At 38.2% G+C, this 72089-nt stretch overlaps 1 protein-coding gene, 3 long non-coding RNA genes and 2 other non-coding genes across 9 annotated transcripts; 3 read left to right on the forward strand and 3 right to left on the reverse strand.

The window, feature by feature from the left end:
• Positions 1–1486: 1486 nt before the first annotated feature.
• LOC141636018 (small nucleolar RNA R71) lies at positions 1487–1593 on the reverse strand. The gene has a single exon (XR_012540663.1). It is a non-coding gene; the product is annotated as a small nucleolar RNA R71 (small nucleolar RNA).
• A 28401-nt stretch (positions 1594–29994) lies between these two features.
• On the forward strand, positions 29995–33936 carry LOC141627340 (uncharacterized). Of its 4 annotated transcripts, XR_012536908.1 has the most exons (7): positions 29998–30298; positions 30394–30523; positions 31334–31615; positions 31925–32077; positions 32303–32654; positions 33066–33108; positions 33595–33933. It is a non-coding gene; the product is annotated as an uncharacterized LOC141627340 (long non-coding RNA). The 4 variants fall into 4 exon arrangements; XR_012536906.1 differs by having other exon boundaries at positions 29995–30298; positions 31925–32654; positions 33595–33936; XR_012536907.1 differs by having other exon boundaries at positions 29995–30298; positions 31334–31583; positions 31925–32654; positions 33595–33935.
• Positions 33937–44794: 10858 nt separating this feature from the next.
• LOC141627075 (uncharacterized) lies at positions 44795–47498 on the forward strand. The gene is made up of 3 exons (XR_012536635.1): positions 44795–45091; positions 45490–45558; positions 47198–47498. It is a non-coding gene; the product is annotated as an uncharacterized LOC141627075 (long non-coding RNA).
• A 531-nt stretch (positions 47499–48029) lies between these two features.
• LOC141626861 (uncharacterized) lies at positions 48030–51393 on the reverse strand. Its single transcript, XR_012536441.1, has 2 exons — positions 50981–51393; positions 48030–48444 (listed from the first exon to the last, which is right to left on the reverse strand). It is a non-coding gene; the product is annotated as an uncharacterized LOC141626861 (long non-coding RNA).
• A 9132-nt stretch (positions 51394–60525) lies between these two features.
• Positions 60526–60855, forward strand: LOC141630156 (uncharacterized). The gene has a single exon (XM_074443023.1). The coding sequence runs from the start codon at positions 60526–60528 to the stop codon at positions 60853–60855; it is 330 nt and encodes a 109-aa protein (XP_074299124.1).
• Positions 60856–66556: 5701 nt separating this feature from the next.
• On the reverse strand, positions 66557–66663 carry LOC141636135 (small nucleolar RNA R71). Its single transcript, XR_012540768.1, has one exon. It is a non-coding gene; the product is annotated as a small nucleolar RNA R71 (small nucleolar RNA).
• Positions 66664–72089: the final 5426 nt, after the last annotated feature.

The following is a 72089-nucleotide window of genomic DNA, read 5'->3' on the forward strand; positions in this document are numbered from 1 at the left end:
ATTTTTAGCATGAATTTAGTAGTCTTTATCGTCAATATTATTGTTATTTTCGCCATAGCCATGAGTAGCTAAATCAATTGTGCTAGGATGTAGGGGAATTATAGCGTAGGCGGCGTAGTATTAATTTGGACTGAAATCGCGTGTCAGTCGATCGACTGCCATACCTGGTCGATCGACTGACCACGTGAGGTTACCTTTCGTTTTAATTGATTTTAATGTTGTATTTAACGAATCGAATGCATTCGACCAGTTAGATGCTTAATTTATGACTGACCCATTAGATCGAAAGATAGGGAAAGTTGTTAGATCACCAATTAAAATGACTAAACTGTGCTGAGATCGAAAGATAGGTAAAGTTTAGATTATTAGTCACTTTTCAGGACGAGAGTCAGTATTAGTGATATTAGGGACTTATAGCGAGATCGAAAGATGCTATCTGTTAAGAGTGGACCGAGAGGACCTCTTTATTTCCCGCCTCATGTGTTTGATTTAGACCTGTTTAATATGCTGCCGCCGAAACTATAACGAACCGACCATCCTAGTACCTCTTTTATACTTGATTTTATATTTTTCATTAGTTTACTTTCCTTTTATTGTTATTAGCTATAGACCAAACCCAATCAAACCCCCACCTTTTGTTACCTTAGACCGAATTTAAACAACTAGAAATTACGTCTGCCTCTCTGTGGTTCGACCAGATTGCCGCTAGCTATAGTTGTAGTTGGAGTTTATAAATATTATTTTTGACACCTCACGACGGGTATCAAATTTTGGCGCCGTTGCCGGGGAGGTAATTGTTCTAATTTTTAGTTGTTTCTATTTAGTCTTTCTTTAGTTTAAGGGACTTCCGTTCCTTAAACTTTTCTTATATTCTTTTTATAGTTTCCTCTTATGCGCAGGTCACAGGGTGGTGAACTAGTACCATTAAATCCTGAGATCGAGAAATCCTTGCGCGAGTTAAGACGATCACAAAGAGTATTACCGACGAGGAGGAAGAGCCGAGTACTCGTCAAGCTACTACGAGAACGCTCGTTCAAAGGAGATCCACCTACATCTCCCGCTTCAATTTCTTGGTGAGACAGTTACTTCTCCAGAAATCCCAGTCATGGCTAAAGAAGCAACCATTGCTAGTCACTCGTAGCCTACAACTGCGAATCTCTACAAAGGATTCGAACTACCTGGGAGGCGAGAAAATTCGAGCCAAAGCCTTCCTATATTAACCTGGTTGAGAGAAACCGGTTCGGGGGGAGCCGCAAATGAAGATGCAGCCAAGCACATGGAGATTTTTATTGATTATTGTTGCTCTATACCCCCGCCGGCCGGTGTGACCCAAGATCAGATCAAGGAGACCATGTTCATTTTCTCCTTCGTGATCTTTGCAAGGGAGTGGTATAGAGATCCGGACCGAGCCGCTCATAGGATCACCGACTGGAATTCCTAAGCCCTGACATTCTACAAAAATTACTTCTCTGCCTCAAAGACGAACGCCATTAGAGCTCAGATCACGAGCTTTAAACAAGGGCCTGATGAGAACTTCCATGAAGCATGGGTCCGTTTCAAAAAATCGGTGCGAACCATACCGCACCATGGGTTCGAAAAATGGAGTCTTTGCAACCAGTTCTACAATGGGTCGTATGACGATCGAGGGCTATTTTGGATGCCTGCACCCAATGACCGATTTCTTTGAGAACATGGGAGAGACTAAGGGGTGGAAGATCATCGATGATTTGGCCACTCATAAGGCTGAATATGGGAATTCGAGAGGAAACCGAGAGGAGAGCTGCTGAATCTTCCTCTGTTCTTTGCACTAGAAGCTCTCACCGCAAGGTTTGACAAATATGAATTGGGAGGAGCTTCTAAAGGTGGGATGTACCATGTTAATTTGTTTGAGGACGGTCCTTTCGTGCGTAGAAGATGTGGAGCCGAGGGGCATGTCTCGTAAAATTGTTCTGTCCCCTTTGAGTCTTGTGCTGCCTTTCAACACTATAGGCAGACAAACACATACTATGAGCCGAATTTCCACCCCAATTTGAGGTAGAGTAGCCAGAATGTCCTGAATCCGAATCAACCTCCACAACAGCAGCAGCAACAAGCTTATATGCCCCCTCATCATAAGCAACAACAATACCAAAAACCTCCTTATAAAGCCGCAGCAGCAACAATCCCATGGTTTCGATTTTTTTGAGTTTAAGAACTTGTCTTTGTTGAAGGAGTCCCAAGCTAGAGAGGCCGGGATGAAGCTACTAGAGAGCCAAATTGCTCAATTGGCTAGTAAGAGTACCACTCGAGCTCCCAGACACTTACCCACTCAAACTGACCAGAAAGAGACCCTGAATGCCATTACTTTGAGGAGTGGGTCTACCCTGGAGGGGCCTGCTATGGTCGAGGATGCCCCTGAAAAGAATGAGGCGGAACCGAGTCAAAAGAAAGCTTTAACGAAAAATAACAAGAACAAGGCGTCTACAGGTATACCAAATGTCGATCGATGATATACCCGTCGATCGACGATATGCGGGTTACATGAGCTTCGGAATCGTACATCTCGGTCGATCGATCGAGCAAGGTGGTCGATCGTGAGACCCCGCTGATATTGAGAAATTTCGTCCTTCAATGCCCGATAATTTAAGAGACCATTTGTTCCGGGGTTCGACAACTCCGAAAGTATTGGGGCAAGACCCGAGTGCTGATGGGTCCGTCCCGATTCCGAAGTTCGACCCAATGTCGGTCAATGGCTCACATTTGAGACGGTCTGAGGAGGGTTCAAGCTTCAATAGGGAGAAGGTGGTGGACTTTCAGCCTAAGTCCACGGATGCCGGCATGCGAGACTTAGAAGAGAGGGCTAAGGTACTTCTCTTAGCCCCATATCCAGAGAGACTAGTGCCGACAAAGGAACAGGTATCTTTCAATAAATTTGAAAAGATTATTCGTAGTTTGAATGTACAATCCTTTCCTTGAGTTGGTCAATCAAGTGCCTGCCTACACTAAATTCATGAAACAACTCTTGTCTAAGAAAAAGTCACTTGAAAATGTGCATATTGTCGCCTTAACCAAAGAGTCATGCTCTTATTTGTCTCATACTGCACCCCATAAGCTAGAGGACCCGGGTAGCTTTTCTGTTCCTTGCAATATAGGTACCTTTTCTATTGAGAAGGCATTATGTGACTTAGGAGCTAGTAAAAGCGTCATGCCTTTGAGTCTAGCTAGGAAGCTCAAATTGACTAGGTTCGCAGTGACAGATATGACAGTACAGATGGCTGACCGATCTGCGGTCCAGCCAATAGGAGTCTTAGAGGTCAGCCCCGTCCAAATAGGGAAGTTTTTCTTCCCCGTTGACTTCGTTGTACTTGACATGCCTGAGGATGCCCACATTCCTATTATTTTGGGTAGGCCATTTCTGCATACTACTGGTGCAGTCATAGATGTCGGTCTAGGAACCTTGACTTTTAAAGTGGGCAAGCATTCTATTGTTTTTGCCCAGCCATCTAAGAAAAAGGACCCCATGTGGCCTGTAACTTGTAATACGGTTTCTGACAAGAAATCGTACTTTGTGCTTCCTAATTTACCTATCTCTATTCCTATTGTAACCCCTCCGCCCCAGATTGGGAGCAAATTGGAGGAAGATTTGTCTATTTCTGATATTGCAGGAGCTGGTTTAGGGAAGGAAGAGCTGCAAGTCACTCCAGCTGCGAAGAAGCCAATCATTTCACGAGGAGGTCTTGGTTGCCTTAGCTATGCCATTGATGAGGAAGTTGATGACGAGCTGGTCAAGGCAAGGGAGTCCGACTTGGACTTTGATGAGCAAGAAGAGGTCATTGACTGGGGAGATGATGAAAGTGTTGATCCGTTGAGCCATACGGACGTGGAAGCTAAGAAGGGTGCAGCTGATAAGATAAGCACCGTTGAGGCTACCTCGAGTAGCCAGAAGCCGACAAAGTGGGCCATTCCGTGGCCGTTCTTGATCAACTACTAGTTGATCGCATGTTTTCCAAACTTTTTATTTGCTTTTGTTAAACACTTTTTATTGCTTTTGTGTTGCTTAGGATTTTATGCGTTTTAGACTTTATTTTGGGTTTTGCGCAATTTTGGGTGCGTATGATTGTGCATTTGCAGGTTTTTAGACCTCTTTAGCTCAAGTAATTGAGCAAATACGAAGAAATAAGAAGTAACAGCAATATTTTCAGTCGATCGACTGGCCTGAGTGGTCGATCGACTGATCCACCTCGGTCGATCGACTGAGTGATGTGGTCGATCGACCGACCTGCAGTGCTGTACCTGTTTACGACCTCTCTCCTGCTATGTTTGGTCGATTTGCGGAATTAAGGGAGTTTTCTACTCCACTTTATCTTCCGTCATTTATTTATTTCTTCTATTTTTCTCAATTCTGCACATAATACCGCTTCATTATTGTCTTTCTCGATTTTATGCGTGGTACTTTGTTTGTCTTTTCGGGTACTTATTAGTAGCATCGCTGCTCATTGAAACCTCCTAGCTCACGCTGGTTTGGGAGGTTTCCTTTTTTTCGCGCTTTAAAGTCTTGTAAGTTCCCGATTTCTACTTCATGTCATTTTTATTTGTTTATTTTCCCGCAAATTCCCATTTCTCTTTTCTTCATTACATGATTTTGCACAATGGGGACATTATGCGATTTGGTTTGGGGAAGGGTTTTGCGTCGCATATCATTTGCTTGCATTCACGTTTACATTCTGTTTTGCATTGTTTATTTCATTCTTATATTCAAAAAATTCAAAAAAATTGAAAATTTTCAAAAAAAAAATTCAATAAAATGCATGTTTATTTTAGCATATAGGTCGACTCGGAACGGTAGTATTTCAAGGATGATATTACATTTGCATTTGTTTTGCCTAAGCCTTGCTTGATTAACATGTTATTAGTAGCATCGTATAAGTGCATATCCACGAGTTTTCGTTAATTATTTTGCTGAACTTGAGACTTGACTTTGAAAATTGGCAAACTACATCATATTTCTGAGATTTAGAGCCTATAACTGGTGACATCTATGACCGGTTTATTTAGGAATGTGAGTAGTATTCCTTATAAGACATGTCATATCAATTTGCATAAATATGAACTTAATCTGCTTAATTCCTGTATTGCATTCGGTCTGTGGTTAGTTGACACATGTGGTAGAGGTTTCCCCTTATTCGTTTTGCCCATGAACCCCACACTGCCAAAAATAGCCTTTTTGTCCCATTTACTACATCCTACATATAGCATGTCCTTTGTCAAGCTAGTAGTCCGTGTCCTTGGGATTGTTACTTAGTTTTTGGTAGTAAATGCTCTTATTGAGATTTAGTTGGGAGAATGAAAAGAAAGGAAGGGAAGAAACAAAGTTGAAAAGAAAAGAAAAGAAGTGAAAAAGAATGATTCGAAAATATGAAAAAAAAAAGGGTTCTGTACTGTTTAAGCGGTCGATCGACTGGCATCATAGGTCGATCGACTGAGGTTCGAGAAAAAGAAATCAAATTCGCATAATTCAAATCCTTATCTTTTGGCGATTTTTGCTCCCATGTTTTATTCTTATCTTATGGGGAGTTAGTTGATTACCTTTATACCTGGAGATTGTGAGATTTGTGCTTGCTATAGCACCGTTTCATTTGTTTTTGAGCAAGAAGTTGGATGTTGCCATATGGTTCCGTTTCGGTACTAGCCTGATCACCTGTACCTCCACTTTTCCATAAATGTTTTGCCTTTTCTTACCCATACCTCACATATCCACATATATACCTCGGCATGTGTCATGGTCTCTTGTTGGTTGGAATGCATATGTACGGTTGTAGAGATTATTTTCATATTAGACTACAGGCATGTTCTTATAGGTCATAGTTAGGTGAGTGTCACTACAAATGAATTCTTTCTATCTTTACATTATTCACCTGTGCTTATTTGAGTGATATGAGCGACCCGTGAGAGTCCAATTTGATAAGTCTCTACTGATTGACGGTTTGCCGATTTTTAACGACTACATAACTCGTTTGCATGATTCATTTGCTAATTGATTGTTGGTTGTGCATTAAATTGGTTTAGGCTTTACATGTTGCATTTCGCTCTGAGATTGAACTCGTTCCATTAGGTCATTAGATCGAGTCTAGTTCTTGCTTGGGGACAAGCAAGGGTTTGGTTTGGGGAAGTTTGATGCGTGTCTTTTATATGATGTTTTGCACCTCATTTTACACGCATTTCAGAGCTCATTTGTGTATTTTAAGCTGCCATTTCCCCCATTTCCGTCTACTTTCGTGTTTTTGTACTTTATTGCAGAAATGTGAAGAATCCAGCGGAAATCGAGCTAAATCCGCCCCCGAGTATCCTGCATTGCATTTGACGTGAAGTATTCGCTTAAGGAACGAGCTTGGTGCGCAATTCAAGGCCCAAAAGACAAATCCACGAGATTATAGAAGTCAAGAAGCAGCTCAAGCAGTCGATCGACCACTACCATCAGTCGATCGACCAACCTGCGGGTTCCAGAAGCTACTGTACACTGAAGACCAGTCGATCGACTGTCATGCTTAGTCGATCGACCAAGCTGTTATCCCAGACGAGAATTAAAAGATCGAGGAACTTGAAGCCCATTATGTTTAGGTTTTGATAATAAGTGTTAGGTATGTTTGCTATATAACGTAACCTAGAACATCAGATACATCTATCTAGTTTTTATTCAGAAATTCATCAGTTTTACATTGAGTTTTCATTAGCTTTAATAATTAGGGTTCGGGATATTATTTTCGCATTGGATTTTCATTCATACTTCTAATCATTCCGTTACTATTCTTCTGCAATTTTCGGTATTCCTTCCGTTCTACTTTCAGCTCATCTTTATTCGTTATTAGTATAGAATTGCTAGTTAGGTTCCCGAAACCGTTTTATCGCTTTATGTTAATTGTTTGTTCTACTATTTATAGCATGAATTCAGTAGTCTATATCGTCAATATTATTGTTATTTTCGCCATAGCCATGAGTAGCTAAATAAATTGTGCTAGGATGTAGGTGAATTATAGCGTAGGCGGCGTAGTATTAATTTGGACTGAAATCGCGTGTCAGTCGATCGACTGCCATACCTGGTCGATCGACTGACCACGTGAGGTTACCTTTCGTTTTAATTTATTTTAATGTTGTATTTAACGAATCGAATGCATGCTGATACCCGTCGTGAGGTGTCAAAAATAAGATTTATAATTTTCAACTACAACTATAGCTAGCGGCAGTCGGGTCGAACCACAGAGAGGCAGATGTAAATTCTAGTTGTCTAAATTCAGTCTAAGGTAACAAGTGTGGGGGTTGAGTTGAATTGGTCTACAGCTAAGAGTAAATAATAAACTAGAAAGACAGATTAAACAGATAAAGAAGGAGTACTAGGATGGTCGGTTTATTAAAGTTTCGGCGGCAGCATACTAAACAGGTCTAAATCGAATACAAGTGAGGCGGGAAACAAGAGGTCCTCTCGGTCCACTCTTAACAATTAGTATCTTTCGATCTCGCTATAAGTCCCTAATATTACTAATACTGACTCTCGTCCTGAAGAGTGACTAACGGTCTAAACTATACCTATCTTTCGATCTCAGCACAGTTTAGTCATCTTAATTGGTGGTCAAATAACTTTCCCTATCTTTCGATCTAATCGGTCAGTCATAAATTAAGCATCTAACTGGTCGCATGCATTCGATTCGTTAAATACAACATTAAAATCAATTAAAACGAAGGGTAACCTTACGAGGTCAGTCGATCGACCGAGAATCTCAGTCGATCGACTGACACGCGAATCAGGCCGTGTTTAATACTTTGCCGCCTACGCTAAAATTAGCCTACATCCTAGCACAAATAATCTAGCTACTCATGCTAAGGGTAAAAACAATAATAATAACGATGAAACTAACCACTGAATTCATGCTTGAACCGACAAAGTAAACAATTAACTTAAACAAATGAATTGGCTTTGGGAACTTAACTAGCAATTCTATACTAATGAAAATAAAGAAGAACTAAAATTAGGGCAGAAGAATACCTAGATTGCAAAGGAAAGATTAGGAATAAGAACTGAAAATCCAATGCTCAACAATAATCCAAACCCTAATTCTGATATTGAATGTGAAATTTAGATCCAAAACTAGATGTAAAAACTGACTAGAAAACTGAATGTTTATGTTACGTTATATAGCAAACATACGTAACTTTTATTTCAAAAACCTAAAACATAGTGGGCTTATGCTTCCTCAGTCTTTTAATTCTCGCCTGCGGAATAGCGATTTGGTCGATCGATCTGATCATGGTGGTCGATCGATCGGTCTTCGAAGAACAGTAGCTTCTGGAACCCGATGGTTGGTCGATCGACTGATTGCATTGGTCGATCGACTGCTCTAACTACTATTTGACTTCTGAAAACTCGTGGACTTGTCTTTTGGGTTTTGAATTGCGCACCAAGATCGTTCCTCGGGTGAATACTTCATGTCATATGCAATGCAGGATACGCGGGGACGGATTTAGCTCGATTTCCGCTGGATTCTTCACATTTCTGCAATAATATACAAAAATACGGAAGTAGACGGAAATAGGGAGAAATGTAGCATAAACTACATTAATGAGCTCTGAAATGCGTGTAAAATGGGATGTAAAACATCATATAAAAGACACGCATCAAACTTCCTTAAACCAAACCCTTGCTTGTCCCCAAGCAAGAACTGGACTCGATCTAATGACCTAATGGAACGAGTTCAATTCAGAGCGAAATGCAACATGTAAAGCCTAAACCATTTTAATGCACAACCAACAATCAATTAGCAAATGAATCATTCAAACGAGTTATGGAGTCGTTAAAATCATTTGAACCGTCAATCAGAGACTCATCAAATTGGACTCTCACGGGTCGCTCAAATCACTCAATAAGTACAGGTGAATATATGTAAGATAAAAAGATGTAAATGTAATGACACTCACCTAACTACGACCTATAAGAACATGCCTGCAGTCTAATATGAAAATAATCTCTACAACCGTACACACGCATTCCAACCAACAAGAGACCATGACACATGCCGAGGTATATATGTGGATATGTGAGGTATAGGTAAGAAGAGGAAAAACGTTTTATGGTACAGTGGAGGTACAGGTGATCAAGCTAGTACCAAAACGGAACCAAATTGCAACATCCAACTTCTTGCTCATAATCAACAGAAACAGTGCTATAGCAAGCACAAATCTCACAATTTCCAGAGATAAAAGTAATCAACTAACGCCCCATAAAATATGAATAACACATGGGAGCAAAAATCGCCAAAAGATAAAGATTGAATTATGCGAATTTGATTCTTTCTCTTTCTCGAACCTCGGTCGATCGACCTATAAGGGCAGTCGATCGGCCGCTTAAACAGTACAGAACTCTTTTTTTTTTTTCTTTTTTTTCTCTCGAATCATTTTTCATTTTTTCTCTTTCCTTTTCTATTTCTTTCTTTCCTTCTTTTCATCTTCCCAATATTATCTCAAACATGAGCATATGCCACCAAAAATGAGTAACAACCCCAAGAACACAGACTACTAGCTTGACAAAGGACAGGCTAAATGTAGGATGTAGTAAATGGGACAAAAAGGGATATTTTTTGCAGTGTGGAGTTCATGGGCAAAACGAGAAAAGGAAACCTCTACCACATGTGTCAACTAACCACAGACCGAATGCGTACAGGTATTAAGAAGATCAAGTTCATATTTATGCACATTTATGTGACATGCCTCATAAGGAGTCAAGTCTCAAGTTCAGCAAATAATTAACGAAAACTCGTAGATATGCAATTAAGATTCTACTAATAACATGTCAATCAAGCAAGGCTCGGGCAAAAACAGGTGCAAATGCTATATCATCCTTGAAATACTACCGTTCCGACTCGACCTATATGCTAAAATAAACGTGCATTTTATGGAAATTTTTGAAATTTTTCAATTTTTTTGAATTTCGTATATATATAAAATGAAATGAACAATGCAAAACAGAATGTAAACGTGAATGCAAGCAAATGATATGCGACGCAAAACCCTTCCCCAAACCAAATCGCACAATGTCCCCATTGTGCAAAATCATGTAATGAAGAAAAGAGAAATGGGAATTTGCGTAAATTGAAATAAATAAACAACACGTGAAGTGGAAATCGGGAACTTACAAGACTTTAAGCGCAGCAAAGGAAACCTCCCCAAACCAGCGTGAGCTAGGAGGTTTCAGTAGCCAGCAGTGCTACTAATAGGTACCTGAAAAGACAAACAAAATCCACGCATAAAATCGAGAAGATAATTTGAAGCGGTAAAATTGTGCACAAATGAGAAAATAGAAGAAATAAATAATTGGACGGAAAATAAAGTGGAGTAGAAAACTCCCTTAAGTCCGCATATCGACCAAACACAGCAGGGGAAAGGTCGTGAACAGGTACTGCAGCGTCCTTGGTCGATCGACTAAGGACAGCAGTCGATCGACCAATGTGTCAGGAACAGTAGCTCCTAGAAGGTGCAACTCAGTCGATCAACCAATGTGGTCAGTCGATCGACTGAAAGTACTGCTGTACTCCTGATTTCTTCGTATTTGCTCAATAACTTGAGCTAATGAGGTCTAAAAACCTGCAAGTGCACAATAATACGCGCCCAAAATTGCGCAAAACCCAAAACAAAGTCTCAAACGTATAAAATCCTAAGCAAGCAAAATAAAATGCGAAGTTTTCGCGCACACAAAAGCAATAAAAAGTGTCTTAACAAAATCAAATAAAATGAAGTTTATGAAGAGCTCGATCAACTAATAGTTGATCAAGAATGACCACGGTATGGCCCACTTCGTCGGCTTCTGGCTACTCGAGGTAGCCTCAATGGTGCTTATCTGAGCAGCTGCACCCTTCTTAGCTTCCATGTCCGTATTGCTCAACGGATCAACCTTCTCATCATCTCCCCAGTCAAGGATCTCTTCGGGCTTGTCAGAATCCAAATCAGACTTTCTGGCTTTGACCGGCTCGTCATCAACAACTTCATCAATTCCATAGCTCAGGTAACCAAGACCTCCTCTTTGAATGATAGGCTTCTTCGCAGTTGCAGTAACTTGCAGCTCTTCCTTCCCCAAACCAGCCCCTGCATTATCAAAAATGGACAAATCTTTCTCCAATTTGCTCCCAGTCTGGGGCTGAGGGGTTAACACAGAAGTAGTAATAGAGACAGGCAATTCAGGAAGCACAAAGTACGATTTCTTCTCAGAGACCGTATTACAAGTCACAGGCCACATGGGGTCCTTTTTCTTAGCAGGTTGGGCAAAGACAATAGAATGTTTTCCCACTTTGAAAGTCAAGGTTCCTAGACTGACATCTATGATTGCACCAGTAGTGTGCAGAAATGGCCTACCCAAAATAACGGTATATGAGCATCCTCAGGCATGTCAAGTACAACAAAGTCGACGGGGAAAAAGAACTTCCCTATTTGGACAGGGATGTCCTCTAAGACCCCTGTTGGCTTGACCGCAGATCGGTCAGCCATCTGAACTGTCATATCTGTCACTGCAAACCTAGTCAATTTAAGCTTCCTAGCTAGACTCAAAGGCATGACGCTTATACTAGCTCCTAAGTCACATAATGCCTTCTCAATAGAGAAGGTACCTATATTGTAAGGAACAGAAAAGCTACCCGGGTCCTCTAGCTTATGGGGTGCATTGTGAGACAAGTAAGAGCATGACTCTTTAGTTAAAGCGATAGTGTGAACATGTTCAAGCGACTTTTTCTTTGACAGGAGTTGTTTCATGAATTTAGTGTATGCAAGGCACTGGTTAACTAACTCAAGGAAGGGTACTGAACATTCAAGCTACGAATAAATTTTTCAAACTTACCTTGAAAGATACTGTTCCTTTGTTGGCACTAGTCTCTCCGGATATGGGGTTGTAAGAAGTACCTTAGCCCTCTCCTCTAGGTTGCGCATGCAAAGCATCCGTGGACTTAGGCCGGAAGTCCCACTTTCTCCTTGTTAAAGCTCTAATCCTCCTCGGACCGTCTCAAATGTGAGCCATTAACCGTCGTCGGATCGAACTTCGGAATTGGGATGGACCCATCAGCACTGGGTCCGGCCTAACACTTTCGAGTCGTCATGCCCCGAAACAAATAGTCCCTCAAGTTATCGGGCATCGGAGGACGAACAATCTCGCTATCAGCAGTAATCTTGGTCGATCGACCACTCTCCTCAGTCGATCGACCGGGGTGCACGATTCGAAGCTCAGTAACCCGCATATCGCCGATCGATCGGGGTGTATCGATCGTTCGATCGATATACCCGGTAGACGCCTTTTTCTTTGAATTATTCGTTTTGACTTTCTTTTGACTCGGATCTGCCTCATTCTTTTCAACAGCATCCTCGACCATGGCAGGCCCCTCCAGGGTGGACCCACTCCTTAATGTGATGGCGTTTAAGGTCTCCTTTTGGTCGGTTTGAGTCGGCAAGTGTCCCGGAGCTCGAGAGGTACTCTTACTAGCCAATTGAGCAATTTGGCTCTCTAGTAGCTTCATCCCGGCCTCTCGTGCTTGGGACTCCTTTAGCAACAAGTTTTTGAACTCAGCAAAATCAGAACTGTGAGATTGTTGTTGCTGCTGCGGCACATAAGGAGGTTTCTGATATTGTTGTTGCTTTTGATGAGGGGGCACATAGGGTTGCTGCTGCGGAGGTGGAGTGGGATTTTGGACATTATGGCTACTCCACCTCAGGTTGGGATGAACATTAGGCTCATAGTAGGTGTTTGTCTGCCTATAATGTTGGAAGGTAGCACAAGACTCAAAGGGACTTGGGCAATTCTTCGAAACATGTCCCTCAGCTCGACACCTTTCACAGACGAAAGGACCGTCTGACACAGCATTTACTTGGTACATCCTACCTTTAGAAGCTCCTCCTAATTCATATTTGTCAAATCTTGCAGTGAGAGCTTTTAGTGCAGCAACAGAGGAAGATTCAGCAGCTCTCCTCTGGTTCCCTCTGGAATTCCCATACTCGGCCTTGTGGGTAGCTAGATCGTCCATGATCTTCCAACCCTTGGTTGCTCCCAAATTTTCAGCAAATCGGCCATTGGCTGCAGCATCCAAAATAGCCCTCTGATCGTCATAAAACCCATTATAGAAATGATTGCACAAGCTCCATTTTTCGAAACCATGATGCGGTATGGTTCGCACCGGCTTCTTAAATCGGACCCATGCCTCGTGGAAGTTCTTATCCGGCCCTTGTTTGAAACTTGTGATTTGGGCTCTAATAGCGATCGTCTTTGAAGCAGAAAAGTACTTCTTGTAAAATGCCAATGCCAAGGAATTCCAGTCGGTGATCCCATGAACGGCTCGGTCCAGATCTCTATACCACACCCTTGCAGCATCACGAAGGGAGAAGATAAACATGGTCTCCTTGATCTGGTTTTGGGTCACGCCGGCGGGTAGGGGTATGGAACAATAGTAGTCAATAAAGGTCTCCATATGCTTAGCTGCATCTTCATTTGCAGCTCCCCCGAACTGGTTTCTCTCAACCATATTGATGTATGAAGGCTTTGGTTCGAACTTCCTGGAATCTCCTGGTAATTCGAACCCCTTATATAAATTTTCAGCTGTCGGCTCAGAATGACTAGCTATACTCGCTTCCTCGGCCATGACTGGAATTTTTGGAGAAGTGACTGTCTCGGCTGAAGAAGTGGAAACGGGTGAAGAATGTGGGTCTTCTTCGAACCGGTCGTTCTCGTAATAGCTTGACAGAGTACTCAGCTCTTCCTCTGTCGGTAATACCCTTTGTGTTCGTCTCAACTCGCGCAAAGATTTCTCTATCTCAGGATCAAATGGTACTAGTTCACCACCATGTGACCTGCGCATAAGAAGAAACTACAAAAATAATATAAGAAAAGTTTAAGGAACAGAAGTCCCTTAAACTGAGAAAGACTAAAAAATAAAACAACTAAAATTAGAACTATTGCCTCCCCGGCAACGGCGCCAAAATTTGATAACCGTCGTGAGGTGTCAAAAATAAGATTTATAATTTCCAACTACAACTATAGCTAGCGGCAGTCGGGTCGAACCACAGAGAGGCAGATGTAAATTCTAGTTGTCTAAAGTCAGTCTAAGGTAACAAGTGTGGGGGTTGAGTTGAATTGGTCCACAGCTAAGAGTAAATAATAAACTAGAAAGACGGATTAAACAGATAAAGAAGGAGTACTAGGATGGTCGGTTTATTAAAGCTTCGGCCGCAGCATACTAAAAAGGTCTAAATCGAATACAAGTGAGGCGGGAAACAAGAGGTCCTCTCGATCCACTCTTAACAAATAGCATCTTTCAATCTCGCTATAGGTCCCTAATATCACTAATACTGACTCTCGTCCTGAAGAGTGACTAACGGTCTAAACTATACCTATCTTTCGATCTCAGCACATTTTAGTCATCTTAATTGGTGGTCAAATAACTTTCCCTATCTTTCGATCTAATGGGTCAGTCATAAATTAAGCATCTAACTGGTCGCATGCATTCGATTCGTTAAATACAACATTAAAATCAATTAAAACGAAGGGTAACCTTACGAGGTCAGTCGATCGACCGAGAATGTCAGTCGATCGACTGACACGCGAATCAGGCCGTGTTCAATACTTTGCCGCCTACGCTAAAATTCGCCTAAATCCTAGCACAAATAATCTAGCTACTCATGCTAAGGGTAAAAACAATAATAATAACGATGAAACTAACCACTGAATTCATGCTTGAAACGACAAAGTAAACAATTAACTTAAACAAATGAATTGGCTTTGGGAACTTAACTAGCAATTCTATACTAATGAAAATAAAGAAGAACTAAAATTTAGGGAAGAATACCGAGATTGCAAAGGAAAGATTAGGAATAAGAACTGAAAATCCAATGCTCAACAATAATCCAAACCCTAATTCTGATATTGAATGTGAAATTTAGATCCGAAACTAGATGTAAAACCGACTAGAAAATCGAATGTTTATGTTACGTTATATAGCAAACATACGTAACTTTTATTTCCAAAACCTAAAACATAGTGGGCTTATGCTTCCTCAGTCTTTTAATTTCGCCTGGAATAGTAGATTTGGTCGATCGACCGATCATGGTGGTCGATCGACCGGTCTTCGAAATGTAGCTTCGGAACCCGATGGTTGGTCGATCGATTGATTGCATTGGTCGACCGATCGCTTCTAGTCGCTATTTGACTTTCAAAACTCGTGGACTTGTCTTTTGGGTTTTGAATTGCGCACCAAGCTCGTTCCTCGGGTGAATACTTCATGTCATATGCAATGCAGGATACTCGGGGACGGATTTAGCTCGATTTCCGCTGGATTCTTCACATTTCTGCAATAATATACAAAAATACGGAAGTAGACGGAAATAGGGAGAAATGTAGCATAAACTACATGAATGAGCTCTGAAATGCGTTTAAAATGGGATTTAAAACATCATATAAAAGACACGCATCACATGCGACCAGTTAGATGCTTAATTTATGACTGACCCATTAGATCGAAAGATAGGGAAAGTTGTTAGATCACCAATTAAAATGACTAAACTGTGCTGAGATCGAAAGATAGGTAAAGTTTAGATTATTAGTCACTTTTTAGGACGAGAGTCAGTATTAGTTATATTAGGGACTTATAGCGAGATCGAAAGATGCTATCTGTTAAGAGTGGACTGAGAGGACCTCTTTATTTCCCGCCTCATGTGTTTGATTTAGACCTGTTTAATATGCTGTCGCCGAAACTATAACGAACCGACCATCCTAGTACCTCTTTTATACTTGATTTTATATTTTTCATTTGTTTACTTTCCTTTTATTGTTATTAGCTATAGACCAAAACCAATCAAACCCCCACCTTTTGTTACCTTAGACCGAATTTAAACAACTAGAAATTATGTCTGCCTCTCTGTGGTTCGACCCGACTGCCGCTAGCTATAGTTGTAGTTGGAGTTTATAAATATTATTTTTGACACCTTACGACGGGTATCAAATGGCATTCCCGGGAAGTATCCCAGAGACTTGAGTATGTGGTTGACCACTAGATTGGAATATGGATTGAAGTACAAGGGTGACAGTTCACTTTCTACAAGGTTTATGCTATGGAAGCCCCCAAGCTCGTATACTGGATCTGTAACCACTTGGTTGCTTGACATCTTTTCTATTACTGCCTTAATAGGTGACGAAGTGATCGTCACTACTTTGCCATCTAGTGGATTCTTGATTTTCCGGTGGAGGGTGGATGTTACCGCTTTGGAAGCGTGAATCCAAGGCCTTCCTAGAAGTATGTTGAATGATGCTTCGATATCCACTATTTGAAAGTTAACCTTTCACTCAATCGGCTTCGTGGCTATGGTGAGATTGACTAGTCCTACTAAATTTAGTCGTGTACCGTCGTATGTGTGAACACCTTGGTTGGTAGGGGTCCAATCCGATTCTTTCATGCCCAACTTATATGTCGTTTTTAATGGTATGGCGTTGACCGCAGAGCCATCATCTACCAAAGTCATTGGCACATTCTTCTTTAAGCAAATGACAGTAATGTATAGATCCGGGTTGTGACTAGCGCCAAAAGGTGGTAAATCCTCATCTGAGAAAGTAACTGGGTTACTTAGCTTAGTTGAATCCTGGAAGACCAAGTTGACTACATCATCAGGTGTAGTGTTGTGTGCCACGTTTAATTTAGCCAAGGCTTGTAGCAAAGTTTGGCGATGAGGGAATGAACTTGCAACTAGTTTCCAGACTGAAAGATCAACCTTTGTCTTTTATAATTGCTTTAGCAAGTGGTCAGTAGACGTATCTTCGCCATAATTTGGTGTAACGACGTTGATGTTAGTAACTGGACCATTAGCTATCGGACCATTCTGAGAGACATTTTGATACGGACGTCCTGAACGAGTAAGGTGGTCTATATCTTGGTTTTCACTATGTCCTCACTAATCTTGACTAGGTAGTGCTCAGTGAGATATTCATCCTCATCGTCATCGGCCCATATGTCGTTGATAGTAGAAACACTAGTAGAAAAAGTCTTATTTACATCGCCGCTATAACATCATTTTTTACTAAAAACGATGCAATCGATCTAACTTTTTTTAATTACATCGATTTTAAAACTAAAAAAATGTTAATTATTTTAACATTTATTATTTACATCGATAGTTAACATCGGTTGTTATAAAACCGATGTTAATTTTTTAAAGTTACATCGTTTTCAACAAACCCGATGTTAATCTTTTTAGATGATATACACAATACATCGCTTAGTTAATCATTTATGAACCTATGTAACAAACACGCTTATCAATCACGTACGGTGTGCCCTATTCCTCCTCTAATAAGCAAAAAAAAACCCACGTCCCTTCAGTTCCCTCACAAATTAGAAACACCACTAGTCAATCAATAAAACCACTAGAAATTTCCAGCAAAACCCTAACAACCGCCTTACCGTCACGTCCTCTTCTTTCATCGTCCTTATCGTCGATCATCCTCACCAGTCGCCCTCCTCCTCACACCAGTTGAGGCCTTCGTCGAAGTTCTCTTTACAGCAGACCATTGTTGTCTCGCCGGCGAATTGAAGCACCCATTTGTAATTGGAAACGCCAGACGAAGCCACGGTGAAACACTTCTTCTTTGACGAAGCCTATATTGGAGACGTCTCTAACCTTGCTTGCTCGATTCCTTCAAATTATCCTGCAAGTGATCTCAGGTACCAAGGTTTGGGTTATTTATTTATTTATTTAAATAATTGTTTTTAAATTACATATTTTTATCTATGTATTGTGCGTTGAATATAATAGATACGGGGTTATGGCCGGTTGTTGTGTTTAATTATTTTGTGTATGGTGAATGTTGTCATGAAATAGGTTTAATAAAAAGTTGTTAGTTCTCTTCTATCTTGACCTGTCGTAAATCGACTTCTATGTGTTTGTGTATTATTGGTGTACTAATGTTGGTTTAATGTTTAATCAAAACATAGTTTTGACCAAGTATGGCCCGACAATTGGCCACGAACCAATGACGGAACCGTTTAAGTGAGTTAAAAACATAGGCAGCCAGTCCAAACATACTACACCAACACTACAGTCAAAGGATTTTCCAAGTGCTTACAATCATAGTGCCTGAAATGAAAAAATCAAACGTCCCTCAAGTTGTTGAAAATGAAACAGAATGTTACCTCGGTGATGTTGGTTGTTACATTTGAGGCCTCCAAATCTGTGAAAATAGAGTGACAAAGCATGAAAACATATAGAAGCTACTAGACTAAGTCATATATTTGTTTAAATTTTGTGATACTATCATTGGAGTCTGGGGATATAACAGTTCGGAAACCTCTGCCAATGATAGACTATTGGCCAGTATTGGACGACTTTCCCAGATTCCGTTAGAAAAAATGCATTGAAAGAACAGATGGTGTTGTGATTCGGCTTCTTTCTCACATACACACATGTTAACAAAGTAAAAACCCCTTCTTTGCAGATTATCAATGGTAGCCAGTTGGTTTTGAGCAGCTAGAGAACAGATAACCCTGTGACTATGAATGTCTTTAGGATTAGAAATAGCCTTTGGCCAGTCCCAGGGGCGATTATGGAGGGGGGTCAAGGGGTTCATCTTCACCCCCAAAACCCAAAACCCAGAAATATTTGCTATGTTGTTTAATAAAGAATCAGCGTAAATCAGTCCAGTGGTCAGATACATATTAGTGTGCCAGGAGTTTTTGTGTTCGACTACTACTACAAGCAAATTGTACTTTTACTTTTGTTTTTCATACATAATAAGTTATTATAAAATTAGCCCATTGAAAATATACCCTCTTTATTTTTTGCCTTTTTGACCCATTAAATTGGCTATGTCTTTAAATTTCATTTTAGAAGTAAAAAGATCAAATCTATGTTAGTTATATTTTTTTTTTCAAGTTCTTTTTGTTAAAACTATGCTTTAAAATATACTATCTGATTCATAAGAATTGCCTCCATTTGTTAAAATAGTGCTCAAAAATCTTAAAGATTGGGGACATTCCAAAGAATTGGAGGTAGTAAATACTATCTACTTTTTTGTTACGTTTTATTATTGTCGCTCTCCTTGTTTTAAGGCTAGAATTTTGTTCGTGTTTAAACTCAAATTCGGCCGGCAGAGTTCTTAATCCCCCATTAACCTTATACCTTATGCGTAATTGTCCAATTTCCACACCCCTATATTGAATTCCTAGAGCCGCCCCTAGCCAGACCCGTCTCTAGAAAAAGTATAGACTTACTTCAGGTCCAGAACCCTTATCTTCAAATTTTAGTTCATCTTTATTTGCAGATTAGCTTAGTCAGGATACATTTCAAATAGATCCAGTGAAGCCTTGTATGTTGAGGGAATTCTACAGGGGGATACATTATAGAGAGACAGTGAGCGTCATGTTTTATTTATATTTTTATAATTGAAAACAAACCTTTTTCCCTGAAGAACACGTTGGCGTATTGTACAATAAAGGTGGCATTAACATATAATTGTTGCTTTTATCATGTTATCTTTGCCATATAGCCCTCTATAACTTGTTGTGCTGATATGATATACAAGTACTCAAATTGAAAAATGACGATATAATATACAAGTCACAGAATAGTTCAAGCACTATAAATTTGGTAGAATAAAATATTTTATACAAGCAGTTTTACAAAATTGAAGAGCAAAGACAGAAAATTCTACAGCAAATACAATATTTCAACAATGAGTATTATCCATATTCTGGTGAAGCCTCCACTGCTAGAGTGCAATGTGGCACCATTCATGCTACTCAAGAAGATCAAGGTACAAGTCATATGCCTTGTGGGGCAATGGTTGTCGCTTGTTGTCCCTGTGCGTGTCAATGTTCGGTGGCTTCTTGCACTTCGTTAACCTTCCCTAGTGCAGGTACTTTCTGTGCTGGTCCTCCCTCTACAAAAGGTCTTGAGGTGAATCCAGCAGTTGACAATGTTGACTTTGTAGCAGAAGCATTAGGAGCTGCGCAGAGAGCTCTACCCACTTTGACGGACAAAATATCTGGTAATTTTTCTTTTTAATACACTTCTTTGAGTGATGCTGGTACAGTGGTACGTAATTGATTTATCTAGGCATCTCTACTTGGACTATATCATTACCAATTTATCAGAGAAATTCTGCTTAATGTGCCTGTAATTCTAATGTTTGCTGTCTAAACTTAGCTGAGAAAGACAGTTCAATCTTTATTTTCTTGTTTGTCTTGATTGGTAAGAAGCCTTTATAGTCATATGATGGCAATATTTGTCCAATATGTAGAATTGGTGCCGATTTGGTGCACAAACTGGGTGATCTTGTTTAATATATATGATTGAGGTGTTGAGTAGCAAACTGAACCAATTACGTCTAGTTAACTGACTTGATTTGGTACCGTCTTGATTCACAATATGCATTTGATTTGGTACCGTCTTGATTCTCAATATGCATTTTATAATCAGTTCAATTATCTGAAAATAATGCATTCCTGATTTAGTTATACAGATCCCGAGATCAGATCTTAGGTTATGTTCTTCGCAAACCACAATTAAGTTATTGATTTGTTGATTCTATTTTGTAATGTCCTGTTTTTTCATTTACTACGAGGTTTCTTAAGATCCTTGATACAAGGCAATTAGTTTCAGTAGGACACACCCTTGTCATAAATTATGAGTTGGTTTTTGCTGGCTTTTGGCCATTAAATTTTCGTCGTGTCAAGTTTTGTCTTCCTGTTTGCCTTTTAAAGGTGGTGGAAAGCTATGTAAAACTTGGATACTTGCAGTTGTAGCCTGTAATACTTTGATTATGGAATATTTGAAAAAAACATGCATCTCTTTCCTTCCTTCATTTGCTTATTGGGTTGATTAGAGTATGTGCATTGTTGCTAGTGTCTCTCTTTACCTCTGAACTATTTAGATCACGCCCAAAGTAGAAATTTTCTACTGCATAGCTTCAAAATTGTTGTGGGTGAAATTTCGGAATGTTTTTTGCTGTAAGCGGCCTGCAGTCCTGCAGTATAGCTTAAACTATGAAAACATAGGTAAGCCGGACCGTCTGTAGGATAGGTTGAAGATTAGAGGTTCCGAGCTGAGTTTTAAAGTTTATCTTTTCGAGACCATAGAACATAAAATCCTCGCGGTAGAATAGTCTTCACAAAACTTGTAAATAGTTTACTCCATATAATAATGGTATACTCATGAGTCATGGCTAGATGTTACCCAATAACCATGTAGACATGACAAAACTGACCGGATCTTAATTGAGCCGAAATGACTAACTTGAACAAAAATTCTAATAGTCACAAGCAAAAGCAACCTGGTTGTCCTTGTCGGCTGTCTACTTACTCTTAATTTTGTATAAATGTAGTGCCCTCAATAGCCGCAAAGTTATGAGTGCAATTATTATGTTATGAAGTGGATGTATGATATTACCATACATTACGCATTATCAGAGGACGACATAGTAAACGTATCTTGATCTATTGTCTCGAACTGTTTGAATTTTTATGTATAGATATTGTTCGTATAGAATTTTTATGTGTAGATATTGTTCGTATTTTCTAAGTGTGTACCTCTTCCTAATCCATGTTCTTAGCTTCTATGTAGTGTGTTTCAGGTTCGCAAATGACAATTGTATAAATGAACGAGGTTCGAGAGCTTTGGTCCCTTTATTGTGGAAAGAACGCCTAGAGTATGTATGATTTTGATTTCTAGAAATTGTAATTGAAAATAGACATTTTGCGTCGTGTAGTGTACATTTTAAACTACTTTAAATTGACGGAATTGTATACGCTATGATATTTTTTTTGGTATAATAAATATATAGTTGTGTTTGAATTGTTGGAAGGAATGAGATGCAGGGTTATTATTTGTATATTGATTAGTTTTGCAGGTCCCTAATAGTGTAAAAATTCACAAATAGATTACGACTAAATCGTCATTCTGAAACATACTACATTAGTTTCATACTACATCAGTTTCAGACCAAAACCGATGTAATTGGGACCAAAACCGGTGTAGAATCGTGTAGTATAGGAATGTCATTTACATTACATCAGTTTCAGACCAAAACCGATGTAATTGAGACGCTATTAACATCGCTTTTCACCTATAACCGATGTTAATAATATACTATTTACATCGGTTTTATACCAAAACCGATGTAATTGAAACACTATTACCATCGCCTTTCACCCATAACCGATATTAATTGTATACTATTTACATCAGTTTTGAAATCGATATTTAGGTAAATATACTAAATAGGTCGCCCCCAGAAACATCGCTACAAAAGCGATATAAATAGGGTAAAATAACCGATGTCAATGAGACTTTTTCTACTAGTGCAAGCTCCCTCAACCTGATGATTTCAGTTTCTAAGTGGATTATTTGATCGATTAGGTTATCAACCACAGTTATCACTTCTTGCATCGTAGAACTTCGGGAAATATTTAGTGGAGTACTTTCCTTAGGTGTAGTGCTTGGAATGTGGAGGGATGCCACTACATTTTCTAGTTCTGAGACTTGTCTATTCACACTCCTTGCCCATGCAATGAAGTCGGTGATGGTAGGAGAAATGGTGAAGTAACTCCCTTCACCTTCTAATGCATGGATCTCATCTTCGACCGGAGAAATGAGGTGTGAACAATCTAAGGTATATTCTTCATTTGTAATCATCAGAACTCTAAGATGATTCAGAGTATTGTTAGGCTTACCACCAGGAGGTATGGGTAGGCGACCGTCTTCGATCATATCTTGAAGGACATACTTTAGCTTGTAACACTTTTCTGTATCGTGTCCCTTACCTCTATGATATTCGCAGTATGAATTTTCGTCCCTGAACTTGGATTTCTTTTCTGGATCAGGTGTAGGCCCTATGGGTTGGAGCTTACCTTGTTTCGTTAACCTCTTCAAAGTATTGGAGTACGTGTCATCAATGTTTGTGAACTTCCTTTGGGGGTTATTCTTCTTTGATGATTCAAGAAGGTTAACCTCATCAGCCTTGTTCGTAGAGTCGTAAGAACGACTTGTTGAGCCTTGATATCCACGACCCACCGTTTTGGACAACAGTCCTTTACGGATGTCATCTTCAATTCTTGTTCCTAGCACAGTTAAGTCTTTGAAGGTCTTAATGTTTTGGTATCTCAAGTGATTTGCATAAATGGGCCTTAAATTATCCACGAACTTTTACATAAGGGTAGCTTCATCCGGACGCTCGATGAGTTGTGTACTAGTCTTCCTCCACCTACTTAGGAAGTCGATGAAGCCTTATTTCTCATTTTGGGTAAGAACCTCTAAAGTGTGCATATTAACTTGGATTTCAGCATTATCCGCATATTGTTTAGCGAACTCGATTGCGGCGTCGTCCCAGGTGGAAATCTTCTTGTGTTCTATGGAATAGAACCATTACTTAGGAATGGTGTCGAGAGATGAAGGAAAGATCCTTAAGAACATCTCGGGTTTTATGCCTTTGATAGACATGTAGTCTTTGAAAGCACGAATGTGGTTCAAAGGATTTTCATGTCCCTTGAACTTTGGGATGTCAGTCACGTTGAAGTTGGTTGGCAATTTGGCGCTCACGACCTCATACTTGCGATTGTTTTCCCTATAGATATCGTCTCCTTTGAGGTACATTAATTGCTCCTCCAAATATTGGAGTCGCTTCTCAGCTTCAGTAAGACCTACTGGAGGGTTGACTTTTGCTTGTCCAACATAGGGTGGAAGGTTATCGTTCACAACTTCATTAGGAATTTCATCTTCTGCAGGAGGTAGCCTAGTTTCTACCGCAACAATCCGGTTTTCAATAGCATTAAGGCGTTCATAAGCTTGTTCTTGACGTGTTTGGAGACAATCGAGCGCATCTAGGATTTGATCATTACCATTTTAGGGTTGTCCATTGACACTTGCGTGACTAGTTCCAGACATCTTGGAAACTAGATAAGAGATCGACGACGAATAAATACACGATCGGCCATTCTAGCACACTTACGGTGAAGTGGGAGTGTGCCACTTGTGTAAGTGAGGTTTGAAAATGACAAATTTTTGAAATGTTTGTCTTAATCAACTTTAGTGTAGTTGTAGGAGTGTTGACTCGAAGTGAGGTTTTGAAATGAGCTTTTGAGGCCTGACTTTTGTCTCGATATTTGGATAGAGTTTTGACTCATTTTGCGCTAATTTGGGCCATTTCTCGAAAATATTTACATTTTGAAAGAGGTTTTTGATTTTACAAAATGCGTCATGGTTTTGTTTAGAAAATGGTGATCACATATGATACAAGCATTCAAACAGGCATTATAAAGGTATGCTGAGTGCATTTAAAGAGTTTTGGTTTAAAGGGTGGGTTGCCATACCAAGCAATCAAACCCGGGTTTGTGGAGAGGTCCGCGCCAAACAAGAGTAAGGCCGGTTCCTAGTCCATTCCCTCGAGTGGTGAAGGCTATTGATACAAACAAGAGTAAGCATCGTGGTATGGTTGACGTCAATCGTTATCCATCCTTAGGTCCAGATAAGAATTTGGACCGTCCAGACGGGACGATTGGTCGAATGGGTTGGGTTGGGCCTAGGAAGGCCGAATAAAACGATCTAAGAAGATCGAGTAATGAAAACCGACAACTGTCTCATATAAACTATTCCCTAACCTTGTTCAAGTTTCACCCTTGGCAAACACGTAAGTGAATTACTCCCCAGCGGAGTCGCCAAACAGTGGAAACGGGGGTCCACGGGGGCGCTTGGGAAAACAAGTGTTTGCAGTTTTGGAGTCGCCACCAATTTTTATGGGAAATTGGAACCGTTCGAATACTTCGCGTCATACCAAGACACAAAGTAGTGACATGAACACTAAGAACTCGTTACCCTTAGCATTCTATGTCTAGAATGAATCTCGTGGATGCCAATGAACACGGATGTTCACAGAGATCTGGAGTAAGGGGTGAGGGTATGTATTAGGAAGCTCTTTTGATCGAATGCCTAATCCTGCCCGCCTCGATAGCGGCCTCTACTAATGATTAGGGAAAAACATCTATACTTGATATGTTGTCGATTATATGCATGTAATACAACATCCAACGTTTTAATCCTAGCATGTGAGAATTAAACTATGTCGGTGAACACGTAATTAAGCAAACAATTGGGTCGAAGTAGAGATTAAGGTCGATTACATATGAGAACAAGCAAGCAATACGATAATAAAGAGTATAATAAATGAAATGCAATAATTAAATTACAATAATTACAAGGGTTTAATTGATTTACGTCGAAAATATATTTAAAACGGATAATTTGAGAAAAGAAAAGGAAAATAATTAAGGTTAGAAAACGGACAGATTAGTAGTGATATTACGATTAATAGTTGATTAATACAGAAAACTAACAAAATAGGTCAAAGCAGAAACGGATGTTCAGGGACAGAAATCACCCAGGAACAGGCGCAGCAGAGCTGCGTCCCTTGGAAGAGGCGCAGTGGTCACTGCGTCTGTTCCTGAAGTGAATTCTAGCTGTGAAGCCGGAACTGCATATCGTTAATATTCATTGGTGAATTTAATGATTGATTATTGGCATTCGACTCAAGTAGAAGTGATTAACAGTTTATTTACATGTAAATTGGTCATAAAAGCGATAAAAACAAACTCAAATGAATTAGGACGAATTATAGACTAATTATTAGTGAATTAAAGATTAATAAGAGATTAATTACAACTAAATTAGGTTAAATTACTAAGACGGAAACGAATGTAAGACGCGATAAACGGATGGAAATATACAAAAGTTGAATCCCAGAGATTTGATATGAGTGAATCGAATCTCCAAAACCCGGGTTTGATTTTAATGACGAAAAACCCGCAAATATTGAGTATAAGGGATTTAAGTCGGGATTTAAAGGTGGAGATTATAAATATTATGATTATAGTTATTATATACGAATGAAAAAGAAGAAAATAAGAAAGAAAAACGAAAGAAGACGAGTTAACAAAAAGACGAGGAAGAAGAAGAACAGCAGGAACTGCAGCAGCCTCAGGAAGAGGCGCAGTAGTTGATGCGTTTGTTCTCGACGTCTGTCTTCTGTTAACCCGTAAAATTAGGTTTGATAAAAGGGTTTTGTAAATCGGTTTTAAACATGCTTTCGACGTAAACCTTACAATAGTTTATTCAAGGAAAAATGGCAAACTACTACCTATTATAGTTAGTAATTTTCAAAATACTACATAATATACTTAATTTTTCAAAATACTACCTATATAGTTACAACTCTTCTCAAATTGTTACCAAATAAGCTAAACTAGGTCATAATTGAGGTTAAATCATCAAAAAATCTGAAATTAATATAGTATATTATCCATTTTGCCCATCTTTACCCACTTAAACTCACCACCATCACCAAAGTCTTGCCATGTTAGATCACCACCAATAATACCTCTACCACCTAACCATGCCATCGTTATCGCCCCTAATTAGCCACGTTGCACATTCTAACAAGGGTAGATGTTGGGGTGTGGTGGGTGGATGTTGATAGTGGTGGTGGGTAGATGAATATTATGAAAAAGGAAAGATTGGAACCAAGGGTAGGATTATTAATAAGGGTATAATGGGGTAGATTATTTAGAATTGAATTAATAGAGGAAAAATTAATGAAAATCATCTTATAATGGTTAATTAAGACCTTATCTAGGTTATTAGGTATCAATTTGGGAAGAGTTATAACTATATAGGTAGTATTTTGAAGAAAACATTATAATATATAGTATTTTGAAAAATATTATTTTGAAAAATATTAACTATAATGGGTAGTAATATGCAAATCAGCCTTTATACAATAATAAAATACAATAATAAAACATGGAATTTACACCCTCAGACTTACATGTTTGACGAAAAGAGATTGACTAAGTTAACGATTAGTGATTGCTCGACTCGAATGTATGATGAAAGTGCCCTCGGAAGAGGAATTAAATTAAATTTATTAGAATGATTGAGTGGAGTTGGAGAAATTGGTCAGTCATGCAAAACGAGGCTGGTACTCAGAAGGATCCGAGCTTACATGGTCGAAAGTTCAAGCACGTAGACGCCAATAAGCAAAGAGCACGGTCTTAAAATGCAAAGGGAGAAGAGAAGGGCGGACACTCGCGTGAGAAATATGAGGAACGAAGGTCCCTATTTATACTAATCACACGAAGGAATTAGGGTTTCGGTAAAACTTTGGAAACAAATTTCGAAAAGATCTTAAAATACGCAGAAAAGAGCTGGGGAAGAGGCGCAGCAGCCACTGCGGCTCTTGGAAGAGGCGCAGCAGCCAATGCGGCTCTTGGAAGAGGCGCAGCAGGTGCTGTGTCCTTTCCCCAGGAGTTTCCTCCTGCGGAAGAAAGATTTTCGGCGTTTCTGTTATGCAATTGCAGTAGATCTCGACTTCCTTATTATTTAAAATATAATTTCGGGATATATTTTGCCAAAAGATTAAAAGATTAAAATATGGAATAGAAATATCCGGAATATTCCAGAACATTCCGACTCGGCATTTTAAACGGTTTATTAGAAAATAAAGACGGTTTTTGAGCCGGACTCTAAATGAACTCTAATTACTGTCAAAATGACCGTAATGGCGCGTAGATGACGACCAAGGGGTAGACACAAGTATTTGAGTTATCACTTGACGATAAATTTACGAATTGTTATCGTTCCGTGTACCAAACATGCGGCCCAATCATCACCGGTTGGCTTGCGAGAAGTGCAGAAATGGAAGTGCAGAAATGGGGTATATATATATATATATATATATATATATATATATATATATATATATATATATATAGAGAGAGAGAGAGAGAGAGAGAGAGAGAGAGAGAGAAAGAGAGAGAGAGAGAGAGAGAGAGAGAGAGAGAGAGAGAGAGAGAGAGAGAGAGAGAGAGAGAGACAGAGACAGAGAGAGAGAGAGAGAGAGAGAGAGAGAGAGAGAGAGAGAAGAGTTCTAATGAGTCCACAAATTTGGTTGAGTCCATAAGTCCACATCTATACCATTTGATCTTACAAGATGAATGGTTGAGATTAAAGCAAAAAAAAAAAACATTCACCCAACATGCAATTAATGCTTTGTCTCTCATAATTTCAATTATCAATTTTTCTAATCAATTACATTCTCTTTCTTATCAACTAATTTATTAAACTAATATACTATGATTTATATTTCAATTATCAATATATAAGATTTAAAAAACGAAATTTCATACCAGCGTAAAATAAAAGTGGCTTCGTAAAAGACTCCGAAAATCTTCATCCGGACTTCGATTAAAGCGAAACAAAATTCTAACTTTATTATTTTTTCGAGCTCGACACAATGGTAATATTTTCGTATACCATTGAGTTTTTGAAATTTTGCGTACTGCTAATTACTCTGAAGTTACACCCTATTTGCTTGAAATTATCTCATTTGCTTGAAATTACACCATACCCGCTTGAAGTTACACTATTTCTACTTGAACCTAATTAATTAATTTACTCATATAATTAATTTGAGTCCGAATGAGGAGGCGAGGGATGTGGGACGGACTAAAGTTACACACTTGCTTTATTAAAGTTATACACGCCACCTATTAAAGTTACACCTTCAACAATTCAAATTAGATAGACATGTGATAAAGTTACACAAATTCAAATTTTATATATACAAAATGACCTTAAAGAACTAAAGTTACACCCGTCAAGGATAAAAGTTACACTCACAAAGCACTAAAGTTACACTCGTAAATCAAGAAAGTTACATAAACTTGTGCTAAAATTACAAAAATTCAAATTAATATATTCAAAATTTTATATACAAAATGATCTTAAGTGATTAAAGTTACACTAGTAAAAAAATTAAAGTTATACTCATAAAGTACTAAAGTTACACTCACGAAGCACTAAAGTTACATAAACTTGTGCTAAAATTACAAACATTTAAATTAGTAATATTCAAATTTGTATATACAAAATGACCTTACAAGATTAAAGTTACACTCGTAAAGTACTAAAGTTACACCCTTACAAAGCTGAAGTTACACGATGTACAACTGAAGTTACACACTATATACTTGAAATTACACCTTTACAAAAATAAAGTTACACACTATATAACTGAAGTTAAAACTTCATCGACAATCATCAATCCAAATAAATCAATCTAAGTCTCACATCTTCATCGCCAATCTATAACACCAAAGACTCGTCAACATCTTCATTATCAATCTATATCGCCAAAGATTCATCATCATCATCATCATCATCATCATAATCATCATCATCATCTCCATCTACATCTTCATAAAAAACTACAATTAATTATTAAAAAAATGTAGACATAATTCATCAAAAAAACAATCATACAAATCACTATATTTTAAATTATCAAATCATTTTAATACCTAAGCAATAATTTCAACAAAATTCAACAAAAAATTAAAAAGAAACAAACAAAAACCATTATATTTTGAGCATAACCGAGCATTACTGAATATTTTGAAAATTCAAAGGTATATACAAATATCACCATTGCGACGGGCTTGAAAATATAATAAATTTAGCCTTTTATTTCACCTTAATAGGAGTCCAAATGAAGATTTACATAGCTTTTTATGAAGTGGCTTTCATTTTATCGGGAAACGAAATTTTTGATTTGGTTTGCAAATGAAATAAAAATGAGAGGTAGAATGAAATTATAACATAAAGAATTAATTAGTGTATGGGAAATTGGTGTATGAGATTCAATGACTTAGATGAGGACTCATGGACTCAACTTGAAATGGTGAACTTATAGGATCCTATATATATATATATATATATATACATATATATATATATATATATATACATATATATATACATATACATATATATACATATACATATATATATATAGGTGGGTTCAGGTACGAACTGAGTTACTGTACGAACCGTACGAACTAACTTAAAATAGTCACTAATTAATAAGCAAAGTTAAACTTATATAACAAATTATACCCCGTCACTTTCAAGTTTCAAGCACCCATCTGCCAACTCACTCTATCTCCAGTCAACCACACCACATACTCTCGCCGCCAACCACCGGAGCTCCGACTACAAGTCATCGCCATATCCTAATCAAGACCGACGGTGCAATTTTGGTCGAACACCATTTGAACTCTCTCTATCCCATCCACGCACCAAAATTAGGCGCCGCCGACCGCCGTCCTGGAGTTCCGTTTATCACTTAAATTCCACGACGAGTCGCTCCAGCTAAATTTCGTCGTCTATTCACCGTCGAGAAAGGAGTTAATGTTCAGGTTATTGTGTTGTGCAGGTGAGCTGTTGTAGTTAATTTGATTTATTGAATTTGATTGTTAAGTTGATCGTTTCGAGTTTCTGATGGAATGTTGTTTGGGGTTTGAATTGTAGGCCTTTGAATGATGATGAAAAGATACTTCAGATGCCGGTTGTTATTACTTGTAATGAGATTAGAAGAGAGGTTTCTGCTGCGCAGTTAATTGCTAAACAAAAAATTGATTGGACTTTTACCTTTGATAAGGTGATAGCCTTTTGTTTTTGGTTTTTTGTTGTTTCGTGTTGTTGGATTGTTTTTTATATTACATTTGTTGAGGTGTGATGTGATATTGAAATATTTGCATTTTTGGAATTTAGTTATGAACCCAGTTCTTGGTTGTTTTTTGGTATTGTTATTTTCACTTTTGGAAGCATTAAGCATTGAAGGTAAGATGTCAAACATAAGGAAGTGTATCTAGCTATGTATCTATCAAGTTAAAAGAAAGTAAGACCAGTTAGGCTAGTTAACGGTAAAGATCAAGAATTTAGGCGTGTATCTATTTATCTCAGAGGTATGTATCAGATTCTAAAGCTAAAGAAATGTATCTAATAATTTTTAGAGGTATGTATCTAGCTAGTTAATGGTAATAATATTCATTATTTTGATTCTGAAATTCGGAGCTTCGACGTTTCACTATATCTATGACAGGCCAAAATGACATATTTTGTATTTGTAATACTATTGCAGAAAAGAGATCTAAGACAATATTTAAAGAGAGACAATTCTATGATTTCCCTTTGTTTGAGTTCACAAAAGAAAAAAATAATCATTGGCATGAATACCTCGAGCAAGCTTACCCACTACCCCCAAAGAGCGTTGCTTATGGTTGGGTACGAGGGTTAGATATATGATAATATCATTCCTGTTGAATTGTGGCTGACCATTCTAATATCATTCTTCTACTCGAGCAATATGTGACATACGGAGTATATGGATTTTCCCTTGCTCTATTCTCGACATTTATAAGATCCATATTTCTGTACTTGATCTTACTCATGTGTTATCGGCTGATAGTATGACAGAAATCACAGAAGGTAGCACTAGCAGAGGAGACAAGATTGGACCAGAAGAAAATAAACAACTGGTGGAAAATAAATATAAATGTGGAAAATCTAGTGGAAAATCGATGGTGCAATTACTTTCTTGAAATCTTACTTCGTGAATCGGTGGATCTTGTGGTCGGTGCACCTCTGATTCCGACCGTGATGGCAGGAACGGGGCAGGTTGTGGGGTTAGTTCATGGATGGTGGTGGTGGTGCTAGAGGTAGGTTTGGTTGTAGTAGTGTTGGTGGCAAGGTGGGTTGTCTTAGTTGATCTTTAGATAGTGGATACACAAAATAGCAACTCGGATACACATAGTATTAGTGATAGATACACAAATCGAATTGCGTATCCGGTAGTAATACGATGTGTATCCGGTAGTAATACCATGATATTTATCATATATATATACAGTTATATATATATATATATATATATATATATATATATATATATATATATATATATATATATATACAGTTTCCTGAATCGATATATGTCAATTATATGTGCAATTTTTTTATTTTGGTATTTTAATGGTCTAATTAAACTATTTGCCTGTAGTGAGACAAAGGGAAACAAGGAGGCTGAGGTAGTCTTCAAGATAGTGAGATCTCAGGCGAGTGCCGGGGTTGGATCAAGCAACTATGACGGGGAACCGCAAAATGATGGTCAGAATGTATCTTCTAATGGCTCCACCAATGGCGGTTCTCAACTGTGAGCATCAGTTTTTATTTATTTTTTTTTCCTGCAAAGTTAATCAAAACTAGACAGGCTGATCGATTGGTTCACAAGTTTTTTACATGTTAAGGTTTACAAGAAACTTGAAATTAGACAGGCTGATCGATCTTTTTTATTACTAGGTAGTCATTATGATTACTTTGTTACCCTCCCTGGGTCTTAATCATGTTCCGCAATACAATAGTTTATACAAACTTGCAGGTGGACATAAAAAGAACATGAGTGCTTGTGGGAACTGGGATGGGTGGGATAATGGCCTACTATGTCGTTGTTGAAGCTTTGATTGACAAAGGACACAGGAGATTTTCTCCTTTTTTTTCATTTCGTATTCTATTACAGACATGGCTTCCGCCTTGCTTGCCATTGGCCTTGGTTTAATGGGTCCAAACTATTCTATCTCGACTGCTTGTGTTACCTCAAATTACTGCTTTTATGCTGCTGCAAATCACATTCGTCGTGGAGAAGCTGATGTGATGGTTGCTGGTGGAACAGAAGCTCCGGTTATTCCTATTGGATTGGGGATTTTGTGATGGGAGAAGGAGCAGGTTTATTGGTAAGACGACGTTTTTTTTATTTGTTTCTTCTAGTAATCCAGAGTCTATAATGCTTGTCATTCATCAGTTTCACTATCCCGCTGTATTTAGGACTCACGGTCTGTGTTACAGAGTATTTTTCTCGTCATTTTTTTCCCGATCCACAAGCAACATAACAGGCATATGGTGAATACTCCAAAAGAAGTCACCCAGTGCTTAATGGCGTATGCCAATTATGCTGTTTTTGTATTCCGTGCTTGCAAAAATTATTTTTGTCGCAATTTTTCTGATGGAGTTGTTATACTACTTGGATACGTAGACTGTTAGAGTAACTTCTCTCTTTGTCACTAGTAATCTCAGAGGAATACTGGAGTATTTTTTTTTCCTTGATGTTTTCTTATGCAGTTAATAACCATATCTTTTATATTTAGGTATTGGAAAGCTATCTGCACTTCGAAGTTAAACAATGACTTGGTAAGCAATAAGCACAAAAATCTTAAGATTAAGATTAAAATAAAAACTTAAAACTTGAACTTGGGTATGAACTATTAAATTTATAGCAGAACATAATAGAGCAAAAGAAATCACGGCTGTGTTATTGTGCTCAGTTGGAGCTAAACTCACTTGAATCGATAGAAAATGTATTATTGGGATTCAATTAATTATAGTTGGACTTTGAATGTATTAAAATTGGTTGTAATTTTTGAATGCAAACGACTGTGTTTTGTAGTTCTTGAGTGTGCATTGGATTATGAGTACATGGTTTATGATAGTTTTAAGCTCTAACTGATGAGACTAAGCATGTCAAAATAGATTATATTTACCATAATACTATATGTGATTGAGAAAGGTTTATATTAAACGATAGCATATCGTTACCTTGCGAAATTGGTCACATATAGTACTATGGTAAATATGCGCTTTTCTACTCACATATTGTGTAAACTCTTGGAATTTTAGTCCGTCTTTGGATTCATGCTGCTAGTAAGGTTCCAGATGCAACAACAACAAGAGCAATGGGGGATTTTTACCGCGAGATATATGCAGTGGAAGGGGTTACTGATCTCAAGTTTCTTGATCACTATCCAATTTTGAAATTAACGTGTATGGACATACCTCCTCTACTTATGATGGCATAAAGGAGCACATTATTTTTTATATGTATATTTGATTCAGTTAGGAACTATTTTTAAGATAATGTTCTAGATTTAGGTTGCATTGAGGCGGTTGGTTGTCTTAGACGTGAAACTTTTTAATCATTTATTCTGTTTTCAACTTTGAACGATTTAGTTTATAAACATTGCTATGATATTGATTTATTTTCTGAGATGAAAAAACACAAATTGAGAGGGCCTAAATACGTAATTTGTTAATCACTTTCGATGTAGATAGGAAAGCGTGTTTTGGATGGCCTATCGAGTCATTCATGCTTATGTTAATTTTAGTAGTGCATTGTCTGTACTTTGTATTCGCTATACTAGCAGGTCAGATTTCATGGATTATCTCGACCGTGATTTCAAGGAAACAAACATGTCTATTGTATAGACAACATTATTATGTGGAAATATTGTCGGTTATTCTCACATATGAAGGAGCATGGTCTGAAACGTCGTTGGTCTTCCGTCTTCTAGCATCACTCAAAAGTCGAAACCTACTGAATTGCATCATTAATTTTCTTTTCTTTCTCTTCTTCCTCTTGGTTCTTTCAATATACCTTTTACTAATGTGAATAAACAGTCGATTCCTGAATAATCTTACTCTTATGGTCTGTTTGGCATATGGTCATAAGAGGGGCTAATTCCTGAAACGATCTTATAATAATATAATAATTTGACAAATTATGAAATGAGTGTAACTAAAATTATGTATCTAGAAATTTAAAGGAATGCATCTAGGTAGCTAGAGGTATGTATCTAGTAACTTAAAGGAGTGTATCTAGCTAGCTAAGGATATGTATCTAGCAATTTAAAGGAGTGTATCTAGCTAGCCAGAGGTATGTATAGTTAGAAACTTAAAGGAGTAGTGTGTATCTAGCTGCTTAAACGAATGTATCTAGCTAGCTAAAAGTTTGTATCGAGCAACTTAAATGAGTGTATCTTACTAGTTAAAGGTATGTATGTAGTAATTTAATGGAGTATATCTAGTGACTTAAAAAAAGTGTATCTAACAAGCTAAAGATATGTATCTAGGAAGATAGGGTAACATTTCCAAGTGGAAATGAGACCAAACAAGGGGGACGGCTATCCTTAAGCAGGACGGGATATATTTAGCAAAGATTATTGTTCCGGGTGTAATTCCAGAGCAAGTATAGTTACCACCCGTGGCTTGTTGAATAATGTCTTGAGTTGGATTTTCCCTTGGCCTTAATCGTTCCACTCGGCCTCTCCTGCAACAATGAACGAACCGAGGGCTTGGCTTTGAGCCAAGCGTACCCACTCCGCGCCCAAGTCGATAAACTTAGATGTATAAGTTGTATGCTAATTGGCTAGGAATATATTGTAGAGAGATAAGGAAGATTATACCAGATGAATAGTGTATTTAGGTTAAGTTGTGTATTTCTGGATTGGATCCTTTCCTCAATGAAGGTTGAGGAGTATTTATAGACTTCACTTTTTGTCACGTAGTGGCCAAGTGGCCAAGTGGCTAGCAGGTGGAAAGACCGATCTACCCCTCGGCCGAGGGACCTATGGTGGCGGCGGGCCCTGGTGACTCACCGCCGAGGGGTCTTGGATATGAGTACGCGGGTATGTGTTCATTTGGCGGGTTGTCATGCCGGGACCAGTTGGCAGCCGATGGGCCGATCGGCCAGGTCGTCTAAATCGTTGACTTCTTTGTGGATATCTTTGACCTTGCTCAATATGTTGACTTGGTCGCCGGTGCGAATATGCCCCATCAATTTGCCCCAGCGTAGTAGTCATGCCGTGGTATGGGCTTCGATGTACGCCGAGCGTATATTCTGCGCAATTAGTTTGTAGAAAATTTTCTGCATCGGCTTCTTCTTCGGCGGCTTCTTTTGCCTCTGCCTGGTCTTTCTTAGGCCGTACCATATCCCCCTCCACATGGATGTGTATTGGGCATCCGATGTGGATAAGAAAGGACGCCTGGCCGAGACCGGTTGAGCTGCCGGTTATTTTTGATTGCCCCAGCCGCGGTGTACGGCTTGGTCGATCATGTGGCGGCGAAGAGCGGATGCTTGGGAATTTGTTGAGGAAGGTGAATAGGCGGAGAGATTTGAATAGGCGTGTTGAAGACGTTTGGTCACTGTTGCATTGATTGACACAACAAGCTGCAACGATTGACATCCGTGGTTGCATGTCCGACACGTGTTTGCACGCCGATTGGTTGACGCTTCATGGGTCATTCTACGATTGGTCTGCTTCATGGGCTTTTCCTATAAATAGGGCGGTTGCCGGTGAAATTGCCCACCAATTTCATTCTCCAAAATTTTCCTTCTCTAAACTTTCAAGGGCTTCTGTCTTCTAACATTGAGTTGTGATTTGGCGAGTGTTTTTCTTCAAGGTAAACAAACAAACTTCTTCACTTTTTATTTTGTTAAATAATTGTTGCTATTATGTCCTCTGGCGCCGGGACTAGTACTTCGCACGGAGGATTCCGTTGCGTATTGATGGGGAGGAGATACTAGACGCCATTCCGATAAGGTTTGGGGGCCCTAGGTCTCCTTCTCCCGTAGTCGATCCACCATTACGGAGGGACGGGAGGATGAGGGTGAGGATGCGATGACGATGAGGGGACCCCTTCCGATGGTGGGAGGCTGTCTGTCCCGGATCATGGCGAGCCCGCACGTCGGTCTTGAACGTGGTTGGTTCCATAAGTTCGCCGAGTTGTTCGCGAGACATTTTTGAGGCCATTTCTCGTTCGGTGAGGGGTATAAGATCGTTATTCCTAAAGAGGGTCAGGCGGTCTGTTGCCCTCCAAGGTCACACCGGCGTGTACATCGGGCATCCGGAGTACGGGTGCGGTTTCTCTCGAATAAATACGTCGTGGCCATTATCGAGCTATGAACGTCGCGGTGGCCCAACTACATCCATTTGGCCATGAGGACGATAGTTGGCTTTGTGTGGCTTTGTCTCTTTAGGGGAGATCCCGACGGTCAACTTATTCCGCCGACTCCACGAGTCTTGACCGTCAATTGCGGTAAAGTGGGGTGGTACTGATGCTGTCTGACGGAGCAGCTATGTCTCGTGAACAAGCTTACTTACTTCTGTAAAGGCGCAACGGCGGTGGGTTTATGTCCAAGTGCTTGGGAGGATTACCCATTGCCGGTCTTTCCAGAGCCCTGTTTACTTGCGGTGTGAGAACCGGGAAGAGTATGAGGAGTGTACCTCCCGGGGTAAGGTGAAAATGGGCGCTTGAAGGTTCCTCTTGCGAGGATGAGGAGCGGGCGTCAAATTGTTCGATCTTTGAGAAGGGATGGCGCCCCCGACTCGGATTATTCTTCAAGATGAGCTGCTCTGTCACGTCGGCCTCATACCGGCCCTCGGCCAGGGTGAGTGGGGTCGGTGTGAGGCCCATTTTTTACTGTTATGCTCCTGTTTTTTAAAGCTATGTTCTATTCTGTCGTGTAATTCTTGTTTGGTTTTCTTTTTGGACCGGTTTGGCGGGATCCGTCCAGAGTACCTTGAAGCGGTTAGGCCTTGATAAGGACGGGAAGGTCGTTGAGCAAAGACATCCTACGGGTGAACCGCGTGATCGTAGACCGTCCCCCAACGAGCTCATGGATAAGCGGTTGAAAGGGTAGATCCGGTGGCGGCCCTGCAAGGGTTCTCGGGCGTGCCAAAGAGAACGAAGAAAGCTGCGACAGTCGGCGGCGGCGGCGTCGTGCCGACTCCCTCTTCGACCTTGGTGGTTGGAAGGAACTGTGGAGGTCGTTGATATTCTGGGGGTCGGTGGCCGTTGCTAAGGAGCCACCGCTTGCTTCCACCGTTGTCGGGGAGAAGAGGAAAGATCCGCCATCTACCTCCACCGTTGGCGGGAGAAAAGCGGCCCTCGAGCGAAGAGGGTCCAAAGCGGTACGGATCGACTTATGGTTCGATTTAGCTGGTTATTTGGATATCCCGGATGACCGGCTTTCGATGTGTCAATTCAAGGTGACATGGATGCTTTGTGCAAATTTTTGCAGATCCTCCCCTCGGCGACCGTCGTTCTTATTGAACGGCAATCGGGGAAGCGGCCCGAGAGGGCTATCGAGAAGGCGGGTGACGGAATCTGTCATTGTTGACTCCTCCGCTCGGAAGATCTCCGCCTCCGAGCTTGTGGCGGAGGGTGTGAAAATGTATAAGAGGCTGGCGAAGTGGACCCAACAAGCCGGCTCCTATATCGCGGAGCAGGAGAAAACCATGGCCCAAGCTGCGCCGGCGATGGCGAAGCTTAAACTTGACCTCTCCGCCGCAAAGGGGAAGCGCGAAGTTTAAACTGGATCTCTTTTTCGCCAAGAAGCGCGTGAGGAGGAGGTTGAGACGCGCTTTGGGGCCGAGAGGGCCAAAGTTGAGGAAGGCGATGGCGCTACGCAAGATGATGGAGGAGCGGGATAGGTACAAGGGTGCTTATGACGCCGTGGTTGCCAAGAGGGATCGGTGGAAGGATGCATTCGACAACCAGGCGGAGGCGCTCGGGGAAGCGCAGTGCTGCGTTGCCCAAAAGGAGAAAGACATTGCAATGCTTCAAGATGATCTTCTCCCTAAAATGTGCGCTCAATTCCGGGACCAGGCCGAGGAGGCGACCAGGGAGGCAATAAGGAAGCTCGTCCCCGAGGGCTCTTTCTCGTGGGATAAATTTGAGCGACTTTTTGGACGAGATGGCCGAGGTCATGCGGAGGCATTGGCGGCGAGAGAAGACGGAGGAGGCGAAGGCGGCTCAGTTTGCGAGGCCAAGGCGTCTATGATGCCAAGGTGAAGGAGGGTGACGCGCTAAAGGCACTTGAGAATGTCGAGCCCCCTTCCGAGCCGCCCACCGAGGCTCGCCGCCGCTGCGATGGAGGACAAAGAATGAGCATAGGGAGACGGGCGGTCGTCACGGACTCACTGGCGTTTCGGATAGCTTTAGCATTCGGGGCCAATTATTGAGCCTTCTCTCCCTGCCATCTTTTGGCGCTTCAAATCCCCAAGTCTGTAACCTTTTGTTTTTTTGTTTCCTTGCTTTTTGTAAAGCTTTGGTAGGTAGAGTTAAATTTGTCCTTATGGGGACGGCGTCGTCGTACTCTCCTTGCAATTATTTTCGATAAAGTTTTATCTTTTGGTCCTTGGCTTTGGCGGGACTTTGATTATCATTCTTCACTTGTCTCTTTGCGTTATTTAATTGAGTGCCTTCGTTTTACCGTCGGCGTGGCGAGCGGTTAGAATGCATATCTCAAGTTGTGTTAACGTCTTTAGCATTTCTTCTAGCATACCGGTCATTGTGTCCCCGTCGCTCTCGGCTAAGGCCGAGGTAATCGGGGTTACGGCTCGATAAGCGCAGATCGGTCATTGTGTCCCCGTCGCTCTCGGCTAGGGCCGAGGTAATCGGGGTTATGGCTCGATAGCATTCGTAGAATCGTAGGCATATTGACCGCCGGACTTGCGTCTCAACCGCACCGAGTATCGTTTCTTCTAAAGATATCGGTCGTTGTGTCCCCGTCGCTCTCGGCTAAGGCCGAGGTAATCGGGGTTCTGGCTCGATAGCGCGATCGATCATTGTGTCCCGTCGCTCTCGGCTAGGGCCGAGGTAATCGGGGTTATGGCTCGATAGCATTCGAATCGTAGGCATATTGACCGCCAGGCTTGCGTCTCAACCGCACCGAGTATACGTTTCTTCTTGAATTGGTCGACCGGTGGCAACTTATGGAGGGACAAGCACTTTGATGGAAAATTTGGGTGATTCTTCATTTGTTATGATTACGCATTGGGGTGTCCACAATGGGCTTGGACACCTCCGCCGCTATACAAAGTACTTTCTTAAGTTGTCGGTGTTCCAATGGCTCATCAAAGGCACACCCTCCATGTCCGTCAATCGGCAGATATGTGCCTCATCTCTCAACCACTTTGTAGGGACCTTCCCGAGTTGGCGTCACTTACGTGAATGTTTCCCCTGTTAGTGGCGGCCCGACTTTCTTAGGACTAGGTCTCCCACTCTTAGGTCCCTTTTGTGGACTCTTCTACCGTAGGCTCTTTTCATCCGGTTTTGATATACTTTGCCAAGTTGAGGCGTCTTTGTATCTCGGCTTTCTTCGACTAGGTCTAAGGAAGCTCTCATGCCTTCCTCGTTTTATTTGGGTTAAAGGTAGCCGTTCGAATGTTGGCACCGTCGCTTCAATTGACAAGGCGCCGGGAACCGTAGACTAGGTGGAAAGGGTGTACCCGTTGCTTCTTTCTCCGTGGTTCGAAGGGACCATAGGACGCCGGGTAGTTCATCGGCCCACCTTCCCTTAAGGTCTTCGATTTGTCTTCTTCAAACCGTTGAGGATCGTTTTGTTGGCCGCCTCTTCTGTCCGTTGCTCTGTGGGTGGCGGACGGAGGAGTATGCAAACTTGATGCCAAGCACTTCTAACCAATTCATTATCAGTCACTCTGAACTCTCTCGCCGTGGTCAAATACTATAACTTGGGGTAATCCGAAACGAGTGATAACATTTTCCCGGATTACCTTTCTCGGCCATTGTGGTCTTCGCCGCAGATCGCTACTCGGACTTCAACCCATTTGGTGAAGTAATCAACAATGACGATCAAGAACTTCCTTCCTCCGGAGAAATTTGTTGGGAATGGCCCTAGCATGTCCATCCCCCAGCGTGCGAAGGGAAGAGGGCTAAGCACCGGTTGTAGGTCCCTGGAGGGAGCGTGTAGACACGGGGCATGCATCGGCGAGTTCGTGCACTTCTTGGTTTTGTTCGGAATCTTGAAGCATGGTGGGCAGTAGTAGCCGGCTCGTAGAGCTTTGTGGGCTAGCGTTCTTGCCCCATGTGGTGTCCCTGAGATGCCTTCGTGAATCTCACAAGATGCACTCTGCGTCGGCCGGACCGACACACTTCAAGAGTGGTCTTATTACGGACCTTCCGTACATACGCAGTTCTCCTTCGAACACTAAGTACCTGGCGCGATCCGTTTTATTTTGGCCGAGGGATTGCGGCCCCTCCCGTGTCTTTGTAAGTTTGTATTTCATTATCGGAGTCATCCACGTTGTCTCGGCCTCTACATTGCCCACCATGCCGTCGGTCTCAGTGATGCTCTTCGCATTCTCGATATCTACCAAGACGGTTGGTGGCCGACGTTCTTGATGGTTGGTGGCAAGTTTGGAGAGCGTCGGCCCGGTTGTTCTCGGATCCGGGAACGCATTGGATTTGGAAAGACTTTAATTTCGCTATGTCGGCCTTTACCCTTTCTAGGTACCTTACCATTCCGTCATCCCGAGCCTCAAACTCCCCTCTGATTTGGTTAGTAACCAACGGTGAGTCCATCTTCAACACAATGTGCTGCTCCCGTGACCCTAGCTAGCTCGACCCGGTTATCACCGCCTCGTATTCGGATTCGTTGTTCGAGGCCGATAAGGTGAATTTCAAGGCGTACTCGAACTCGTCCCCGTTTGGGCTGATGATGAGGATGCGGCTCTGAGCCGTTCGTCGTGGAGGAGCCGTCGGTGTAGACCTCCCATACGCCTGGGTTTGGCTCTTCTTGATACGTGCATTCGGCCAGAAATGCAAGTGCTTGCCCCTTTATCGAAGGTCTTGGTTTTCTTGAATGCCGAAACCAGGAGAGTTCCACTTTGCCCACTTGATAAGCCTGCCGGATTGTTCGAATTTTTCCAAAGCTTTCTCTAACGGCTGATCGGTTAGGACCGTCACGGGGTGCGCGTCGAAGTAGGGTTTTAACTTCCTCGTATCACAAGAACTTTGCAAATTACAAAAACTTCCTCGTATCACAAGATGGGATCAAACATTTTAATTTACATTAGGTGTTTTTAATATATTTAACACTAAGCAAGGAAAGACTAAAATGCCCGCATTTATGAGAAATTTTTGAGTATACTCCCGAGCAAATTACAAATTTAGAATACTAAAATTAAAAGATGATCATAAATAACAATGTAAAATTACTATTAAATTATAAACAAAAAATTTCACTAGTGAAATGGCTTAATGATGTGGTACACCATATATAGAATCTAAAGCAAATATCACAAGAACTTTGCAAATTACAAAAACTTAGTCAATACACTGCTAATCGGTTACACGATCACATCCTGGCTAGTGGGTAATGTCAAAGACACATATTTACCAACCCATATACACATGTAAGTACCCCAGATACACATATTATCTTGTGTATCTACAAGTATTAATTTGTGTATATGGAGGGAATAGCTTGTGTATCCGTCACCCAACTAAAATATCATAGCTCACCACCACCAACAAAACCCGAGGAATCCACTGCCACCGCCACAGCACACATCACATCAACCTTACCCCCACCATCCCATTACTCTCTTCATCATCGCCACTAATCGTCATCGGATCTCCGGGTATGAGGCTCAGCTTGTAGAATGTTCATTTATACAAATCATGTAGATCACCTCATAATGTAAGACGGTTCTTTAACGTGACAAAAATTAGGCGAGCCTTTGACATATGTGAGATTCAACTTGTTAACTCGAAATCTTATTGTATGATCCTCGTATTCTTATTTATGTTTGCATTTTTACCTAAAGTGGAGAAATTGCACAAATGATAGAATGAGACAATTAAAGAGGGCTCTTCCTTATTTCTGTGTCTATAGGCTCTTCCTTAATAAACCCATCAATGCCGAAGATCTTATGTGGTAGTCAGACTTATTAAGCACTTAAACACTAAGGGGGTGTTTGGTTGGCTCTCTTGGAATGGATTGGAATGGATTTGCTCCATTCCAATGTTTGGTTGGAGTCTTTTGGAATGGAGTTAGATACCCAATGGATTCTAACTCCATTCCATCCCCCTAGAATCTCATACCCAACTCCCACCCTTGGTATCAAACTCCATTCCACCCTTTTACAATTTTAAGATGAACCAAACAAGTTTATGAAGGAATGGATTTAGAACCCCATACCATTATGGATTCATATTCCAATCCATTCCATTCCATGCTATTGAACCAAACGCCCCCTAAGAAGTCTCCTTGAACCAACGAATGATTTCTCACGTATTCATTCCAGCCTTTTGTTATATATACGCGGCCATCTTGAACAACTTCAAGTTTAACTTTCCAAAGTTTCCCTTGCAAATTCCGCAGTTTGACCTTCTTTGGAATGCATCCATTGAAATATTTGATAAATGGTGGCGGTATGAGCTGTATTATGAACATGTTCAAATCGATTAAAGCAAATGAGAGAGCATCTTCTTCGATAGAGTTCGTATGAGACAGTCTCACAATAGAAAGGAAAGGAGCCAAATTTGTTTAAGACCGTCTTAAGTTAAGACCCCTCATAACCCATCTTTCATTTTAACCTTACTTGAGAGTCGTTTTAACTTAAGACGGTTTTAAACAAGAAAGTGCCAATCTGGGGAAAGTAAAAGGGATCCCACAAAAGTGTTGCAGTATATATACTCATACAGTTATACTACTCCCTACGTTACACCCGAAACAATATATGAAAAGGTAAACAAATGATGGAGACGGAACATACCAGCTTGTTAGAGTTGTGCTTAGGGAGATATAATTTGAAGAATGAAGGAGTTCGTTTGACCCCCATGCTTAACTTGTCTCCTACAGGCTCTGGAATTTGATTTTATGTTAAACTAGAACGATGATTTATGATAATTGCCAATGATGTATTTGATTTTATGTTAAACTAGAAATGGAGCATCTTTTACCCTGCTATAGTTCAGCAGTTTTATGGCTTATGAGTGAGTGAATGACAAGTTAAAACCTGTAGATACACAAGTTAATACTTGTAGATACACATGTTAATTGTGTAACTAGAATAACATTAGTATGTATTGGTATTATCCACCCTAAAGCATGAACAGCCATAGCTTACTGCCACCGACCAACACCACCAAAACCGACCAACACCACACTAGATGGTCCTTCATTCTTTTGCGCACCATCACAACCAATTATCCCACCGAAGACCCCAAACCCACCACGCACAACCTCAGGCCAACTGCCGAAACGTCACTCGATACTGACGATAACTCTCTACCACCGCTCAATTGCATCCACAACCTCCCCATGACCACAATGGTCCATCACAACTTACCCCAATGACCACATCGACGACGCTCCAATGACAACCACAGCCATACAACCACGAAAACACCACTCATAGGCACCTCCTAACAGCGACATTCCCAACCGTTCAAGATCGATTCTCCACCATAACCGCCGGCACCTTCTCTATATTTTTTAATTCTTTTAAGACTATATAATCTGAATCATCAATTTAGCAAACAGAAACAGAATTCCATAAAATAATCGCAATAATTACGGCACGATAATGCTTGATGCCGAGGTGTTGTCGGATCTGAGACGACGCTGTAGTGGCGGAGTATGAGGCCTTCAAAAGAGGGAGAAAAGGGAAAACGAAGGAACACTTAAACTCCGACGATCGTGCGCGGCCTGAGAATATGTCGGCGTCAGGATTGTCGGCGATGGTGCGATGGTGGTGCACAACGACGTTGGGTGTGACGGCTGATGAAGGTGGTGGGTGAGTGAGTGGGTTTGAAAGGAAAAGTGATGTTAGTAGCTCATGTTTGTCAGTTGGTTTGCCTTTGATTTGGTTGATCTAAGGGCTGAGAAAGAGTTCTTACGCTTCACACCCTTATTTAGTTCATACGAAACGAAATCTACGATTATATATATATATATATATATATATATATATATATATATATATATATATATATATATATATATATATATATATATATATATATGATCTTTTAAGTCCTCTTATTGTTTATAAGTCAAAAGTTTATTAAGGGCTATTGTATGAGGGAAATAAAGGCAGAGATTAGATTTAAATAGAGAGATAATATTAGCAATTAGTCTCTTGATGACGCTATTTATCGTCACAAGGTGAAGAAACAGGCAAATCAATACCATATTAGCTAATATGGATACTAGTGGGGCATGTGTAGGTATTATTATATACATAGGGGTCTTGGTAAAAGCAACAAAAAAAAAAAAAAAATGGGGAGCTCCCAATATTTCGTCTGTGGCAGGGTACTACACTATACCTTACCCTCTCTCATGAGTCTCTCAATTTTTTTATTGATCAGCATATTCATCCTCTCTACTCTCTAGACTTTAATCTCCATTTTTAAAACCCAATTTAATTTTTCTCTCTAAAAACACCATTTTCATCTCCATCAAGTCTTCATCAAATAAGGTGGTAACATTTCCATCATAATCTTCATCTCATACATTCCTCAAGACAATGGATAAAAAATGGCTAAAAAAACACATCTAAAGAAGCTTGGAAAAAACCAATCGAAGGTAAAATGTTGATTATTGTGTTGAGTTTTTTTTAATTATGCAAAAAGTTTAAATATCTATGTCATTTTTACTCAAAGTTGATAATTTTATTGGTTTTTTGTTTGATTTATGTTAAAAAAGCTTGAATCTTTTGTGTTTTGATTTGTAGATCTGGGTTATTGATAAAAAAAAATGTGGATTTAGGTTTGGAGTTATAATTTTAGTTCACAGTATCATTTGTAAAAAATTCACATTGGTTTAATTATTAATTTTTTTGGTGTACTAATTTTTTGTTTTATTTGTAAAAAGTTCTTAGTTTCAAGATCTGAGTTTTATTTGAAATTTTCTTTAGCAATTTTTGTTGGTTAATAATAGATTTATTTGTGGCGTACTACTAATGCATTTTTCTTGTCATGTAGTAGCGCTTAACGCCGTCATTAGCTACTGGCACAAAAAAGAAGAGCAAGAGACCGATATGCGCGGAAGAGGTATGATTGTAATTTGGAATATATTTTTGCCATAACACGAGAAAAAAAATGTAACCACCTTAGTGATGATAATGTGATAACATTTGTGAGAAATGTACCTACGTTTGAGTGTATTGTTATTTATATTTATGTTTGTTTGAGTTTAAAATGAATCTTAACACGTTAACATAAATGACTAAACATGGTGACATATGCGTGTGTTGAAAATGTGAATGACTTAGCGAAAAATGTACCTATGTTTAAGTATGTTGCTCATTATATAAATGTTTATTTGGGTTTAAAATGAATCCTAACATGATAACATAAACGAGTAAACATGGTGACATATGTGTTAATGTTGAATATGTGACAACCTTAGTTGAGAAATGTACCTATGTTTGTGTGTGTTGTAATTTATGTTTATGTTTATTTGAGTTTAAAATGAATCTTAACATGTTAACATAAATGACTAAATATGGTGACATATGTGTTTGTGTTGAAAATGTGACCACCTTAACTGAAAAATGTACCTATGTTTAAGTATGTTGCTCATTATATAAATATTTATTAGGGTTTAAAATGAATCTTAACAAGACAACATAAATGAGTAAACATGGTGACATATGTGTTAGTGTTGAATATGTGACCAACTTAGTGAGAAATGTACCTATGTTTTAGTGTGTTGTTATTTATGTGTATGTTTATTTGGGTTTAAAATGAATCTTAACATGTTAACATAAATGACTCAAGATGGTGACAGATGTGTTAGTTTTAAAAATGTGACCGCCTTAGTTGATAAATGTATCTATATTTGAGTGTCTTACTCATTATAGAAATGTTTGTTTCAGTTTAAAATGAATCTTAACATGATAACATAAATGAGTAAACATAGTGACATGTATGTTAGTGTTGGACATGTGACCACCTTAGTTGAAAAAAATGTACCTAGTGATAACACATGTAACCATTACACTATATGTTTGTTTGGATTTGAATGAATATTATAGTGATAACATCTAAGAATAAACATCGTGACATATGGATTGTGTTAAAAATGTGACCATCTTAGACTCGAAATGTAGCCATGTTTTTAATTGTTGTCACATTAGTTAGAATATGTATGAATGTTATAACGACAACATCTACGAATAAACATGGTGACATATGATTTGTGTTAAAAATGTTACCACCTTAATATCGAAATGTAACCCTGTTTGGAATGTTGTCATGTTAGTTAGAATATGTGAACGAATATTATAATGACAACATCTATGAATAAACATGATGAAAATGTTACCATCTTTGTCTCGAAATGTAACCCTGTTTGTAATGTTGTCATGTTAGTTAGAATGTGTGAATGAATATTATAATGACAACATTTATAAATAAACATGGTGACATATGAAAATGTTACCATCTTTGTCTCGAAATGTAATCTTGTATGAAATGTTGTTGTATTAGTTACAATGTGTGAATGGATGTTATGATGGTAACATCTATGAATAAACATGGCGACAAATGAAAACGATATCACCTAAGTCTCGAAATATAACCATATTTTAAATGTTACCATATATTAGTCAGAATATGTTACGATATATTTTGTTTGAAGGACACTTTTAATGTAAAGTAATGGTAAAGTTTCATACTCATTTCGCAGAAATTCGTATGCAACTGCAGCACTTAAAAGTGGACAAAACAAAGTCCGACGTTAGACAAATCTCGAAGCAGTTGGAGGTGCAAACAACAAAGAAATTGGAGATCCTCCAAAGGTTGTTACCAAGAAAAAAATGAAGAAGGCACAGGCCATTCATGGACTATTATCTGTTTAACTGCCAGTTTGTAATAAAACTTATGTTTATTACTTGGTGGTTTGTTTGGGGAAATGTTATTTTGGAATAGAATTTTAGTCCCTCTTGATGTCAGACATCTAATAAAATGTTTATTTTGTGACCACCTTAATAATTATAAAATGTCATCATTATCTATTTAAATGTGTGCATTTTTTCTTAACAATTGTAACTATGTTATCATAAACATCTAAAAAAGTTTTAATTTTTGTCGAATATATGATCACTAAAATTATAAAATACTTCAAAGAGTAGTATGTGACCATAAGAGAATACAATGTTATCATTTACGAGACTATAGTAGTATTACCTTCAGTTCTAAAATACTACAAAAAATTGTTCGTTTAATTTCTAATGTTACTATAAGAAAGTACATTGTTACCATTTGAGAATGTATATAAAATTGTAATTAGTTGGTAACAGATTTATTTTAAATAGTAACATAACATAATGTTAATATAAGATACTAATACGTGACCACATCAGTAGTAAAATACTACATACTTCGTTCTTTTAATTTCTAATGTTACCACAGAGAGTATAGTGTTACCAATTAAATTATATTGGTATTCTGAAATGATTTCCGAAATGATAGCATACATAGCTAAACTAGTGACATCTTTGGAGTGAAATTGTAACATATTTAGTTAAACATAGTGATATACTATAATGAAATGGTAACAATTTGAGCACTTGTGCTTACGAAACGTACGCTGACAATGTTATAACAACCTTACATCACTATACAACATGTACTACCTAAAACGTTTTCCCCAAAATGTGGTCGGATTGTTATCATATACCCTAATGCCCTTCTGCGCCTTTTATATCAGACACGGAAGAACATTGTACGCGAAACTGTTAGCTGCCCGCATCTCAGTCCCTTTCTTAGCCTTCTTCTTTCCCAAGTTCTTGTTTTTTTTTTTACGTTGATTACGCCCGTTGTCGTACAACGTATAAGGTCAATAATAGCAGGCGCCCGCAACTCTATAGTTGGTTGATCTTCGTCCATATTAAGGGACACATATGTGCCACTAACATATCCGATGTCTCGTTGCTGGTAAATATGAACACATTATCAGCATATAAACTTTAGATGTTTACACATTAACATTTAATGTAACCCGTTAATGGGTAGAATGTTACCATCTTAGTTATACCATTAAAATCTAACTGTACAAAGAAGATGTGATTGAATTTGAATAAAGACTTATTATAATGAACACATATATGCATTGAGATGGTGACATGAAAGTTTGTGTAAAATTTTATAATCTAAGTCAATAAATGTAACCATGTACAATAAGTTTCTTTGATTTAAATGAATCTTATAATGGTAACATATATGAATGAACATGGTGACATGTGAGTTTGTGTTAAAACTGTTACCATCTTAGTAAGTATGTTTTGCCACATTACAGAATGTGTGCCATAAATGTTACCACCTTAGTAAAATTATATCATCTTAGACTGAAATGTAACCATAATAACAATGCTTAATTGGTATTAAAAATGTCAACAAATTAGTGGCATTATTTATGCAGGAATGTAGTGACATAAGACAATATGTCAAATGTAACCATGTTAGCTTATGTTCTTACACACTAACATGGTAATATTGTGACACATTCTCCTTTGTATGCATATTCAGGTAATAACATTTTCACCACAATCAAAAGATGTGCGAAGTTGATCACATTCACATATATGTCATTATGGTGACAATTGTATAGTAGACAAAGATAGGTACATATTTCTGATAAGGTGGTCACATTCACATACATGTCACCATGTTTAGTCAATTATGTTAACAAGTTAATAATATTTGTACGTTCCTAAAATATAAGTACATATCTTTGATAAGGTGGTCACATTTTCAACAATCACATATAATTCACCATGTTTAATAAATATGTTAATATGGTGACAATTGTATAATCAGACTAAGATAGGTACATATCTCTGATAAGGTAGTGGTCACATTCACATATCTGTCACCATGTTTAGTCAATTATGTTAACAAGTTAATAATATTGGTACTTTCCTCAAACATGGTCACATATTTGCAAAAACATGCTCACATTTTCAACAATCACATATAAGTCACCATGTTCATTATATTATGTTAACATCCTAAGGATAATTTGTAACACCAAAAACATAATATTATTGGTACATATCTTTGATAAGGTGGTCACATTTTGAACAATCACATATATGTCACTATGTTTAGTCCATTATGTTAACATGTTAAGAATAATTTAAAACATAACATTGACACATTCCTCAGCTATGGTGGTCACATTTTCAACAATCACTTATATGTCACCATGTTTAGACTAAGTTGATATGGTGATAATTGTATAATCAGATGGTGACAACTGAACAAGGGTGTTTTATTAAGAAATGATATCATCTTAGTCTAAACACCCCGAAAGATTAGTACCTATGACAAGAGCAATCAAATTTAAAACTTTGGTTAAAATGGTAACACTGTACTCATAAAGGTGGTCACACTGTACACTAAAATGGTAACATATATGACTGACTGTTTAAACTTTTCAAAACGCATTTTATGCAACGTTAAATTAGTGTAGAAGTCAGTTTTATAGACGTATTTGTGCTCGCTATTTTATGTTAATCTTCATAATCAACTAAAACCTTCAATTAAAACAGTAAGGGGGTAACATTTTTAACACAAATCAGATGTCACCATGTTTATTCATAGATGTTATCATTATAACATTCTAACTAATATTGCTACATTTAAAACATGATTACATTTCGAGACTAAAGTGGTTACATTTTTAACACAAGCCATATGTCACCATATTTATTCTTAGATGTTATCATTATAAAATTCATTCAAATCCAAACAGACATATTGTTTAATGGTTACATTTCAATCTAAGGTGATAACACTGCTACAAAAAATCCCCAAAGTCACCATTTTTACTCGTATATGTTTTCATTTTAAAGGCTTTAAGGTAAAATCAAACAGCTCGTATAATAATTACATCTATCAACTAAGGTGATAACATTCTTAACACAACCTCATATGTCACCATATTTATTCATATATGTAATCATTATAAGAGACTTTGAGGTAAATCCAAACAAACATAAATAAAATGGTAGCATCTCAGAGTACGTACAATATTACCATTGCATAGAGAATTAAACCAACTCAGTTGCAAAATAAAATAAAAATAAAAAAAACACAACCTGGGCAATAGTGACAAATTAAAGCAAATTCATCATCTAAATTAGAACTCTAAACCTCTATGATTTGGATAGAATCCTCATTTTTTTGACATAATAACTCAGATCTGCACATCAAATATAAATAAAAAAAAATCCAATAAATCAAAACACAAAAGATTCCTACCATGTTTATTCTTTGGATTTTATGTTAACAAAACAAACATTTTGATAATCTTCCAAAAATAATTAGACAAAAAAAACGAATCTTAATGAAACAAATGTGACCATTTTTTACAAATTATTTGTTAAACAAAATACCCCAACAATATTTTACAATAAATAACTAAATAAAAAATATCACCATAAAATCAACATGTTAAACACAATACCTTCCATATTTTTTTCGGGGTTATCCTTTTTGTAGGATGAAGATTGTACAAAGGAGATGTAATATGGAGATGAAGATTGAAGGCGGAGGAGGAGGATGAACATGTGGAGAGATGATTTTTTTTTCCAGTTTGTAATAACATTGTGATGAATTGATGATGAGTATATTAGGGTTTTTGGAGAGAATGAAGAGAGACATAAATTAAGGGCTTTTTTTTCCCAGTTTGCAATAAGATTATGATGATGATGATTACGATTGATAGGGAAGATGGAGATGATTTTGCAGATCTTGAGGATGAATATTAGGGTTCTTAGAGAGAATGAAGAGAGAGGGTATGAAAAATCTCAAATTGTAATGTAACCGTCTGTTTGCATAGGGAAGGAGGAAATTTTTTATTATTGTTTATTTTGCATTGTCAAATCAGTCCTCTCAATTATTATTTTATTTTCTAGCAAAGTGGGTCAACTTTATCCATATTCTCATAATGTGGTATCAACCCGACCCGTCTTCAGCTTGTGACGGATAGCTTCCGTCACAAATGAGAATTTGTGTAATATTAGACCAAAATTTGTGGATTAGAATAAAAATTTAAAAAGAAAAAATTGACTCCATTTCACTAATTCTCACATCCTCATTCCACTGTCTAAACCCTCCTCTCTCTAAACTCTCCTATCTCTCTAAACCAACCACTCCACTCTCATTTATCTCACAAACACAAAACCCTAAACACTACTCTCCCCTCTTCTCACACTCCCCCACCTCCTACGTTGCCACTCACCACCGCCACCTCATCCCCTGGCCCCCACTTAACACCATCGCTTTTCTCGCTGACGCCAACCATCCACCTACCTTACCAACATAGCCATGACTCACGCACAGCCCCACCACCACCCAAACAATAATAACAACAATGCCAACCACCCCCTGCAACCAAAAATGCCCTTCTCGCCTCCTTCAACACCTTCTTCAACCACCACGCCTTATGCCACCTGCTGCCGCTGCTACCGTCAGATCCACGCATGCCGCCACTTCCTCGACATCCTCCTCTTCTCATTTTCTTCTTCTTCGTCATCGACACCAAACCCCTTCAACAGCCCCAACCACCACCTCTTTTTTTTTAAATAAAAAAAACACAGATCTGGTTCCACTCGTTTTTTTTTAAAAAAAAAAAAAAACTCAAAGACTTAGTGCTGTTAATAGGTAGATTTTTTATTTTAATCATAGAGTTTTGATATAATAATCTTATTATCTCGTTTTTCTTGAAAAACTTTGTTGATTTTCATTTTAAATCTATTAAATATGAAATAGATTTTTGAAAACATAATCGTAATATGTCGTTTTTTTTTGAAAAAATTGTCGTGATTATTGTTTGTTGGTTGTAGTGTGAGTTGGTGTTGTTATTTTCGGCGGCGGTGGTGTAGGTGATATACGGCGATGTTGTGGTGGTTGTGGCCTTGTCGGGGAATAAAGTTACACTGTCAAGTATTAAAGTTACATCATAGAGGATTAAAGTTATACTATTACCGACTAAAGTTACGCCTTTGAAGCAATAAAGTTACATAAACTTTGTCCTAAAATTACTTCAATTCAAAATAATTTATAAAATGGATTACATGACTAAAGTTACACTATTAATGACTAAAATTACACCCCTGAAGCATTAAAGTTACATAAAATTGGACTAAAGTTACATAAACTTGTCTTAAAATTACATAAATTCAATTTTTTATATACAAAATGACCTAAAAAGACTAAAGTTACACTAGTAAAGCATCAAAGTTACACTCGTAAAACATTAAAGTTACACTCATAAAGTATTAAAATTATATAAATTCAAATTTTTATATAAAAAATCGGCTTAAAATTAAATTTACACTCGTACAACATTAATGTTACACTCGTAAAATATCAAAGTTACACTCAAGAAATATGTGGCTGAAAATAGGACTAATGGACTTGAAAGATATGTATGTATGTATGTATGTATGTATGTACGTATGTATGTATGTCTGTATGTGTGTATGTATGTATATATACACACACACACACACACACACACACACACACACACACACACACACACACATATATATGTATATGTATATGTATATGTATATGTATATGTATATATATATATATATATATATATATATATATATATATATATATATATATATATATATATATATAGAGAGAGAGAGAGAGAGAGAGAGAGAGAGAGAGAGAGAGAGGTAGAGGTAGGATCCGGTGAGTTTGCCACTTTTCGTGAGTTACCCCCGCATATATATACAATTGAACTAACAAAAGCAAACTCCTCACAATCAGACGTTACAAAAACAAACAACTCCTTCTCTCTCTAAATCTATCTATTTCCGTTTCTCAATTTTCGCATCCAACAAAAAACGTGAAAAATCAATCAAAATCTTCCAAATTAATCAACAATTTCATCAAATTCTTCCCTGTTTTTTGTGTAATTCCATACGATTACAACAAATTCATTCACAATTTTGATTATTTCAATTGAAACGATCAGTTATTTCTTCAATTAGTAGTCAAATTTCGGAAAACCCTAACGCATCAAATCAAAATAAACGAAGGTATGAATATTATTTATGATTTCTTAGCTATTAATCGAATTACTTCAGTGATTTTCTCAAAGCTATTGAAATCAAATAACAATTCTAATCAGATTTATGTGATTTTCAAGAGAATGATGAATTATGATAATCGAATGATGAATTTTGAGGATCGATCTCTTTCTCATCAAACGACGATGAATTCAGTGAAAATATGTGTAAGCCAGATGACCAATCTCGTTTTTCATTATGTTGATTACATTAGTTATGTTATTCATCGTTATGTTGTTCAATAGATGAACAAGGTCGTTATAATAACTACTAGTTAATAATGGAATAACTAAGTTATTATATTACAATAACTGCCTCTACATTCTGTTCATAATATCATACAATAGCTACTGTTATACTGAACTAGTTCACTTAATTCATTGTAATAACTACTAGTTAATAATGGAATAACTACATTATTATATTACAATAACTGCATATGCATTCTATTTATAATATCATCCACTAGCTACTTAGCTAGTGTTATAGTGAACTAGTATACTTAATTCATTCTAATAACTAATAGTTAATAATGGAATAACTGTAGTATGATTATGAAACATGGCTCTAAAATTTACACGCTGTTTTGGACGAATTCCAAAAGGAGGTGCAAGCGGCTGCCTGTTCTTGTGGTGTTGGAGGATTTGCAGAAAACAGTATCATTAACATAATAGATGTTTCAGTTGCCTTCAAGCAGTTTAGACTATTCCATACAATAACCATGTTTACATAGAAATAACAAATCCCATTTTAAATGCGGCTACTTAGTCATTCATTTGTTTTCTGAATACAATAACCCGTTTTGAACTATATAATAACTCTGTTTTGATATTGAAATAATTGCTGTTACAATACAGGTTGTTCACAATGTTGAAACAAAAGAAACAACATGTGCATGGAAGATGTTTGAGAGGAAATAAATCCTTTATAAACATTATATGGATTATGTCAGAAAAGGGGCTACATAGCATACCGGAGCAGTACATCCTAAGTAGATGGACAAAGAGATCGTACAAAAAGCCCTTGTATGGTTTGGATGGAAAGTTATTGCAAGACTATGATCCTACTGATTTAAGAAAGATGGAAATGTCAACAATATGATCCGAATTTTATACAATAATAAGTGACTTGATGCCTGAAAATCATATGAAGGAACAAAGTGTGATGCTGGCATAATTCCGAGAAAAGCTAAGTCCAACCCGAAGGAAATTTGTCAAAGGAACAAGAACTGGAAATGATGTTAGGTTGTTCGACATCATCAAACATTACTATTCTTCCATCAAATATTTTGAACAACAAAGGCAGTGGAAGAGACTGATATCCAACAAGAACAAGCCAATTGTAAACAAAAGAAACAACATCTTGCAATTACTTCTTGCATGTATATACTATATTCAATGAAATAATTCATTATTTTTTGGTGATTTACAGGTTGAATCACGATGAACGCAGACAATTGATGTTCACTGGAATAATTGATGTATATAATTGGTTATTTTAATGAAAAAACGTAGTTATTTAATAGTTAACTTCGTTGTTTACTGAGAATAATGTTCTCTGATATTTACAGTTATTCTAATGTAGAAACCCGGTTATTGTAATGTAGAAACTCAGTTATTGTAATGTAAAACTCTGGTATTTGTGGTTATTGTAATGTAGAAACTCAGTTATTGTAATGAGTAAATCGTGTTATTGCATTAAAGTGAAACTCAAATATATTTAAATTTCTATCTTGTGTTTGTTTTCATCTTGTTTAATTGAATAACTAGTCATTTTCATTCAATCAATAATTGAGGTTGGTTAATGCAATAGCAAAATCTAAAAAAACGAAATAATAATATATAACAAGGTTAAAAAAAACCCACTTACTTTCATTATATAACTATTTTGTTTCTCACACATTACACTTAAACATCTCCAACAAATTATATCTAAGCATCATCATAATTACATCAAAGCATTTCAAATAATACATGTAACAATAGTAACATCACAAATATTACATATATTTAACTCCAATACAACGTCTAAAAGTATTTTTTCCAACGAGAACCATGTCTTGTCGTTGTTTTCACGTTTCTTCCACCATATTTCTTCCCAACGAGAACCATGTCTTACCTATTGATGAGGGATGAACCAGCAAACAACAAAAGCTCACTGAAAGAAATAAAAACAAAAAGGGGGTAAGTTATAAATAACTATGCAACTGATATATAATAACCACCTATAAGTATTGAAATAATCGTAAAACTACTATAAAATAACTGCATATTAGAGAAATAAAGCATGTTATTATAACTAACTATAAGCATATTATATGAGACCACATTAATAACTCCAAATTGAAATAACTAAGTGAAAACAATACATTAATTGAAATGTAATATTACTATAACCAACTTAGACAGGTTACATAAGAAGACACCATCTTACAACAACTCTAATTGGAAATAACTAAGTTAAAACAATACAATAACTAGGTTAGATTAATACAATAACTCGGTTAAAGCAATACAATAACTATTATTACCTACCTATATTCTAACATAGCAAACAAGAAGTACCTACAAAATACAATAACTGAATTTGAATAATACAATAACTCGGTTAAAGTAATACAATAATTGTTATTAACAGATTAACACTGCAAACAAGAAATAACTACAAAATACAATAACTGAGTTTGAATAATACAATAACTCGGTCAAAGTAATATAATAACTGTTATTAGCAGATTAACATAACAAACAAAAAGTAACTAAAAAATAAAATAACTGAGTTTATTTGAATAATACAATAACTCAGGTAATTTCACACATATATATTCATTGCTTCAATAATAAATGTTGAAGATTGTTTAATCCATACAAAAATACACAATTGAAACAACACAAGTAAACAAAACACCTTATAAACAACATGAAAATTCATAAAATCATGTAGAAATAGACTATCAAACACAAAACCCTAGAAACTATTGAAAAAATGATGGAACAAGAAATTTAACGATGATTGATGCGTGTCTATTATATGATGTTTTACACCCCATTCTACACGCATTTCAGAGCTCAATTGAGTAGTTTATGCTACTATTTCCCTTGTTTCGTGTATTTCTTCCTTTTCGTGTGATTTTGTAACAATATGAAGATTTCAGCGGAAAATGAGCCAAATCCGTTCCCGAGTGTTTAGCATAGCATTTTACATGAAGGGAAATCTTGAGTAACGAACTTGGCGCGTGTTTCAAGGCCTAAAGATAGCGGAAGCATGGGTGCGTACAAGTTACAAGCATTTGACAAGCAAAGAAGCACTTCACGATATTGCAGCCTGTTTCAAATGGCTATATCTCGAGTTTTAGAGCTGATAATCAAGTGATTCTAATTGGAGGTGAAAGATTATCCTCTTAGCTTTCCAACGCCATGGGAATCTCTTTATTCCGATAAGTAACGAAGAAATGGCAGCTATTTTAAGATCGGCGCGTGCTGCAGAATTCGTCAGAATGCATTGCTGTACAGCATGTTTGGTCGATCGACTGGATACATTGGTCGACCGACCAAGTATACTGAAGCACGAGATTTATTTTTAGTCAGAAGCTACTGCTACCCCGACATTTGGTCGGTAGACTGATACATGTGGTCGATAGACCACTCCACAATCTGACGAGAAACTAAAAGACGTGATTTAAGCCCATATGTAATTAGGTTTTGGGAGAGTATTACGTGACTTTGCTATATAACGTAATACTCCTCCCCTGTATTATTCATTCAGTATTTTTCATTAGATTAGATTAGCTTTGAGTTCGTATCACATTTATACATTAAACACATTCGTTATTTTAGTTTGTTCAATAAAGTTCTTGTTTGGCTCTCGAATTTGCTTTCTTGTTATTCAATTCGGTATTTTCTTGCTCTTTCTTTTCTGTACTGCTTTATTTCATTGTTAGTATTAGAATTGTGCAGTTAGAATCCTGAAACCCTAATCTCATTATCGTATTATTATTGCTTTAATTTCAATCATGTTTTCCTTTATGCTTTTTATCAATTTATGCGTTCTTATTAGACCCATTATGCGTAGCAAAATCATCCCTTGCTAGGATGTAGGCGAACTATTAGCGTAGATGGCATACGAATAGGTTACCCCCGGATTAGGGCTTGGTCGACCGACTGGCTTATCTGGTCGGTCGACTGAGTCGGTTGGTCGATCGACTGGGGTAGCTGGTCGATCGACTACCTTTGCGTCTGATTTGCTTCGTTCGAATCGTTAAGTGCAATATCTATCAATGAGACCTAGAGGAGACTTGTTAGATTCTTAGCTTTGACCAACCCGTAGATCGAAAGATAGGGAAGGACTTAGATTAACGAATTAAGACGGATAAATTGCTAAGATCGTAAGATAATGTAATTTAGGCATTAGGATCACTAGTCAAGAACGAAAGTTAGTATTAGTGACACCTAGGGACTAATAGCATAGACCGAGAGGGGCTACTAGTTGACTTGGACCGAGAGGACTTGTCATACCCATCACCCACGACTGTATTTCGAGACTTACCTAAACTTTTGTGTCATCGTAGCTGTAGTAACCCGATCATCCTAGCTCCTTTCTATTATTTGTTTACACCATTTTATTATTTGCTTGTTTTTATTTGTTTATTTACTTCATTTGCATTTAGACTTAGACAAAATCCAAACCCCCTCAAATTGTTACCCTAAGACTAGAATATCAAACAATAGAAACTCCCCCGCCTCTCTGTGGTTCGACCCTGTTACCACTAACTTCTGTTAGTTTTAATAGGTATTATAAATATTATTTTTGGTTCACACAACGACAGGCATCAAATTTTGGCGCCGTTGCCGGGGAGGCAGCGCTAGTTTTATTGTTTTATTATTTTAGTCTTTTTCTTAGTTTAAGGAGCTTTTGTTCCTTAAACTTTTCTCATCTTTTTGTTGTAGTTTATTCTTATGCGCAGGTCTCAACAAGGCGCATTATTTCCCCTTGATCTCGAGCTAGAGAGGACCCTGCGAGTTAAGAGAAGGCTATTTCAAGAAGCACAGTCCGAGGAAGAGCTTAGTTCTCGGACAAGTTTCTACGAGAACGAGTTGTTTGAAGAAAACCCACGACCATCTCCAGTTTTATCCACAGAGACCGTCACTTCTCCAGATTTTCTAGAGATGGCTGAAGAAGCTAGTATAGCTTGATCCTCAGAGCCAACATTGCGAATCTCTATAAGGGATTCGCATTACGAGAGACGGATAGAAAATTTGAGCGAAACCGTCTTATATTAATTTGGTTGAGAGAAACCAATTTGGGGTAGCTGCAAATGAAGATGCGGCTAAACCTATGGAGACATTCATTGACTACTGCTACTCCATACCCCCACCAGCAGGTGTGACCCAGGACCAGCTGAAGGAGACGATGTTTATATTCTCACTTCGTGATGCTGCCAGGGAGTGGTACCGAGACCTGGACCGAGCTGCTAATGGGATCACTGATTGGAATTCGCTGGCCCTAGCATTCTAAAAGAAATATTTCTTTGCCTCGAAGACTAATGCCATTAGAGCGCAGATCACGAGCTTTAAACAAGGTCCTAATGAGAATTTTCATGAGGCATGGGTCCGTTTCAAGAAGTTGGTGCGAACTATTCCGCACCATGGGTTCGAGCAATGGATCCTATGCAATCAATTTTATAATGGGCTTTATGATGGTCAGAGGGCTATTCTGGATGCGGGAGCTAATGGCAGATTCCAGGAGAATGTTGGAGAAACTAAGGGGTGGAAAATCATTGATGATAAGGCCACCCATAAAGCTGAGCATGGAAATTCCAGGGGAAATCAAAGAAGAGCTGCTGAATCCCCTTCTGTAGCTGCATTAGAGGCTCTTACGGCGAGATTTGATAAGTACGAGTTGGGAGGAGCTTCAAAAGGAGGGATTTATCAAGTGAATTCTGTGTCAGAAGGTCCTTTCGTCTGCAAGAGATGTGGAGGAGAAGGACATGTTGCATATTTTTGTCCTAGTCCCTATGAGTCTTGTGCTGCTTTTCAACATTATAGGCAGACGAACACTTATTTTGAGCCGAATGCCCATCCAAACTTGAGGTGGAGTAGCCAAAACGTCCAAAATCCGACTCCACCCCCACGGCAAAGAAGCAGCAAAGAACAAAGAAAGTTATGTGCCCCCTCATAAGCAACAATAGTTTCAAAAGCCTCCCTATGTGCCTCAACAATGACAATTTCAAAGTTCGACATTTATGATTTGAAAAACATGGTTCAAAATCGGGTTTCTTTGCAAAAAGGAGTCTCAAGCTAGAGAGACTTCTACAAAAATGTTGGAGAGCCAAATTGCTCAACTGGCTAGCAAGAGTGCAACCCGAGCTCCTGGGCAACTACCATCGCAGTCGGATCAAAAGAAGGAGACCCTTAATGCTATTACTACCAGGAGTGGGTCTACACTTGAGGGTCCTACAGTTGAAAATGCTAAAGGAAAGAAAAAGGCTGCTGAAAAAAGGGAAGAGTAAACAAAACGAGAAAAAGAAGAATAGCAGCATTGTTGGTCGACCGACCGTCCCAACCGGTCGACCGACCACCTCCACTGTTTCAGAAGTGGTTTCTGATGTTCCTGACAATTCTGAGAAAATTGACCCTGGTCGACCGACCGAGGAGGGTGGTCGACCGACCACCACGCTGCTGATTCCGAGTTGTTTCGTCCCTCTATGCCCGATAACTTGAGAGATTTTCTGTTCCGGAGTGAGAGTACTCCGAGATTCTTGAGGCAAGCTCCAAATGCGGATGGTTCCATTCCAGTCCCTTATCCGGAGAGGCGAATTCCGACCAAAGAACAGGTATCTTTCGATAAATTCAAAGATGTGATTCGTAGTTTAAATGTTCAAGTACCTTTCCTTGAGTTGGTCAATCAAGTGCCCGCTTACATGAAATTCATGAAGCAGCTTTTAACTAAAAATCAGTCACTTGAGCCTGTCCAGTCCGTGGCTTTTACTGAGGAGTCTAGCTCCTATTTGACCCAAACTGTCCCCCGAAAGTTAGCTGACCCAGGGAGTTTTTCTGTCCCTTGTTCTATTGGAACCTTTCCCATAGAGAAAGCCTTATGTGATTTGGGGGCTATCATTAGTGTCATGCCCTTAAATCTAGCAAAGAAATTAGGCTTGACTAAATTTGTCGTGACCAACATGACTGTTCAGATGGCTAATCGCTCTACGGTCCAGCCAATAGAAGTCTTAGAGGACATTCCTGTCAAATAGGGAAGTTCTTTTTCCTTGTGGATTTCGTTGTCCTAGATATGCCCGAGGACGATCATATACCTATCATTCTAGGGAGACCATTTTTGCACACTGCTGGTGCAATAATTGATGTTGGGGAGCGGACCTTGACCTTTAGAGTGGGCAAACAGTCCATTGTTTTTGCTCAAACCGCTAGAAAGAAGGATCCCATGTGGGCTATTACATGCAATGCTATTTCTGCTAAACCGTCTTATGTGGTCATTTCTGATGTTCCTACTTTATTGCATGTACCCATTATTCCTGCTGTTGTGACACCTCCGCCCCAGATTGGGAGCAAATTGGAGGACGATTTGTCTGTTCATCTATTGCAGGAGCTGGTTTGGGGAAGGATGAGCTGCATGTTACTCCAGTTGAGCCTATTGTTCAGCGCGGCGGTCTTGGATGCTTGAGTTATGGCAATGACGAGGAGCCTGAAGAGGATGAGCCGGCCAAAGTTACAGTTTCTGACTTGGAGCTTAAGAAGTCAGATGACAAGTGGGAGGATGCGTCACATGTAGATCCGTCGGACGATGTTGTGGATTGGAGTGCTGAAAAGATAACCATCGTGGAGGGTAATTCGTGTAGCCAAAAGCCATGGTCGGAGATTTTCCGCATTTTTCGCGGATAAACATTTTATTGCTTGAGTTTTTAAGACATTTTTATTGCTTTTAAGACTATTTATGGTTTTTGGTTTGCGCGAGACTTCGCTTTGTTTGGTTTGTTTTAGGATTATTAAGACTATAGACTGTTTTTATTCGGTTTGCGTGAATTTTGGGCGCGTTATTTTGTGCACTTGCAGGTTTATAGGCCGTATTAACTCAATTTATTGAGTTAAAATCGAAGAAAACGAGTTCTGCTTCAGGTGCAGTGGTCGGTCGACCAATCCCATCAGTCGACCGACCGGACCGCAGCTTCCAGAGAGTACTGTTCCTCACGACAAATGTTCGGTCGACCACACCCTGTGGTCGGTCGACCCTTCTTGCTGCTGTTATCTCTTTTGGCGATCATGCTTGTTTTAAGTGAACTAAAGCGGTGAACTACGATAATTGTAATTGACACGGTCGATAAACTCGATTAAAATGATAATGCATGTTTTAGTTATGGCGATTTAGCGATGCATGCGACATATAACTAAAATGCAAAGCATAAAAATAAATCCTAGTATGACCTTCCTAAAATAGAAAATCTAATTAACTATTACATATTCGGAAACCAACTCCATTGGTCCCTTGAACTTCGGTTGAGGCACGCATCTCGAGGTAACAACGACTTTAATGGATTTCCTTTTCGAGTGACACCGTCTTCAAGGATCTCCGGAATAATGAAATTACTTAACAAATTACATAATTTCCTATTATACATTTGTAATTAAAATAAAAATAAATCTATTAAATTACAAAACGGTGATACGAGATCACAATAAATTACAACCGAATCGATATTTCCATACATTTCGGGTAATACCCATTAAAAAACTAAGGCCATACTAAGTAAAATTACATAATTCAAAATTACATAAAATAAAATTATGACAATCATAAATAAAATGCAGCATTATAATATGTATGAACATGCCCAATTTTATGCTAAATCGCCTTTAAGGAGCCAATATCGTATATTAAACGGTTTTTACGGATTTGCGTGATTCAACCTTTTAAAAATCACAATAAATTACATAAAATCATATTTATGCACAAGTTAATTACCCTATAACCAACTTAGGACTCAAAATTAGTCTCCACTAACATATTGACAATAATTAACTTTTATTTCTTAAAATTTGCTCATTAATGGACTCAAAATTACAATAAAAAGCCAAAAACTCCAAATAAATCATAAAAATTTCAAATAAATTCAAAATTTGAAATTTAAAGTCATGAACATTCTGGAAAAATACCATGACACTCATAATGTTCAAAAACTTAGGTTAAAATTTCGAAAATTTATCGAAAAACAATGTTGCGCTTTATCGGATTTATCAATAATAATCATAAAAACATGAGAAAAATTATATTTATAAACTTTTCAATTTTAGATCTGAAATAGGTAATAAAATGCAACATGTGACGTTTTTCCTTAGTCATGAAGTATGTTTTAGCAATTATTCACTAATTAAAGTCACTATTTATGCTATTTTTCATCAAAAATTCATAAATCATGCATAAAGACTTCATTATAGCTTATTATTTTACACACATCTTGTAAAATTGCATGTGACAACATACCAAATTTTGATGACCAGATTCAAAATATTTCTCATATTAACCTATTTTTCATTTACATTCGATTTTTATCATGAAAAATCCATATTTCGAGCATAAAAGCTCCAAAAATTCTGAAACTTTACAGGTCATCTAAAAATAATATATGTGAAAACATATCCAAAAGCCACTGGAAAATTCAAAGTGTAGGTAATTTTAGTCCGAAAATGACATTTTTATCATAAAATCACATTTTAATGCCATTATTATATAAAATGAACAATAAAAATCCCTAAATTAACCAAAAAATCCTAAATACATTTTAGGACCAGAAATTTTAACATGCATAATTTATTTCATGATATATCATAATAACACAAATTTATAAGTTTTATATGTTAATCGTATAACTCGAAAAACTATAACCGATTTGCATGCAAACAACCTAAAGCTCATGATACCGCTTGTTAGAAATCTATATCTCATAATACAACATATTCATATATGTTACATTTTAATTTAGTCATAAAATTAAGTACAAATCTTATGCATGCAAACTAAAATAGATAAGTGAAGAAATCGTTTTCCTTACTATAATTTCAGATTAAAAGGGCGCCAACAAGATCTCCTTCTTGTTAGTTCTTGAGCATTCCAAATAATGGATGAACAAAGATTCAAGTATAGAATATCTCCCAAAAGAGAATACCCAAGGAGACCTCTCAATAACAAATATTATTATGATCTAGTAATAATAAAAGTCTAACTTAAAAATTGACACAAAATATTAATTTGTCTCTCTACTATTTCGGTGGAGAGGAGGAATAATTTGGAGTTTATTTCTCTAGAATTTTCACAAATTGTAGAGAGTATGCATATTTCTTACACTAGAAAAATTATATGTAAAATGATGAATGAATAAAATGAAAAGAAAAACCCTTTTCTTTTCCCCTATGGTGGCCGAAACTATTGGCCTTGGGTAGCATGCCCAATGCCTTTTATTTTTGCTCTTCTCAAAAGCTTGTAGGGTTGCATGGCTTGAGATTAGGCTTTAATAATTATGTTTTGTTGTATTAAAATAATCAACATAATTTTTCCACTAATACTCCCTCCAATTTTCGGTACATACAAAATAAAATGGAAGGTCCATTTTATTTTGTCATTTGTCAATTGTGACATATGTGACATGTTACTTGACATGTGAATTTGTAATGTATTTTTAACATATTAAAAATCAACATACTCATAAAATATGTCATTTACAAAATGGACTAGTAATTCGTAATTACTTGTACCAAAACGGTTTATCAAATTATAAATTACAACGTCTTGTATTTATAATAAATTATTCATTCAATTTCAATTCCAAATTATTTCGTAAACAATAATTTTATCTAAGTAATAAAACAATTCAATTACTTAGACCGTATCTAATATAATTGAATTACAATAAGACACATTAATTTTACTCCCCAAAATCATCCGTCAATTTTTAAGCAATTTAATTAACTCGTATCGGCATACGATTAATTAAATAATCAATTAAGAGTATTGATGCGTGTCATTTATATGATGTTTTACACCCTGTTTTACACGCATTTCAGAGCTCATTTTAGTAGTTTATGCTACTATTCTCCCTATTTCCGTCTACTTTCGTGTTTTTGTACATTATTGCAGAAATGTGAAGAATCCAGCGGAAATCGAGCTAAATCCGTCCCCGAGTATCTTGCATAGCATTTGACGTGAAGTACTTACTCAAGGAACGAGCTTGGTGCGCATTCCAAGGCCCAAAAGACAAATCCACGAGATTATAGAAGCTAACTATCAGCTACTTCAGTCGATCGACCACAGCCTTCAGTCGATCGACCAACCCACGGGTTCCAGTAGCTACTGTTCAGCTCAGAGCACTCGATCGACCATGTTGCTCAGTCGATCGACCAAGCCGCTACTCAGACGTGAAGATATAGAACGAGTTTTCCAAAGCCCAAAGCGATATTAGGTTTAGGAATTATGTTACGTATACTTTCTATATAACGTAACCTAGTTCAGAGATATAATCCTCTAGCTTTTACCAAGTTTTTACTAGGTTCTTTAGTCAGTTTTCAATATTCAATAATTAACATGGACTGAAATCGCGTGTCAGTCGATCGACTGCCATACCTGGTCGATCGACTGACCACGTGAGGTTTTACCTTCGTTTTAATTGTTTTAATTCTTTATTCGACGAATCGAGTGCACACGACTAGTTGAATGTTTAGGATATGACTGACCCATTAGATCGATAGATAGGGACAGTTGATTGACCACCAATTAAAATGACTAAACTATGCTGAGATCGAAAGATAGGTAAAGTTTAGATTGTTAGTCACTTTTTAGGATGAGAGTCAGTATTAGTGATATTAGGGACTTATAGCGAGATCAAAAGATGCTATCTGTTGAGAGTGGACCGAGAGGACCTCTTGTTTTCCCGCCTCATGTGTTAGATTTAGACCGACTTAGTTTGCTGCCGCCGAAACTATAGTGAACCGACCATCCTAGTACCTTTTTTATATTTGATTTAATATATTCCTTAGTTTATTGTCTTTTACTGCCTTTAGCTCTAAACCAAATCAAATCAACCCCCACATTCGTTACCTTAGACTAAATTAGACAATTATTAATTACATTCGCCTCCCTGTGGTTCAACCCTGTTACCACTAGCTTCTGTTAGTTTTAATAGGTTTTATAAATCTTATTTTTGGTACTCACAACGATGGGTATCAAATTTTGGCGCCGTTGCCGGGGAGGCAATTGTTCTAATTTTTAGTTGTTTTATTTTAGTCTGTTTCTTAGTTTAAGGGACATCCGTTCCTTAAACTTTTCTTATATTCTTTTTGTAGTTTCTTCTTATGTGCTGGTCATAGGGTGGTGAATTAGTACCTTTCAATCCTGATATTGAGAAGACCTTGCGCGAGTTGAGACGATCATTTAGAGTATTGCCGACAGAGGAAGAGCTGAGTACTCTGTCTAGTTACTACGAGAAAGAACTGTTCGAAGAAGACCCACCTACATCTCCTACTTCTACTTCTTCAGCTGAGACAGTCACATCTCCGGAAATTCCAGTCATGGCTGAAAAAGCAACTATAGCAAGTCATTCTGAGCTGACAGCTGAAAATCTTTACAAGGGGTTCGAATTACCTGGAGCTGCTAGGAAATTCGAACCAAAGCCTTCCTATATCAACTTAGTTGAGAGGAACCAGTTCGGGGGTGCTACAAATGAAGATGCAGCCAAGCATATGGAGATATTTATCGATTATTGCTACTCTATACCTCCGCCGACCGGTGTGACCCAGAACCAGATAAAGGAGACTATGTTTATATTCTCACTCCGTGATGCCGCAAGGGAGTGGTTCAGAGATCTGGATCGAGCTGCTCATGGGATCACCGACTGGAATTCTTTGGCCTTGGCATTCTACAAGAAATACTTCTCTGCCTCGAAGACGAATGCCATTAGAGCTCAGATCACGAGCTTTAAACAGGGACCTGATGAAAACTTTCATGAAGCATGGGTCTGTTTCAAGAAGCTGGTGCGAACTATTCCGCACCATGGGTTTGAAAAATGGAGTCTTTGCAATCAGTTCTATAACGGGCTGTATGACGATCAGAGGGCTATTTTGGATGCTGCAGTGAATGGCCGATTTGCTGAGAATATGGGAGAGACTTGTTGGGGTTAGTGTCCTTGACAGTTAGTGCAAGGACTTATAAACCTCTAAAAGGATCAAAGGGTATACTTTGTATCATAATCAGTTGATCCACGTTTATCAATAACGGTTGGCTTGCTAGATAAGTTTGACGTTATTGTCATACAGATGGCGGTGATCAACTGGTCCCTAAAAGTCACACCTATAGGATACGTCTTGAGTGATGTGACGGTATGAAAATACAGTCATGTAGATGCCAAATTTGACTAACCAGTTAGTCTGAGTTATTTGACTAATAAATTAGTCAAAATGTGATGTTGAGATCTTATATTTAATACGGATTAAATATCATGGGCTAAAGGCGAATTAATCAGTTAATTCGTAAAATTGAATATAAACGTTTTATATTTAATTAAATGTGTATTGAATATAATTATACAATCTTTTGTTTTGTCGGACATGTATTAAGAATTCAATGACCCGTATTATTAGTTGATGCCTTAATTTCCGATAACCGATAATGATTTATAATGAAACGCGTCGTACACACTTAGTAAGCTATGGACCGGACCACAAGTTTAAGTGAAGAGGAAATTAGAAAGCCCATGAGGCTCCCTCTCCACGGTTTGGCCGAGCCATCACAAGACAAAAGGGGAGTTCTCTCCTCTTTGTCTAACCTAATTTTTCATTTGACAAAAATAATTAGGGTTTTGGGAATTGTGCCTCCCAAAATTCCGGATCTCTCATCCTACACAAACTCACAAAACAATCCCCTCGATATTGCAAGGCAATTAGGGGATTATCTCTAGCACAAGGGCATTACTCGGATATCTTGGGTGCAACGATTAGGAGGAGATCTAACTTGATCTCTCATTGCCTTTTGCACTAGGACCGAAGGTTATTTCTACATCTTTATCGTTTTCATCATGTTTTTCGTTTTATGACTATAAACTACATATATATTTTGCGTTATAATCCTACAATTAAAGGGTAGTATACGGATATTAACCCACAAGTGGTATCAGAGCGAGGCCACGCAAATTTTTATATGTGTTTTTCATTAAACGATTTTGAAATCGATGAATTTTGGTAAAAAAAAAAAAAAAAAAGGGCTCGGCTGATTTTTTTTTTGTCTCGGCATTTTTACTTTGCTGCGTTTTTTTTGGGGAACCGTGTCCATGTACACGGTTTTGGTTGAAGTTTTCGCATTGTTTTCGTTTTTTGATCTTTGCATATTGCTTTGTAATCGATATTCATCGCTATATGTTAAAGATCGGTTAAAATGATTGCATAAAATTTCGTGTGGCACAATTTTTTTGTCTCGAAAAATCATGAAAACCGTGTGGCCTTTACATGTTTCACGGCCTGTTTTTCTTGTTTTTGCATTGTTTTGCGTGCCACACACTTTTGTTAGATCGTTCGATCTCTTGTTTTCGTGTTGTTCTTAGCGATTTGTTGTTTTAATCGATAATTACAACAAAAGGGTAAAGAACATGTCAATTGTTTTTATTTTAATCCGGATTAGAGTAAATTGCAATTGTGTTTTAATCAAACCGTTTTGTTTTGATCTTTCTTTGCTCACGTTTTGAGCCGCGTAAAATTTTTTTTTTGCCTCTAGAAGCTCACGGCATTTTGCGGTTTTAAATAAAAAAAAAATTTTTTTAGGCCCCTGGTACTGTTCACGTCAACAGTACAGAAAAAAAAAAAAAAAAAAAAATTTTTGTTTTTCTCTTTCGGCCTTTCTAATGCATAAAACGGTTTTTTTTTTATGCTCTCGCTTGATTAGTGAAACGGTTCACCCACGTAAAATAAAGTTACATTAACATGATTTATTGTAACGGATTATCTCGGATTAAAATTAACTTGGTGAGCGGTTTTGTCATGTAATTTTAATTATCTTTGGTGGTTTGGATAAAAATTAAACATAATTACGGAATTATGTCACGAATAATTTTATTTTTAGTTGATGCATTTTATTTATCGTTATAGTTTATTTTGAATGTTTTTGAATGCCTTTTAATTACGTATTTAATTATTTTGCAAACGGTTGTAACTTAGTGTGGCCTTAGTAGAACGTGTTACCGTAATGATGGAACACGGTCTTGGTTGTATTTTGAGATCTCGTATCTCCATTTTATTTCTTTTAATTACAGTTTTTATTTAGAATGTAAATAGGTTTATATTTGTAAATTTTAAATTGTAATTTTTGAGAAGACTAAAGTTGGAGACCGGATGCTCACTCCCGCTACATGGATCAAGATGGAACATCAAGACAAGCTTCTCGGGTCCAACGGTGGATTCCAAAGTTGTTTTATGTTTTTCTTTACTAGGATAGGCCACACTAGGATTTTTTATTTACGTATTGCATTCATTTATTTATTTTTCGTAACGATAACATGCATCATATTCCGCCTAAAAACCAAACCACCTAATTATTGCATGAAAACTGACACATATAGAGGTCACGAGTTAGTTTTCATTGACATTCTCATGTCACACGATTTTAAGCCATCATCCAAATAAATTCATTCACGACAGACGCTAGTTATTTGTTCACTTAAAATGAATTATAATTTTGTTGATGGGATCTTCCTCGTATAAACTAAAATTGAGAACGGTCTTTATAGGTCAAACTCCAATGAGTCCCTTCTTCGTCGGTAGGCATACTATGACCCCTTCTACGTCGGGTAAGTTGGAACTGATTGACCTATTTTATCTCAACACTATGGTCACTCGTACGATCCTGTGATTATGGTGGACTATAGATAGGATTTAGTAAATCTATCGACCAAGAATTCTTAGGAAGAATTAGCTAAACATTGGCTTATCAATTTACGAAATTGAGTCTTGGGATCACTTGTATCTTTCTTGAGGGAGATCAATTATGCAAGTGCGAGAGTCTACATGTTTAAAATGAATTTTAAAATAGACTTAAATCACCTCGATGAGTTGCTTATTTCGTTTTTGTTTTTCTTTCTTTTTCAGTGTAGATCACGTTTTAAATCGCTAAACAACAAATGGTGGTTCAAGTAACGACCCAATGCCAAGTGCCACATTGGACCGTGAGTCCTGGCTTAGGATCTTCATGAGTCGGATGAATCGATCTACTCGATCGAAGAATGACGGATCCAACTTCGCGGACTGGGAGGCGGCATTACGGAATGCTGCCGCTGCTGACGGGAAGCTCAAATATCTGCTTGAGCCCATGCCGTTAAACCCAGGTCCCACGGCTGGAATTGGCGAAATCGACAAGTATAACGATTTCGCTCTAGAAGCGGGTGCGGTGAAGAACGTACTTATTTTTGCAATGGAACCCAATTTGCAGAAACGCTTCATAGCCCAAGGTGCAAACAAGATTTTCACCACGCTCACTAAGGAATTCTCGAAAGCACCGAGAATCGTGACCTATGAGCATACCACTCGCTTCTTTGATGCGAGACTCCAGAAGGGCCAACCGGTTAGCCCACACATTCTCAGCATGATTGAGAATGTCGAGAAACTGGAGACCTTTAACTGTAACATCAGCGAGAACATAGTTATCGACCGCATGCTTCACTCACTCCACGATGGTTTTTCGCAATTTAGAGCGAATTACTATATGAATGATTTGAAGAAAACCCCACATGAACTGCACTCCCTTCTCGTACAGACCGAGAAGGACATGAAGTTCAGTGGGAGTTCGAAACAGGATGTCCTCGTTGTGTCAAACAAAGGGAAAGGTAAGGGCAAAGCTCCGGCAAACCTAACAGTAGGTAAGGCGAAGTTCAAGAAGTCGGGTTCAGGGAAGAGTGGTCCTGGTGAGGCGAGTAACTCATCAGGCATGACAAAGAGCAAGAGTGAAAACATGGAATGCCACCATTGCCACAAGACTGGGCATTGGAGACGCACATGTCCTGTTTATCATGAGGACTTAAAGGCAGGTCGTGTTAAACCTGTTGGTATGTCTTCTCTCTCTTCTACTTTTATTCATATGATTGAGATTAACCACGCAAGTTACGGAACTTGGGTACTTGATACTGGTTGTGGTTCTCATCTGTGTAATCATGTGCAGGGGCTCCGAAACATCGAACCCCTCGTAAAGGGTGAGGTGGACCTGCGTGTTGGGAATGGAGCAAGAGTAGCTGCCATCTCCAAGGGGACATATGTGATCCAGCTTCCTAGCGGATTTGAGTTGTCATTATATGATTGCTATTATGTTCCTAGTCTTTCGAAAAACATTATTTCAGTTTCTGCTCTTGACAAACTTGGTTTTTCATTTGTAATAGAAAATAATGCTTGCATTTTCTCATTACACGATATGATTTACGGCAAGGCAGTTTCCATGAACGGAATTTATGTTTTAGATCAGACCACGGAAATATTACACGTAATGAATAAAAAGTTAAAGGTTGGTGACAAAGATCAAACGTATCTGTGGCACTGCCGTATGGGACACATTAATGAGAAACGCGTAAAGCAGCTCATCAAACATGGAGCTATCTCAGCCTTTGATTTTCAATCATTTGGCACGTGTGAATCATGTCTCATCGGTAAGATGACTCGGATTTCCTTCAAAGGTGTTGGAATGCGCGCTGCTGACCTATTAGGGCTCATACACACGGATGTATGTGGTCCTATGTCAATCACCGCACGAGAAGGCTATAGGTATTTCATCACTTTCACGGACGATTTGAGTAGATATGGCTATGTCTACTTAATGAAGCACAAAAGTGAATCCTTTGAGAAATTCAAAGAATACCAAAATAGGGTGCAGAACCTATTGGGTAGAAAGATTAAAACACTACGTTCAGATCGTGGTGGCGAGTATCTTTCTCACGAGTTTGATCAACACCTTAAAGACTGTGGGATTGCCTTACAGTTAACTCCACCTGGAACACCTCAACTGAATGGTGTGTCCGAACGGAGAAATCGAACACTACTTGATATGGTTCGATCCATGATGAGTCACACGGTTTTACCTGATTCATTATGGGGTTATGCTCTTTTGTCAGCCGCTCTAATACTTAACCGAAGTCCGTCTAAAGCTGTTGACAAGACTCCATATGAACTATGGAAGGGAACGGTCCCTAACTTGTCCTTTATACGGGTTTGGGGCTGCGAGGCTTATGTCAAGTGGAGACACGAGGATAAGCTCGGCCCGCGATCGGTCAAGACATTCTTTATAGGTTATCCTAAAGGAACACTTGGTCATTACTTCTATTCGCCAACCGAACAACGTGTTTTTGTTGCGGCTAGTGCGACATTCTTAGAGAAGGAATTTCTCGAGAATGCAAAGAGTGATAGAACCTTCGACCTGTCGGAGATTCCAGAACCAAACACCGAGCAACCATTGGAGGAA

Source organism: Silene latifolia, chromosome Y (genome assembly GCF_048544455.1).
Source record: "Silene latifolia isolate original U9 population chromosome Y, ASM4854445v1, whole genome shotgun sequence".
NCBI lineage: Eukaryota > Viridiplantae > Streptophyta > Magnoliopsida > Caryophyllales > Caryophyllaceae > Silene > Silene latifolia.

What these genes read in the sequence shown, in the direction of transcription:
- LOC141630156 (XM_074443023.1), top strand. Translation starts at nt 60,526, where the DNA reads ATGAAATTCATGAAGCAGCTTTTAACTAAAAATCAGTCACTTGAGCCT.